Source organism: Glycine soja, chromosome 15 (assembly GCF_004193775.1).
Source record: "Glycine soja cultivar W05 chromosome 15, ASM419377v2, whole genome shotgun sequence".
NCBI lineage: Eukaryota > Viridiplantae > Streptophyta > Magnoliopsida > Fabales > Fabaceae > Glycine > Glycine soja.
The window spans coordinates 22850260-22901163 of NC_041016.1; the positions used below are offsets into that span (position 1 = coordinate 22850260).

General features: G+C 34.0%; 1 protein-coding gene, 2 long non-coding RNA genes and 1 pseudogene across 3 annotated transcripts; 1 reads left to right on the forward strand and 3 right to left on the reverse strand.

Annotated features, from left to right (window-relative positions):
• The first annotated feature begins 6753 nt into the window (after window positions 1-6753).
• Window positions 6754-7648, forward strand: LOC114386508. The gene is made up of 3 exons (XR_003661098.1): window positions 6754-6831; window positions 7463-7518; window positions 7616-7648. It is a non-coding gene; the product is annotated as an uncharacterized LOC114386508 (long non-coding RNA).
• A 2006-nt stretch (window positions 7649-9654) lies between these two features.
• On the reverse strand, window positions 9655-12394 carry LOC114385965. The gene is made up of 3 exons (XM_028345988.1): window positions 10279-12394; window positions 9829-10115; window positions 9655-9711 (listed from the first exon to the last, which is right to left on the reverse strand). Exons 1-3 carry the CDS (start codon window positions 12392-12394, stop codon window positions 9655-9657), a joined length of 2460 nt encoding a protein of 819 aa, XP_028201789.1.
• Window positions 12395-14759: 2365 nt separating this feature from the next.
• On the reverse strand, window positions 14760-15992 carry LOC114386507 (annotated as a pseudogene).
• A 5810-nt stretch (window positions 15993-21802) lies between these two features.
• On the reverse strand, window positions 21803-25812 carry LOC114386509. The gene is made up of 2 exons (XR_003661099.1): window positions 25717-25812; window positions 21803-21895 (listed from the first exon to the last, which is right to left on the reverse strand). It is a non-coding gene; the product is annotated as an uncharacterized LOC114386509 (long non-coding RNA).
• Between the last annotated feature and the right edge of the window lie 25092 nt (window positions 25813-50904).

Here is a 50904-nt window from a genome sequence, read left to right on the forward strand (position 1 = left end):
ACTCGAGTCACATACAAAAGAATAATACATCATAAAGTAAAAGCCTAGACTACCCTCTTTTATGCAAGAAGAGACTAAGACTCAGAGCAATGAGTCAATAAAAATCTAACCCTTATATACTCATTCTAAGTTGTCCTCCTCTTATTGATCAAGTCCGTCCTCGTCCTTGGTGTTGTCGTAGCCTTTCCATTCCACCTTCGTCAATTGCACATAATCATTCGTCTCCATCAGTAAAAATATTTTTCGAATGGGTAAGTCTTCCTCCTTCGTATAAACCACCAAAAAAATCAACCCATAGCACAACATAACAACCAAACATCTACATAGATATATTTGATGTTTACAAAAGTATAAATTATTTATAATCAAATGAGTTGATGTTAAGTGCACATGACAGACTTCATAAAATAGCTTAATCGTTATTATATCAACATCTACAATGTTAGTAAGAATATAAGGCATTAACAAAATATTCCTTAGAGGTTGCCTTCGACGCGAAAGAGAAGCACATGTTGCTATTTGTACTTGTATTCCTTTCCTTTCCTCTCCAATCAAAGTGTGCCATGTCACCTCGCCTCCATGTGAGAGACAACAATTATATTGGAAATTTATAAAATTATCATAATCATTATATTCTTCAACACATGCAACCTTCTCCTTTCTTTTTGTCAAATTTCTTATTCCTTTCTTTCTCATATTTTATTTGTTCGGTCCTTCTTACTTTTTCTGCCTATTGTGCCATATCCCTAATTTTTTTTATTCTCTAAATTCTTACAAATAAAAAAATCTAGGCCTATAGTGGTCATTCGAACCAATTCATGTTCAAGAATTTGTGTATAACATCCAGATTTCATTTGTCTGAACCTATTTAGATAATCCTCAAGTGATTCATTATTAAATATTTTCATAGTGGCCAAATCAATCAAACTAACTCGAGTTTCTCCTCAAAAGAAATTTTCATGAAACACTCTTTCGAGTTGAGCCCAAGTATAAATCGAATTTGGTGGTAAAGTAGTGAACCAAGTGAAGACACTTTTTGTCAAAGAACTAGGAAAATTTTTAATCTTAAGGAATTCATCTATGGCCAAATCACCACATTTAATTTGGTATCGAGCCACATGTTCTACAGTAGATTCTCCTAACTCTTGCAAATTTTGAGAATTTTGGGATTTTATAACCCATTGGTAATTCAGGTTGTAGAACATAATAAGAAAAAACATAAAAAAAATAAGGTTGATGTGCATATCCTATTTCGAAACTATTTCTAGTCAAGGCTTGTTCTATCATTTGATCAATTTATGGGTTTTGAACCACATCATGGCCCAACCCAACATTTTCATGTTTTTCCCCCTAAGTAATTGATTTCATTGCACATTAAGCAAAACTTCATCAACATTTTGATTTCTATTGATCAATAAAGGATTTGGAACAACTGGTTGTCCTCCATCATTTGCTAACCCTGCCTGAGGATTTTCTAGTTCATTTTGATTATTCTAGACTTGTTGTTCATTTATTGGAATTTCATGAATTATACTGGTTCGGTCACTCCCCATGCCTATGTCCAGTCCTCAAGCAACCCACTTGAGATTTTTCATTCTCTTTGTAAAATCCTTTTACAAAGTCTGAACCACATAGGGACAACCCAACCATTGTGTTCAGGAATCCTTACAACTTAAGAGACCCTCGGTCCCTTAATCAATCTATTTGATTAAGAAGAAGAAGAAAAAGAAGAAGAAGAAGAAGAATTCTCTCTTTGAGAGAAGAATATTACAATTGAAGTTCATGGATGAACTTTTAATGGATTTGCAAGTGTTTGCCCAAGAGTTGTTGAAAGAGCATTTGGCAATGAAGTTCTCTTGGAATATGTCTCTTGCCTTTTGAAATCATACACACACATATATATAGGCCTTTCGTGCCTTTTCAAAATGGTTTGAAGAGATGTGTCTTTTCAAAAAGCTTTTTATGAAATTCTTCACTGGTAACTGATTACAGGTTTCTGGTAATCGATTACACAGTTATATTTTGAAAGGTTATGACTTTTAAATTTGAATTTCCAGAGTTCCGTTGCTGGTAATCGATTACAAACATTTGGTAATCGATTACAGGTTCAAAATTCAAATTCAAAACCATTTTTAACAACTATTTTCAAACTTGCCTTCTGGTAATCGATTACACTGTCTGGTAATCGAATACCAGAGCCATGGATGACTTTGAAACCCTTTGTTTTGAGGCAAGACTTGATCTTGAAGAAATCTTGAATCAAGACTTTGTTTGTTGAAGCAATCTTGTATTAATCTCGAAGCAATGCTTATCCTTTGAAGCAGCCTTGTCTGATTCTTCTTTGGCCTCATCAAAATCATGTATACATACATTCACATTCTCCCCCTTTTTGATGATGACAATGAAGTGATTTCTTTTTGACATCATTAAAACATACATGATTCACATTCTCCCCCTTTTTTATGATGACACTCATTATCAAGCAAATTCTTTTTAACATCACACTACTAGAAAAATTGGATTTTAAGTCGGTTCTTATGGTCATGTCACGACGGTTTTCAACCGTCGTTAATGTCAACGTCGTAAAATGTATAAGCTATTTTACGACGGTTATGGGAACCATCGTTGTAAGTTTTGAATACTACGACGGTCAGCAATAACCGTCTTAGTATGTGCTAAATATTACAACGTTTCTTCTATAACCGTCTTAAAGTCTACAGATAAATTTGGGATATGAAGACGGTTACGATGACCGTCTTAGTAGGTGCGGATCGTCTACGACGGTTATTGGAAAACCGTCTTAATTGTAACAATCATAATTTCGATTTTAAGACGGTTTTTATAACCGTCTTTGTATGTTATGCCAATTTACGATGGTTTCTATGACCGTCTTAACATGCCATCTAAGACTGCATACTAAGACGTTTTATGAGAAACGTCCTTGTATGTTATGCCAATTTACGACGGTTATGAGAATCGTCTTTGTAGGTCTACATTATGTTGTCATTTTATGACGTTTTCGGGAACCGTCTTTGTATGTCTAATTTTTTTTATTTTCTTCGTTTTATTGATGCATTTTTTTTACATTGATCTCTGGTACCTATAAATTAAATCAGACCATGCAAATTAAATAATAACATCAAATGAAATCTGAACAATAGCATCAAATGACATGCATCCTACATATATAAGTCCATGCAAATTGAATACCCTTTTTTGAATTAATGATCCTCTAATGTATCCAACATACAAAGTTGTAGCCATAATTGTTCTAATTCTTTGATGAAACCACAGGAAAAATGTATTTGTACATAATAAAAATCAAATTTAGCAACTGCTTTTCCTAAAAGATAAAAAGTAAGTTGCCCATTTCTGTCGAATTGTTGTGATGACCTCCACGTCTAACGATGAGCCATCAGAAAACCACTACAAAATTAACATTAGATAAAATTATTAGTAACTTAACAAATATTAACCAAAGTTACAATTGTATCTCCATGCATTATGTTTACCTTGTGCCAGTCGTCCTTCAAACCGGCAGTCACGATGCACCACATCCAGTGCATGACATAATATCCGCACTCAAACCCTCCACTTTACACATTAGTCTACATATAACATTTTTAATGGTTACTTAACATTCAACACTTAAAGATGTACAAACGGTTCATTACAAACAAGTACTGATTACCTTGGGTTCAACCCACCGAGGTGCACCTTGATTAGACATGCCTTCAAAAGAACTGGTTATTGTCTTCATTGCACTAGTTTAAAAAAATAGCATATATATGACAACCATTTTTGCTGTATATGTAACAACAATTACCAACTAAAGGATGCCATGATTTGTATATTTGAATAGAACCTGTTAATTGCGCCTTTGATGCTAATATCAGGCTTCTTCCTCAGAGAACAAAACCAAACGACCGTGTTTTCCCTTGGGTGGAGAACAAATAGTTGCCAATGTGCCTTGAATTGGACAATTATAATAACAGAATTGTACAACAACAAAAAAAACTTAAATTCGAAGAACAATTGAACTTACTGATGCAAGTAAGCTCCTAAATACAACTGCCTTTGTGATTCCTTGACCCATGTTTCAATGTATTGTTGGCATTGTTGACGTCTTTCCTTAGCATTTTGTATAGATTGAGGCTCCAGCAAACCATATAGTGACTGATCAGCTTTGCTTCTACCGCACTCATTCATAAATCTATTTGGAAAACAAGTCATGATTATTTTAAATGTTTTAGATTTAAAAATAATGGTTATCAAGTAATCAAACATAAAGGTTGCAGGAAAATGACTTACATGGCCCACAATTGTAGTATCGCTATGTTTAAACACTTGTCACCTGATATTATTTCCGCTAGATCTGCATGTGTGATGTAAAATTTTGCCCCAATCTCAGGAAGTCCAAATTGGTGAGCCTCCCACGGCACTTCCACTGGATTCTGGTACACATAAAACAATATCTTCATCAACTCTCCCAATGGATCGGATTCACCTGCAAGTTTTGCATCACTACTATGTTCAACTGGCTTCCGCACATTAAGGTCAGAATCCTAAGTGGTACAAGAAAATAAGTATTAAATTTAATCAACAACTTAACAAATATTACAAGTGTGTATTCAAATGACAATTTGGCAGGGGGATTATTATATTACTTACATAAGATAAAGGTTTCACTAGATGTCTGGGCCATCCAATGAATGAGTTCACGGCGTCCCTGACATACTGAATCTCTGAAGTGGGTAACGGGACAATGGCTTTAGCATCGTATACAGTGTCAACACACACCCTTACTACATCATCTCCATAAGCAACAATGTGTATCGTGCCACCTACTCCAAAGACCTTTCCCCCTGCCACCAGCTGTGTACTGTCACCACAAACAATGTAGAAGCCCATACTACATGTATCAAATGTAGACCGCTCGCTACCAACAACATTATTAGCAACTTTAGCACAACTCTCTTTCGTGCTAACACGTGCAACAAATACGTCAGGGTTAGACGGTCTTGGGGGAGCTGACTGTTGCGTATGAATTTGGGATAATTCACTCTTGATCGCATCCAACTCCATTTTCATCTTGTCCATACGGTCTTTGTTCTCGTCTTCTACCTCTTTCTTCACCTCTTGCTTTATAGTTTGTATGATTTCAACCAATCTTTCGGCGGTGATCGCAGGCGAAGAACTGTGGGACCCACAGGAAGCATGTCTAAAGTAGCTGGTTATGGTCACACCATGTCCACTGACAGGAACACGTCCAGGATGCTCTGGACGACCAATGGCAGTGTTTAGGATGTCTTGACGACCATGTGGGACAAAAGCTCCCTGTTTAGCTTGTCCTTGTAATTCATCCTATGACATTAACAACAAATTAACTTGTGGTTATGGTTACAAATTACAATTTATAATTGTGGCATATATTAAACTTACAATTTTGTTTGCGATTTCTTGAGCTGCTGCAGATGTCATTTGTCCAAATTTGTTTGTCCTAGCCTTTTTCCATTTCTCATGTCTCGCAATAGGGGATGGAGGGTCGACGACCATATCTGCATTTTGACTATTGTCACCTTCATTCAGTCTTGACTTTGTTTTCTCGGCCATTAATTTTTTTTCAAGCACATCGTAGCCTCCACGAGAGAGTACATGGGGAGATTCATTGAATTTTTGAATTTCCTGTGACTTTTTGCGTATTCCCTGTCAGCATTTTCAAATACAACTCAAACATGTTTGACATTAACAACTAAATTACGTAACTAAAATGTTCTGTAAAAAGATTGAAATTTAAACCTTCCAAGTAGGGGTCTATCGAGTCTTTGAAAATTCTTCCCATGTATTTCGATCAATACCATACTTAGCAGATGGATCCTTATTTTGTTCATCGTCATTCTCAGCATATACATATCTGGTCGTCAGGGAGGACTTAAATTGCCTCCATCTGGTCCCAACGGTGGACATAACCTTCTTCTTCGCGGTTAAACCTTCAAGTATGTCAAATTTGGCCTAAAATAATAAATAGACAAAGTTAAATTTGTTACTGCATAGACCACATTTCCACCGCAATTAAATAATATATATACCAGTCAGTAGAAGGTTGCAAGCTGCTTATAAAAAGTTGACAAAACAGTCTGGTGTACCTTACTGCTGTACATTACTAAAAACTACATATATGGAAGCATTTTTCCCTAATACAATGCACAGTCATAGTATGAGATGGCCTTAATACAATGCACAGTCATATGCGAGATTAAGATATTTTTTCTTTTAAAATTTGAGAACCAGAATTGGATTCACCCTAAATTTTAAAGACTATAAACATAATTAAGCCTTTCAATAAAATAATAATCACATGCATTTTGTTTTGGATATATAGAAAGTAAGTAATAACTTAAGTGTGGATTGCAAGTGATGCTTTTGGAAAAACTAACTATTAATTCATGTCCCTGTTCTAAAATAATCACATGCATTTTGTTTTGAATGAATGATTAGTATGGAACCCCTTCATTTTCGTACTAATTTATATGCTACTTTGATGAAAGCAACAGCCAAATAAACATCCAATATTTGCAACAGCATGTGTATATTAGGTGGTACACGGAAGCAAGACTAGAGGGTTTGGGTTGAGCAACGAAAGTCTCCTATTTTCTTACTTTATAGCAGCAGCTAGCCAACATATTTGAGCCTAACAAGTCTCTAGAGCGATTTGCATGGGCTAAAACTGCTGCATTGCTTCAAACACTCAGGTCCCACATAAAGTAATAGTCCATTGTCAGTCTCAAGCTTCAGCCAATTGAGTACTCCATTGAACATGGGTTTTGAAAGGTAATATTGACCTGCTCTGCTTGAAACATTTTCTCTATTTTCAGTTGCTTGTGTTTGGAAAATGACTTAAGGAAAATCCAAAAAATTTAACCAACAGAGTTCTGTGAGCTCCAGTGGAGTATGGTTTGTACCCTATAATGTATTGATGAGGCCTGAATGCCTGATAGTTTGTGCATTGCATTTAACCTCTACTAACAGCCCTTTTTCTAGAACTCCTATCTACTGTTTATTTTTGTTTAGGATTGTGGTGTAATTGTCAAGAGAATAGACAAAAGCACAAGAGCTTTTATTATTGCCATTTAAGATTACAGTTTTATAGATGCTAACACAGACTAGTTGGATATCAGTTTTAAGTGTTGTAGAATGATCTGGGTCTTGAGAATTTGGTGTCTGAAAACATTCCTATAGTGGCCTAATGGTTACATTGGTGGTATCCCTTGGAGCCCTGTTTCCTTTGGAATTTGGTGATTAGAAGTATGGTGCGTTCTAGAATGGATAAGATGCAGGTCTGCAATCATTGCTTCCTACGCTATGATTGTCCTTCATGTTGTACTTTCCTTGTCTATACTCTGCTAATAAATAATTTTTTATGCCTGCTTTTGGTCTAATCTGTTTGGAACTCTCTTGTTAGGCCATCTGCACCACTAACAAACACTCCGACGAAGCCTGGTTTCTTTGGAAGTGGAGGTATATATTTGGTGTAATTTGGGTAGCATTATGACTATTTATCTTCTGTTTTTCTTGCTTATATATGCCTGACTGTCAATGTTGTAATAAATACTAGGAAACTCTTTGGCATCCAACACAACAATCTCTCATCTTCTGACCAATCAGCTGTCAGTGACTTCGCTAAAAAGGGTGATTGATATTTTTAAGAAAGTCTGGTTTTTATTGCCGTTGTGGTTGTTTGAATCTCTTTATTTTCACTGTAGTTTTAAGAATTGATTTCTTGCTCACTGCATTCTTTTCAGGTGGTAGTGATACAAAAATTGAGACTGAGGAGGGTAAAGAATCCACACAACAACAAACTTCCATCTGGGGAAAAAACGGGGGAAGGATGTTGATAGTGAGCGGCAATCAAAAGTTGCTAAGGCCAAGGGAGATGTGTCTGTGGGCAGTGCAATGTTAGTGAAATCAGGGGAAGCATGTGATCTGGAGAAGAAAATGGAGACCCAGAGCAAAGAACTCTGGGATTTGAAGGACGATCTCAAAAAGCACGTTACAACAACAGAGTTGCGTGAAATGCTGGAAGCCAATGGTCAAGATTCATCAAGATGAGAAATTGATTTACGTGACCGCTGGTAGTTTAATCTCAGAGTTTTTACCCTGATGTTTAAAAAGTGTTTGCCTCATCCCAATATCTGCACTGTTAAACTTAATGTTTTCGACTCAATATGTTATAGTCTTTTTCTTCTTAGTTAGAATTTGTCAATGATTTTATTGACAGTAGATTAGGTTTGTTTGTATGTTCAGTGTCCCCTATTATGTATGCTCACTTGCATTGAGCTCTATTATAATTTGTAATGGAATCATAGTTTATTCATCAAAAGGAAAAAAACAAATGCAAGCAAGTCTAGCACTTGTATTATTTTTTGGAGGGGAAAAAAATTTTCCAGATTCATTTTGTTTCCTAATTCTTTTGGTGATGTATTTTGATTCATCACTTGTATTCTAGCACTTGCATTGAGCTCTATTATAAGTTGTAATGGAATCATAGTTTTTTGTGATGTATTTTGACAATCAATTTTAAGAATCTTAACCTATGTTTGATTATTGGAGAAAGAAAGGTATTGTGCAATTTTAAAAATCTTAGTGTGAATAATGTACTCTAGACCTATGTTTGATTCTGTTTCACTTTTGTGTCTCATGTTTGATAACCATTATTGTATTACATACTATAATAACCTAGTTTACTTTGAGTCTTAAGTAGTGTTTCACTGTCCAAACTTATCATTGATACAGATTTTATAATTTTTGTTTTACAGAGCTTACCTATTTATGTTCATTGATGGTTAGCTTTTTCCCCTCATTTTCACATAAATGAAATTCAATAAATACTTGTTGCTTGTTCTTACCCTCCCCCCCCACCCATTTTCACATAAATAAAATTGAATAAATACTTGACTCATGGTGATGACCTCTTAATGAATCTTGACCAGTTCCTCGAACTGCATAGACTCATGGTGATGACCTCTTAATGTAATTGATTCTCTAATTCTAACTACATCAAACCTCTCCAGACCTAAGATTGGTAGCTAGATTGGCCATCCAAGGAAAAGGGTTTGGACACTTATCCTAGATGAAGATGAATATGCCACAACAGATTCAACAACCACAAATACAGTTTCACTTAACTCGCCGTAACAGACCAAGTCTTTTCTAACGTGTGTGTCATGTGCATACCTTACTTGGGGCCCTTTCTAAAATGCTAAGGTGAAATGTCCATACCAGAATTCCCCTTTATGACTATCTATCCCCGCTAATAAAAGCTATGAGTACTAAGTACCAGCTAAGAGACAACTCTTTTTCACACAGATGTGTAATGCCTATTGCTAGTTCATATTAAATGCCCACCCAAAATGAATTCATATAAAATTACTTGTCTTTGAAGAATAATAATCTCTTAAACTCGTGTATACATAGCTTGAAGTATGTAAACTATATAATGAATTTCCCACAGTGGGTAGATAATCCTATATTGTCACAGGAGGGGAGACTCGTTCTCATTTTTGTATCATAATTAACACCATATGATCATAATGTTGATATGCATTTAAAAAAAAGTAATTCCTCTCCATGTGCAAATCTAATTCGTTCTCATTTTCACATATCAATGAAGTTGGATGCCTCGAATTGCATAGACTCAATTACATCACTTTTCTATAATCATATTAATTAAGAGAAGAGTTCAAAATATCTAGTTACATGTTACTTCTAAATACTGCTGAATAAGTTACTCTAATAATAAATATCTAGTTACTAGTTTAGCGTACTTACCAAAATGTCATCCCATACAAGAACTTTTAGAGTTTCTGGGACATCCTTCCAAGTTGTATGAACGATAGGGATTTTCTCCCGTGCCACTACCCCCAGGTAACTATGAAATTTTTCTTTATGAGGGCCAGATCCTCTACCAGTAGAAGGGTTGATGTGGACAGTTGGTCGTGGTTGATCTAAGCTTTTGGCAGTCAACCTTCGCATCCTGGTAGTTTGTCTAGTCTTCTTTTTTGTGGTTTCCGTAGGAGAATCTGGTCGTGGAGGGGACCTCGGGGGTGTTGTCATGCCTGCATAGAAATACGGAAATAAATTAAGCCAACTAAATTACCACAACATAAACGTATCAAATAGTAATGAAATACAAATAATAAGAAATTTAAAATGACAATGGATAAGGTAAACAAAATGGTGTTATATACCGCATTCAAGTAGATGTATTTTCCCATAAACCTTCATCATGATCGATACGATTTGCATATACATCATCCTCCTCATTTTCATCATTTACGGGAGGCATTTCTGTGGAGAAGGTCGGCATGTCGTTAACATCAAGGGTTGAAGCATCAATATCGGGAGAGATACCAATTGTTTTCCCCTGAAGAACAACTGACCATCTTGAGTCGTTGGGATCTTCAACATAGAACACCTGTCTTGCTTGTGCTGCCAGGATGAATGGCTCGTCATTATATCCAATCCTTTGAAGGTCAACCAAAGTAAACCCCATTTTGTCTTGTCGGACACCTGCATTTCCATTAACCCATTGGCACTTGAAAACAGGCACTCTAAATTCACCATAATCAAGCTCCCAAATTTCCTTGATTTGTCCATAATAAGGCATGAATGCTCGAATAGGATGGTTATCCACTACACTACTAAAGTGGTCCGAATGAGCATCAATGGTGACTCCACTGTTTTGTACAACACTGTGATCATCCTGCAATTTTGTGTAAAATGAATAATTGTTGATATCATACCCCTTCCAAGTAAGGACATTAAGATTAGACCCAACAGCTAACATTGTTAATGTCTTAGAAGCAGTGTTAATTCCAAAAATTGTTTTTCTAAACCAATTAATGAAACTCCTATTGTGCTCCTGCAACACGCGCATCATATTCATGTTTGGGTGACAAGCTGCAACATATTCCTTGTGAGCATCTAAGTATGGTATAACTTCAGCAGTGTTGTTTAGTACATATAAATGCGCTTGTGAGACCTGTTCCCGATCCATGGTTACAACATTGAATCCTCGTGTACCCCTGCCTTGTCGGGTGGACTCGTGACGACTTTCAGGAAGACCAACAGGTGAACCATTTTCAATATACTCAGAACAAAACTCAATGGCTTCTTCAGCCACATACCTTTCAACAATGCTTGCTTCTGGGCGATATTGATTTTTCGTATAACCTTTCAATACCTTCATGTACCGCTCAACCGGATACATCCAATGCAGATAAACGGGCCTGCACAACCGTATTTCTCGAACTAGATGAACAACCAAGTGAACCATTATGTCAAAAAATGCAGGTGGAAAATACATCTCCAATTGACAATTGATAATGGAAGCCTCATTTTCCAAATCATCCAATTGTTTTGGGTCGATTACTTTGCTGCAGATGGCATTGAAGAAAAAACACAATCTAGTTATTGCAATCCTTACTTTGTCAGGCAATATAACCCGGATGGCTATAGGCAATAATTGTTGCATTAAAACGTGACATTCATGAGACTTCAAGCCAACCAATTTCATATCACTCACAGATACAAGGCTCTTTATATTTGAAGAGTATCCTTGTGGGACTTTGACATTTTTCAGACAATGACAAAAGCTTTTTTTCTCAGTCTTTGACATTGTATGAGATGCGGGCGGCAAATAAGTTCGAACACCTTTTGAAACTGGGTGCAACTGTTGTCGTATGCCCATCTCTACTAAATCTTGACGGCATTTCAAACCATCTTTTGTCTTGCCTTTAATGTTTAGCAGTGTCCCAACTAGACTATCACATACATTTTTCTCAACATGCATAACATCTAAACAATGTCTCACATCTAAATGACACCAGTAAGGCAGATAAAAAAATATAGACTTTTTCTTCCAAAGCTGGTTGTGGGACCCATCCTTTTTTTGTGTCTTCCCATATATAGTGACGATGTTCTTCACCCGATCAAAAACTTCATGACCTGACAAAGGAATCGGTGCACTTTCAAACTCAGATGTGCCATTAAATGCCTTCTTCATTCGCCTGTATAGGTGAAAAGCTTTTAAAAATCTTCGATGTCTTGTATACACTGTCTTCTTCCTATGCTTTAATTGGAGGTAACTTGTGTCTTTCTCACATATAGGACATGCGTGGTGGCCTTTGACGCTATATCTACTCAAATTCCCATATGTCGGAAAGTCGTTAATGGTGCAAAAAATCATTACACGCAACCTGAATGTCTCCTGAGCATTCCTGTCATACACATCAACCCCTTCTACCCACAATTTCCTGAGGTCTTCAATCAATGGAGCAAGATACACATGAATGTCATTTCCTGGCTGTCTGGGACCGGCTATCATCATACACATCATTATGTACTTCCGTTTGATGCACAACCAAGGAGGAAGGTTGTAAATCATCAGCAAAATAGGTCAGGAACTGTGGTTGCAGCTCAAGTTCCCAAAAGGATTCATTCCATCGGAGGCGAGACCAACCCTTAGGTTTCTGGGATCTTGTCCAAATTCCAGATACAACTCATCAATTGACTTCCATTGAGGAGAATCAGCAGGATGACGGAGCAATCCATCTTTAATCCTCCCATCAGCATGCCATGTTAGGTTTTTTGCGTCTTGTGCATTAGCAAACAATCGCTTAAACCTTGGTATTACTGGAAGATACCAACACACTTTTGATGGACAATCTTTGTATGTGCTTCCATCAACACTGCTTTCATCAGACTTCACTTTGTAACGTGACGCTCCACATGTAGGGCAGTTGCGCATTTCAGCAAATTGATGTCTATACAAAATACAATCATTAGGGCAAGCATGTATTTTGTGGTATTCCATACCCACAGGGCATAATATGTTCTTTGCCTCGTAATGGTTCTTGGGTAATGTGTTATCTACAGGAAGCATATTCTTCAATAACAAAAGTAATTTGTTGAAGCTTTTGTCACTCCACCCAAATCTTGCTTTCCAATTCACCAAACCTAAGACCGCTGATAACCGTGTGTACTTTGTGCATCCCATATACAATGGAGTCATAGAATCAGTATCTAAGCTTTCATAGTAAGGTGAATATGCTTGCCTAAAACCCTCTTGTCCAAGATCACGTAGCATGTCTTCTATACGATCACCAACTTCTTCGTCAACTGGAGCAGTCGGAGGGCTTGATGACATTTGTGGTAATTCACCATGCCAAATCCATTTCGTATAATTTGGACTGATACCATCACATATAAGATGTGTTCTAATGTCATCCAAAGATTGTCGTCGTCCATTCAAACAATTAACACATGGACATAACTATAGTCCACCAATGGGTGTTGCATTATGTTTGGCAAATTGCAAGAAATCTTCAACTCCATTGTCATACTCGTCACTTATGCGTGGTCTTGTCATCCAACTTCGATCCATTTTGGTGTACTACCATAGCCCGCACATTAACCGATATGCATATCAACCTCTCTTTTTCATAAAAAAGGTATGACCCTACCCCATTCGGAAAGACAATTTTTTACTTCATTCAAACAAACAAGTTAAGACGGTTATGTTAATTTTGACAAAATTTCGGCAGCATTTCGCTTTGATCTCCAAGTACACAAAATGAAAGGGGTGACATCAATTCACGCCTATCATGTATTCACCCAGAGAACAAAGCAAGATGCATTGCTCGAAATTTAGTCAAAAATAACACAACATACTTAACTTATAAGTCAAAATGAAGTAAAAACAATTTGTCTTCCCAAACTGTCCAAACGGACAATTCAAGATTGAATACAATAATTAATCCAAACTGTCCGTATTAATCGTTGTATTCAATCTCAAACGGGGAACTATGGCTCACTCAATGAATTACAATGTACTACTAAAGAATAGTAACATGTCAACCATTGCCTATAATACTTAAGCACATAAGTGTGAGAATCACATACACACCTCGAACGATGATAGTAAGGAAATCTTTGTTGTCGGGGATGCAACTTTCAATGAGATGACAGTATGCTAAATGGAAGTGTATCAACTATATTGCTATCCTTAACAGTCACCACACACCTTAACAGTAACACCTGCATCATAGCAAAGCTTGTAAGACCACAGTAAGAGTAGTGTTGTAGCAGTGGAGAACAGCCAACCCCTTATTGTAGCCCCACAATATGAATTATTGCATGAATAAGAACGAAACTTATAGTGAGATTTAAGGCTTTCAAAATATGAATTACTATATATGAAAAGAAGTTAAAGTATCTTTGTATCCAATAACAATTTGATTGTTTGAAAATTAATGACTGCTATACCATGCATGACTACGGAATAATTTCTCCAAAATAAGAAATAAAATAACTAATAAAAAGGCTGAAGAGCTCTTCATTAAAGGCTTTGCACAATGCACATTAATTAATGAACTCACAGGTCCAAGTCATACACAAATAGCAGTTTATCTCCAACTACATCAATGACTAAATGACCTAATTCTCTCTCTCACACACACACATATATATGTATATGCTCCCTCTTATCTTTTCCAAACCAAACATAGCAGCCTCCTGTCCTAATTATAGAAATGTGATTAATCTGCACCCTAAGTTTGAAATGTGATTCATTTGCGAGTGACGATCATGAGAAAACAACAGAAAAGGTTAAGGATTCTAAGTCAATAATAACAGAATACGGTAACAACTTGGATTCAAGAATTGGAACAAGAATAAGCTTCTCCACAATCTTGAGAAACTTGGTCGACATGCACCGATTGCAAACCATGGTGCAATAATCAAACTGTTCAGAGAGGCTATATCTTATTCTGTAAACAAAACCGCTATGCAACTGTCTAGATACTTACTACCAACATCAGGGTTCAACAAAATTATTCCCAATAAGCAACCATGCTACTAAACAGTCACAAGGGAAGTTCAAAGAAGCCTCGGCTACATTAATCATCACAACTTATTGTTGTACCAAAATACACCTTTGCTCTCGGTACTTTGATCTGGCTCCACATAAATACACTCTCTTGCCTCTCTCCACATTGCCTTGACAAATGGAGTCTCATCAAACCGATAATACTCTCCCAAAATGGGTTTTATTGCCTTTGTAGCCTCCATTGCATGATAATGTGGCATTGTGGAGAACAAGTGATGTGCTACATGAGTGTCTGTAATATTGTGGAAGACCTTATTCAGGATTCCATAATCTCTATCCACTGTTGCTAAAGCTCCTCTCAACCAGTCCCACTCAGAGGAAGTGTAATGTGGCAATGCAGGTTGAGTATGCTGCAAGAATGTAATCAACACCGAAAACCCATTGACCACTAGCAATGGAACTCCATAAACACACACCACCCAGGCAAGTCCTTTTGCCATGGCAAGACGGAAAAGGCCATAGCATACTGCAAGTACTCCTGCATCTGATATATATATTTGAAGTCGTTCACGATCAGAGTAAATGGGACCATATGGGTCATAGTGGTAAGCAAATCTATCATAAGGCCTTCCAGAAACATTTAAAGCCAAGTACAAGGGCCAACCAAGTGTGAGGGTGACAGCAAGAGTGAGGACTCTGCCTGGAGGATTGTTAAGGTATTTAGAGTACCACTTGATACAGGACTTCTGCTTTGGCACAAATACTTCATCTCGCTCAAGAGAACCAGTGTTGGAGTGGTGACGGCGATGGCTGTATTTCCATGAAAAGTATGGGACTAGGAGACCGGAGTGGAGGACAAGGCCAAAAATATCATCAAGCAACTGGTAGTCACTGAATGCATGGTGGCCACACTCATGGGCAATGACCCAAACTCCAGTAAGGATGCAACCTTGGACAGCCTAGTAGATTGGCCATGCCAAGAAAGAGAGAGGGCTGGGAAGGAGGTGGAAGTAATGGGTGGCAACATAATAGAGGTAGAAGGCTATGGTGAGGTCGCAAATGAATCACATTTCAAACTTAGGGTGCACATTTAAACATTCCAAACCAATTCAAGACAAATAATATCATTAGCAATTTATAACTGTTGGGGAAAGACGAAACATTGTGCAAACAATTCCAAAAAAAAAATAAAAATGGAATGCTACAAAAAAAATATTACTAATAAATTGTTTAATTGACAGATATTTTCTTTCTCTCTTCTATATCAAATGACAAACATATTCAACCAAAAGTATTTAACTTTTAAGTCAATTCTTATGTTACTTTCGTACAATACTCTCCCAGACGTTTAAATAAGTATTTATGTGATATGATAAACTCAAATAAGTAATTATTAATAGGTCTTTCTAAATGTAATTCGAGTAATAATGAAGACAAAAGGTATACCATTTTAACCATCAAACTAATTTCTTTCAATTGTGATGCAAGCCAGACAAGGCCTCAAAAATGATGGCAACAATACGCAATAAGAGACCTAATTACCAAGGAAATGTACGAGCAATTACTTACCGCGACACTGTTATTTTGAACTCCTCTGGTCTTCCAAGATAAAAAGCAACCTGCAAAGAGTGTAAAATATGTTCAAAAGTCAAAGCAAAAGCTTATAATTTCTTATTTCTCTAATAACAAGGGGAAATTAGACATGCAATTTATCTGTTAGGCCTTCATTTGGAAAGAATAGAAATCCAAAAAATAAAAACAAATGGCTGGTTTTTGTAATGCATGATAAAAAAATTTGGCAAGTCTTGGTCAGACAAGTCACAGGGTTTTTTATGCATCCTAGTAAATTTAAAGTATATTATATATTCTTAATTGAATTACCAAATGGTTGCACAAGTTGCAGAGATATGCTAGCCACAGGAACCAATTCAAGACAAATAATATCATTAGCAATTTATAACTGTTGAGGAAAGACGAAACATTGTGCCCCTGGGGTTTAACAAAATATTTGGATAGAATGTGTATTATATCCCCTGGATTTCTTTATATATCAAAATTAGTTTTTTTTATATTTTAAAAATAATAATCTTGATTCTTGTATTTTTTTTTAATAATTAATGACTTTTGTCCCTCATCCTGGTATCTTAATTCTTAAGTTTCATAATAAAAAATAAAAAAATAAAAATCATTTTTTTTCTAGTATATCTCCTTCATAAGAATGAGAGAATCATCTCTAAAATATAAAAATTTATTTTAAGAGTTTACTTCTCCCAACACACTATTTCATATATACAAACTTGAGAATCAAACTTTAAGAAATATTGTTATCTCCCAAGTGTCAAAATCATCATTTTTAAAGCATAATGATTGAGACTAATTTTGACTAGGAATTGAGAGACCTAAAATCTATTTTATCCAAACTATTTCCTTTTTCTGTTCCTCCACACAGACCCTCATTTATACATACTGATCCAGTGGTTAGGACTAATTAGTAGATAAGAAAGATCACAAGCTAATTAGTTATCAACAGAGAACTTTAAGTGGCCCCATGGCCCCATTGGGTTTAAGGCACAAATATGAATGTTAATTGAAGTTAAATAAAGACAACCAAAACACCACCAGACGTGAAAGCCAAGTCCCCTCATGTTGGTGGGAAGGGATGACACTATAGCTAGCTCAATGAGTGGATTGGTGGAAGGAGTTTCAGCAGCCATAGGAAGAAAAAGAAGGAACAATTCAAGCATTGAAGGTACTGGCTATATGATATTAAGTAGAGAAATTAATGAAGATAACTGTTGTAAATATGAAATTAATTTAGGACGGAATGGTTTCATATAATTAACATTGATTAAGAACAGAGATTGATTACCAGAAAATTAGGAGATTTTATTTCCCTATTTTCAGTTATTCTTGATTATCAATGGCCTATATAAGAATAGTAGAAGACTCATGATTGTATTTCAATGTCAAGCAATAATATTCAGATTATTTCCTTTAATGTTTCCTTTTCAACTTTAACATATGTTCTATATATGTCAAAGTCATGGTACAAGTACAACAATCAAGAGAGAGAATACAAGGAAACAAAATATGATAAGATTGTTATCCACTTAGGTTGTTTCAAGGGATTGAGAAGTTGACTCATGGTATGAAAAGACGGAGCTTATCTTTAGACACTGCCGGGAGAATACAAAAACAGATTTTTTTTTACTAATAATTACACGTTTTAATTGTAATTACATGTAAATTATTATTAAAAAAATTATTTAATAAAATGAAATAGAATCGTTATATAAAAAATCATTTTTATTAAAAAATCAGTTTTACAAGAAATGTCATTAGAAAATAACCAATTCGACCATAAACTTAATTAAATCATGAAATATCTAAGAGTTTAATAACATGACATTATAAAATACTTTTAAAACATTCTTCAATCATATTATTAATATAATTTTTGAAGTAAAGTGAAGCATAAAACATAACTAACCGTGCTTACAGTTGTTGTTTGTTCAGTGATTGTCAATGAGTTCTCTGAAGGCCTCCAGTATTCTCAAGTACAGATAGTCCAAACGTGTAAAATCTTGAATTAAAAGGGTATGAACTCTCGTACATATATAAAAATGTAAAGAATTTATGCTTTTTACTTGAATACAATGAATCTTTCTAGTAGCCTTCCATTAAAAATGAAGGGACAAAAACAAAGTTTCTGATCAAATAATGAAACACAACTACAGGTTATATGTACATTGAAAAAGAAAGAAAATAAACAGAACAATTTGTATCAAATAAAGGCTTATCTAAAAAAAATTAAACAATTTATAGATGACACTCTTTTTGTCAGAAACCTGAGCATGTGAAGCACAAAAAGAAAATGAAGCTGAACGTTCCTAGACTAGGTGAGACCTTAAAAATATTCAATAAAACTTCCTACTGTATTATAAGGATAACACTAGATGAGACCTTATATTTCTTTTTCTCAGTTTGTGTCCCCTTACCCCGTACTTTTGTTTTTCTTGGTCTCCTCGTGTTACCTGCATATAGTTAGTGACATATAATAGTATAATACTAATACGATTATAGTATATGACATGTGTGATATGCCTTAATTTTCTACCTACAATTAATTTTCTCTGGTCTCTACAGCTGTTATTACTGAGTTTATTGTGCTTAGTTTCTCAATTTCTTTCTTCATTTGTTTTGTTTTTATTTAGTATTTATTGTCAGCGATACTATGTAACTCCAACCAATATTATCAATGCAGTAATTGCATATGAAATCAGAACCAAGAGACAAGTAAAATTAATTAATCTGTTATCTAGTCCAATCAATTGAGGCAATTCATCAAACACAAAGATGATATGCAAAAGAATTATGACTTGCAAATTCACCACGCATTGGTGAAATTGTTATTAGCAATTCATTGACTAGGTGAGATGAACAATAAATCTTAACATCCAAACTTTCCTCGTTAGAACCAACCCAGCATCGCCATCTTTCTGTGTTGTGGCTCAGTCATAGTAGTGGAGGTTAAGTAAAAACAGCTTTGGCAAGTACATTAGAAAACTGAAAATTTACTTATTTTATTAAAAAAAATAAACTTAACTAAACTGACCATTGGTTTTACTTTATTGCAGTTTCAATATCTTATTTAAGTTTTTTAACATTTTTTTTCATTTTTATCATAAACGATAAACTCAAATTTTACAAGATCTTTTTTTGGGGTTCTTTTTTTTATATATTTCTGGGGATGTTTGTTCATGTTTATTCAAGATGTGAAGCCAACAAATTTAATTGAACACATTTAGTTTCCATACCTATGCTGAAAACGGAAATGGGCCAAGACATATGATCCAGTATTATTCCCACAATCCAGTCGGCAAACAAACAAATGCACACATTGATGCTACACACACAGAGGCATCATCCTAAAAACCCCCTTTACAAGGTTGAATTAACTTATTTTGTACTCAAAATAACTTGTTATTTCTATCGTGCGTGTAAATCAATTAGCACAAAATTATTCTAATTTAATCAATGTTCTTGAATTTAAGTTCAAAATATCCAACTGCATTAAATGATTAAGAAGTGCAAATACAACCGTGCATGTATTCCGGTAAGAAGAAAGCCATTATCAACCCATTAAAATTTTCATAACAAATTAATTGTTCTAATAGACAACAGGAAGATGTAAAAAAAAGAGAAGGAAGTGTAATGTCAATTACTACACAAACTAATATTTCTCAGCATTTCTACCAGCCATACAATATGTAACGTGTTTTAAACATGTTTTGTGATATCTATACTATTAATAAATGAAATATTATTTGTTGGTGTTCACAAAATTTAGATAATTATATTCTGTTTTAGTTTTTAAACTTTTATTACTCTCTTTTAATAGTTACTCACTACTTTTATGTTGTTAATTACTTTTTATTAGTCTTATTTTTTAACTTCTAAATCTTTTTTTCCTTTTCTTTTATTTTATTTAAAATATGTAGAAGATGTAGGGAATACCTCTTTCTCCTAGTATGGTATAATATACTTTTATTATTTTTTCTTCGTATATTTTTTGGTAATTTTTTCCATCATACTTTTATAAGAGTTAGTTTTAAGTTAACAATAAAATGTAACATTAGTAGAAAATGACGAAGAAACAGGAAGGAAGATAAGAGAAGTCAGAAGAGAAAGGAAAAAAGAGGAAAGATGCTAGGAAAATTCTTGGTGCACTCCATTCCTCATTATCAATAATCAAACAAAGCTCAAATTAAAATCACAAAAGAACTCAATTATGCCACTTCATAGCTAAAAATACATTTGCAAAATATCATAGCAACAATGTGTCAAATGTAATTAATTTCCTAAAAAAATGTGTCAATGACTAAATTGAAAGGATCATACGCCTTTTTCTTCTTCTTTTAACTTCTTAGGCCCGTGTCATTACCCCATTTACAAAAGAATCTTATCCTAAACGTAGAAGTAAAAAAAAAAATCTATATATACCAAATGGCATCCAAGGAAATTGAGAGTGCAAATGCATCAAAATTTATAGGACAAAACCCTTGGGTATAGGGACTTAAAGGACTAGCTGGGATTCATAGAAAAGCGTAGACACTGGAACTATATGGCCACTAATGGATCACTTATGCATTTCTTTAACAAAGAAACGTGAAAAATACTAATAATTCAAGCAAATTCAGGAAATTTTCAGAGCTAAGTATACAGGTGAATGAGGTTCACTTATGCACTTCTTTTTTTATTTTTCTTTTGAGTTATTACTTGTTAATAATTGACTAACTTTAATAATATAACAAATATACTAATAAAGTGCAAAATGGGTAACAAACAAAAGTTCCAACCAAATACCAAATACCTAAATGGTACAAAATGTCTTGTGAACTAAATATCTTAACTCTTAACAACAAATGTCAAATATACACATAATAGTAGCAAAAAGGAATCAGTTAGAGTTTTGAGAAGTTGTATCTCCTCTCTTGAGAGTGGGTTAGGAGCTATATACAAGGTGCAGAAGGATAAAGGTCCACTAAGGAGCTTACGGATATTCATCATAAGGCCTGGAGCTTTTGATCAGTTATCAGAATTAGCCATTAAAAATGGAACATCAGCTAGTAATTCTTTAATTGTAATTTTAGTTCATTTTTTAACTTAATATTCAATATTTGACAGAAATTACAACTTGACCCTCTATTACACATCCACATCACCATTTTGTTGTTACATCAACGGTTCCATTAAATATAACATAGTAAAGAGAGATCAAAATGAAATTAAACCAAAATACTATTAATTACTTAATTACTTGTGAGAACAATAAATACTAGTAATCAAATGCAGAGTAGAGACAAACTTACGAGTGGCCTAGGATGGTTAGAGGAAAATGGTTATGGTCTTTTGTGGTCAGCAAAAAAGATGTTCTAACTTCAATCTCTGCTACCTGATGGTTCCTTCTCCCTTCATCATCCTCATCAAAATGTTGTTAAGAAAGCCCTATATATCAGTGTACGAACTTGTAATTATCCTCATCAAAATGTTGAATACAAACAGATAAAGATAAGCGAAACACAATATTTGGAAGACAATACAAATTAATTAAATGGAGTCTAATGCAAACAATTCAACTAAAGGATTGCATCCATTATCTATTAATTTAAATTAAAAAAATTTTCATTCTCTAATAACTATGGAGAGCTTCACAACATAGTCACAAAAAGGTTTGGTTCAAATTAGCTGCATACAGGGAACCAAAATCAACACAAGGCAAAATTCATGAGTCTTTAATCAGCTGTACCTTTTACTTTTAATTTAATAAGTAATCATTCCATGATATATTGACATCATTAAAAAAATCATAAACCATTTTAGCAACTCTAACGACTGGTTTGCTATATAAGTTAACGATGATGTTGAGTTGGACTAATGGTCTTCAGTTCAAGTCTTGTTATTGAGAAGAGTTTCTTTCACATGGTAATTTTAGCAGCTTCAACATCATTACTTCTTGCATGTAAACATATGAACAACCACACCACGAAGGGTGTGAGGTGAACCACAAAACTAGACAAACCAAAACACTATGTTTTTTAGATAAGGCCATAAGGGTCAACTTATACTTATCCTCAATTGACTGAAACAAAAATTACAAAGCATCACATGGCAAGAGGTGCAGGCACTACTAGAAAATACATGTCTAATTCTTTCACTGAACAAGTGATGATTATTTGGGCAGCAATGAAGCACACTACCATATACTGAAGCACACTGAAGCACTGAAGCAAATAAAAATTACTCAAAATTCATGATGTTCATAATTAACAATAAAAGGTCACAAGTGTCTCAAACAAAACATACAAGTAAATACCAACAAAAGTTAAATACAAGTTTCCTAGATAGGTATCATCAATCATCTTCTAAATCTGTGTCTATCATTTTCACTACATACATTTGCAGATTTCATTTTTTGGAAATTGATTATTGTTGTTATTTCTTCGTCTCAAAAGAATGGATAATTTACTAGGATTTGCTAATTCTACCCACTTTTGAGTACATGGACTATGAAGGCCTCAAAAGAATATTGAAAGAGATAAAAAAAACAGCAAGCAAGCTACACACAATAGGTCTTTGCATCACAGGCTCAGACTTGAAAGGGCATTTAGTGGAATACACTTGCAAGGTAGCAATCATCAGAGAGAGGGGGATATTGAGGACCAAGCTATAGAAGTAAAAACATTAGAACAAGATGGTTCCAGACAGTTATATAAGACCAACTTTCAGAAGTTCGATGAAGAAGGAGGAGAGGTTGAGGCAAGACTCTTTCAGAAGCTTGATGAAGAGCTCAACAAGGTCAATGCATTTTACAAGGATCAGGTGGAAGCAGCCCAGCATGAAGTAACCCTTTTGAGTAAACAAATGGAGGCCTTGGTTGCACTAAGGGTAAAGGTGAAAAGTCCATATACATGTAAATACAAAATTCAAACAATAGTTTTATAGTTATTTAAGCACATAGTTCTACTATTGGGAGGACTTGCAAGCTTTTAGAGGCAAAATTTGAGAAATGTGCATCAACTAAATGCTTTTTATGTTGGGAGGATTGAGAAAAAAAGATATAGGAATAGGATCACAATGTATTTGAGGCCACATTAAGTCAAATAAATGTACACTCATTATATGTTTTTCTATGTTGCCATGCACATGTGAATATCTGTGATTTTCATTCAAAATAACTCACTGACACTCATAGTAGCAAATTAGATGCTGTTAATCGGTAGAATTAATTTATCTATAATAAATATTGTCTAGAAGACTGAGTTTGACTTGAATCTATAGGATTGAAACAGATTATCTCCTCACCTGAAGAGACTATGGATGAAAGTCATCAGCAAAAAGATTCTATGGTTGGACCTGAAGATAATGCTCTTCAACAGGCCAATAGAAATACTCATCATGAGGAGCAAGCAGAAGCAAACAATAATTACATCACAAAAGATCCCTTGGAAATCCTACAACACGTAAAGGTTGATAATGTTCCTCAATCTCCAATATCAACAATTAAAAAAGCTTTTACTGATTCCAGTGATAATGAATTGAGCTTCAGCAAAGAAGAGCTGAGAAAAGTTGAAGAGCAACTGAGACTTGTGTTTGTTGAGTTCTATCAGAAACTCCTCCATCTCAAAGATTACAGGTAATAAACAAAGATTTCATGGACCTTATAATTACTAATAAAGCCAAATGTTCTTCCATTTCTAAAAGCCATTTTGCCATGTGCCTTTGTATTTATACAAATGGATGCGACAGTTTTATGAACCTCTCAGCATTTTCCAAGATCATGAAGAAGTACGAAAAGGTTAGAAGTATACCAAGTACTGTAGAAACTTCAGTTTTATTCGTTACATTCTTCACAATTTAAATTCAACTGATGGCATTTTAAACAAAATAAACATCGTTCTGTTTAGAAACAGAATTATGACAGTTTTGTTTAACTTCATTTTTTTCTTGGAAAAGCATACATCAAGGGCAGCATCTGCAGCATACATAACAGTAGTGGATAACTCCTATGTGGGCAGTTCTGATGAGGTTAGTTTGAATCATATGTTTGCTATATTCACAGCTTCAATCATGATTATTTCTTCCTTTTACTTCTTGTGATGGTTTTTTTTTTTGTGTATCAAGATATATATATGTAAAAGAAGGAGATATATTACGTAGAGGAGCTTCTTTAATATTTTATTCATCTTCACATGACCCCTCTCTCAGCTTGAGTGGTCAAGTGGGGTAATTTTTCTCATCTCAAGAATCTCTATTTATAGACCTAGGCATTTTAATCTTAAAAAGAGGACACAAATTTATAATTTACAGATAATGTGACCATATAAAGATACTTTCTCAGAACTTCATAGATTCATTGATGCATTTTCTAAAGTTTAAAATGGATAGACAAGACAAATTTATTTCACTAAATAACCATATAAAGATGCTTTCTCTGAACTCATACTGCTCTTAAGATATACATATTTGGCAGTGTTCCTTTATTATGACTATTGTGCACCTTTCTTCTTATTTGTTTGTAATTGTGATTTGTGGTTAATGTCCGGTTTCCATACTCTGATCTAGAAAAATAGCTTGCCATCATTTTAAAATGAATCTGTTATCTAAAAACTTTTGTAGTCATTCACAGTTACATATTAAGGCTTGAAATAGTGTTATCCTTCCTTAATCCTTAACATCCCCAACCATCTTTGTGATGCTATCTGTTTCATCTGATTTTAGGTTAACTTTCTATTGGAGAAAGTGGAGTCTACCTTCATCAGAAACTTTACACACTCAAATCACAAAAAGGGGAGGAAGCTATTAAGGCAAAAAACAAAAATAGAAAAGGCACAGCACAACATTTTTCACAGGTAAATACTAAATCTGTATCCAGTCCATTAAGTGGGTAGAATTAGCAAATCCTAGTAAATTGATTATTGTTGTTATTTCTTCGTCTCATTTTTGTACTCAAAATCTGTTCTCTTTATGTTCCCATTGTTTTTAGTTTACTCCTTAAATGGGTTAGAGATAAATAAAATAGTAAGTTGCCATCTGCAGTTCAAAACCTGTGAAAGCAAATAAGATGCAGCATAGAAATTTGACTTCTGGAACTTTCTTATTGAAATTTTCAAAACCATGGCATTGAACGAGAAATTAGGTTTGGGGAGAAATCGAACAAGACAGAGGATGATTTTGAAAGTGAAGTGAGGCTTGTGTGCAAAATGTTCCCTAATTTCTGAGTAAGAAGAACATTTAGGGGCAAGTGGTAACGAGAAAGAACAACTCACCAGTGACGACGACGTTGGGGTGATACTCCGGCGAAAGGCGGCGAGGGAGCTGAGGCTACGGTTCCACGGCGGCGGCGGGGGAGGTTCTTTGAACCTTTAAAAGGTTCACTTTGCAGCAGAAAGAAAGTGTTCACAGGGCAAAAGGTGCTGACAGCTTAGAAGCGAGACTAGGGTGAAGCGAGAGGTTCAGCGAGAGGTTCGTGTAAGGGTTCGAAAGGGTTTGAAGCGAGACTAGGGTGAAAGGGCAAGAGGAGGAAGCGCGAAAGGGGAAAGAGGAGGAAGCGCGAAAGGATTTATTAACCCAAACAGATTAAGACGGTTTTTATATTAAACCCGTCGTAAATTTAATTGAAAAAGCACATTCTAAGGCGGTTCCCCAATAAAAGCCACCGCACATCTTTTTAAGGCGGTTCCCCAATAACCGTCGTAGTTCCCGTGTCGTAAAATGCCATTTTTCTAGTAGTGTCATCAAAACCTGCATGATTTACATTCTCCCCTTTTTTGATGATGACAACCACCTATAGGTTAGGAGCAACAACAACAAAAAAATATCTATTTGTATATAGTTTACTCCCCCTTGGTTTTGCAATGATTGCTTATATGAGACAGTTGAAGATTTCATATATAAAAAGCTGTCTCATAAACAATAGATAATTTCCCTTACTCTCTTATCTTTTATTTATCTCTTCCCCTTTGTCAACATCAAAAACAAATCATGAGCAGAGAGGAGAAAACCATTTGTTGCAATGTATGAGAGTCAAGTGATACCAAAAGGCATTAAAACAAACTATTTTGCACCCACAAAAATACATATCCACTATAAAACAATTAAAATATATAATAATAAAAAAATCATCAAAAGTAATCAATAATCAACATAACCTTCAAACACAAACAAATACAATCAATCATCAAACATTTCAAATTAAATTAATTAAATTAACAATCAACTAACTATGCATAATAATTTATATTTTCAAATTTCAAATTTCAAATTTCAAATTTCAAATTTCAAATTTCAAATTCCAACTTCCAACTTCAACTTCTAGTAACTTCCAACTTCAACTTCCAGTAACTTCCACTTCCAACTTCCAACTTCCAACTTCCAACTTCCAACTTCCACTTCCAACTTCAACTTCCAGTAACTTCCACTTCCAACTTCCATTTCCAACTTTCAACTTCCAATCACTTCCACTTCCAACTTCCAAATTTTAATTTCAAATTTCAAATTTCAATTTTCAAATTTAACTTTCAAATTTCAATTTTCAAATTCAAATTTCAAATTTCAATTTTCAAATTCAAATTTCAAATTTCAATTTCAAAATTTCCTTTTCTAAATTTGAAATAATTTTCTTAAAATATGAAACTAATTTGAAAAGTTTAATAGATTCTTTATGCAAGTCATTGAATGCATCTTGAAGTTCATCAAAAGAAATAGATAAGTCATCTCATAGTTAGAAGACATTACCTTTTCAAAGACAATCAAAAACTCAAGCAGAAATAATCATCAAAAACAATCATCAAAGACAATCAAAACTGAATCAAGAAAAATCATCAAAAACTCAATAATTAAAGACAATCAAAACTCAATCAAGAACAATCATAAAAAACTCAATCCAAAGTTAACAATCATAGGCAAAAATAATCAAAAGTAATCAATCAAAGACAAGTGACCTGTTGGTATCATTTGATATCACTTGTTGGGCTTGTTGATTAAGTGGCCTTTGTTTGTTATCTCCATAGATTACATATTCACTATCTTTGGGAAAAATATGAATAAACTTTGATACGTCTCTCGCCATGTGTTTGGAGCAACCGCTATCAATGTATCAACCTTGTTCTTCTCCACTTTCATAGTCTTTCAACATGAGACCCAGATTTATGATTTTATTTTCTGGATCACTTGAAGAATTTATGTCATTATCTTCCCAAGTAATGTATGCTTTCTTTTCTTTCTTTTCTTTGAAATTCCTCTTGTCGGATTTTTCCATTCTTCTTTTAAAGACAGGACAATTGAATCTCATGTGCCCAGGTAGATCGCATTCATAGCATTTTGGGGTTAAGGAGAAATCTTCTTCCTTCTTCTTTGGATTGATGTTTGATTTCCTTTGATTTCTTTTGTTTCTCAGAAACTTATTGAATCTCTTCACAAAATCTGAAATCATCATCTTCTTCTTCTCTAAGTTTTTTTTTATAGTTGTTTTTCTCTCTACCATTGTAGGAATAAAGGGATCAAATTCAATGGCTTCCCATATCTTTAAATCTATGGCTTCAATAAAGATCTAGATTCGGGTTTTCCAATAGTAATAACCCTTGCCATTGAACATAAGTTAGATGAGGTCATATCTATTCTTGAAGTTTCTAAGCTTTATACAAGAATCCCGCTCTAATACCACTTGTTGGACTAGCGGCCTCAATAACTTAAGAAGAGGTGAATTATTTTCCCACTAACAAGCTTTTAACCTCCTTCTAAATAATAGGCTTAGGGCTTAGAATGCTGAAAAAGAAGTCGCAATCAATTTAATAATGTTCTTTAAACATGCAAGACAAAATTGATTGCAATAAAATAAATGAGATAAGGGAAGAGAGAAATGAAAACTCAATTTATACTGGTTCGGCCACTCCCCATGCCTACGTCCAGTCCTCAAGCAACCCACTTGAGATTTTCCATTCTCTTTGTAAAATCCTTTTACAAAGTTTGAACCACACAGGGACAACCCATCCCTTGTGTTCAGGAATCCTTACAACTTAAGAGACCCTCGGTCCCTTAATCAATCTCTTTGATTAAGAAGGAGAAGAAGAAGAAGAATTCTCTCTTTAAGAAAAGAATATTACAATTGAAGTTCATGGATGAACTCTTAATGGATTTGCAAGTGTTTGCCCAAGAGTTGTTGAGAGAGCATTTGACAATGAAGTTCTCTTGGAATATTTCTCTCTTGCTTTTTGAAATCAGACACACATATATATAGGCCCTTCGTGCCTTTTCAAAATGGTTTGAAGAGATGTGTCTTTTCAAAAAGATTTTTTTGAAATTCTTCACTGGTAATCAATTACAAGTTTCTAGTAATCGATTACACAATTATATTTTGAAGGGTTATGACTTTTGAATTTGAATTTCTAGAGTTTCGTTGCTGGTAATCGATTACAAACATCTGGCAATCGATTACAGGTTCAAAATTCAAATTCAAAACTTTTTTTAACAACTATTTTCAAACTTGCCTTCTGGTAATCGATTACACTGCCTGGTAGTCGATTACCAGAGCCTTGGATGACTTTGAAACCCTTTGTTTTGAGGCAAGACTTAATCTTGAAGAAATCTTGAAGCAAGACTTTGTTTGTTGAAGCAATCTTATATTAATCTCGAAGCAATGCTTATTCTTTGAAGCAAACTTGTTTGATTCTTCTTTGGCATCATCAAAATCATGTATATATACTATGCAAAACACACAATTATTCAATTGTTTTCAAAATCATTTTAACTCATCACGCCTTAAAGTAATTTAACTCGTCGGGTTCCCACAGTGGATCCCATAATAATACTCGTCGTGCATTAACCCGTCACCCTTAAAGGGTCTTATAGTCGTGTGAGTGTACGGTTCATAGCTCACAACTCAATGCATACAATGTTTCAATACACATGTATCTTACAATTCAACACATATTCAATTTATCACATACACCCAATCTCATTCACAATGTTGTAATCCCAAAACAACATGTTATCACACCTCATGAATCATATACACATCACACTATATTAATATATACATGGCATAAAACATATATATATATATATATATATATATATATATATATATATATATATAATCAAACTATATTATTTTAATACTTTTATTGTTACAATGTATATATAACATGCTGATCATCATCGTGGGAAGATACAGGACAAAGACAATAATTTGTATAAAATAAGAAATTAAAGAGTAGATTATTTAGAGTACAATTCATGTTAATTAGAAGGAAAGAAAAACCCAATTTTTAGGAACTTAACACAAGAACACAACAATTTCGCATCGAGATGTCAATTGGCCCATCAAACATATATAATTCACAGTTATAATTGTAAAGATAGAATCAAAATTGTAGAAACACCCCCAAAATTAACCCCAATTTGATTCTCTAAGAATCTCTACACATGTTCACTCTAATCCCAATTGCGATAAACTCATCCCTTACCTCTAAGTGGGCTCACGTGTGTAGTCCGACAGTAATAGCGGTGTCTCTAGCGGTTCCTAAATATTCCTCAAGCATTTCCTTTGATTGATGTGGTAGGATTTTCAAGCGTTAGAGAGAAGGAGAAGGGATTGGAGCCTCAATTTCACTGTCTTCGTGCGAGGGACATTTCTCTCTCTATGGACATTATTTTGGAAATCCCAATGGTGTAAATGTGCACAAATGAGTTTCAAAGGTGGTGTCCAAATTATAAGATAATCCAATGATTAACGAGTCTAGGATCATAGTTTTACCGAAACAAGTTTGGATGAATGAGAGAAAAAGAAAGGATTCTGGAAAAGAAAGAAGGGAGAACGAATTTGGGAGGAAGAAGGAGTATAGAGACTTATCGTAATTGTAAAAGTTGACCTATCTCTATTTATAGCTAGGGTTTTGAATCTACTATTTATTCTATTTTTCTTTATTTTATTATTTCATAAAAAGAGAGCTCCATTTACTCCCTATTAAATAAATAAATAAATAAAACATCCTTTTATTTTCTAAAACACTATTTTTAATTTTCTGAAACATATATTTATTTTATTTACCTCAAATCTATTATTTTAATTAATAAAAACTATTTTCCATCATTCACTTAAATATGAAAACATTATTTTTCTAAAATTCTATTTATTTTTAAATAAAACTCTTCTTATTTATTTTACGAAAAATGGAGTGTTACAACTCTAAATGATCACTTTAGTAATTTAAGTGGTTACATTCGATTGAATTTTATTTTACATTCAAACTTTCACTAGAAACTATAAAAAATGATCATCCTAAATGATTTGATAATAGTATAATATAAATTCTATTCTCTTATAATTGTTTTACATTTGGGGCACACCATAAGATGAAAATTTGTGTTCGTGCTATGGATAAGGTGATTAAGTCTATAATAAATAATAAACAATAGTTAACCCTTTCCCATTGGTGGTTAACTCTAATCATTTTAATATAATGACTCAAAAGTCACATGAACAAGAATTTGTTTGTCTGATGTATGAAAGACTGACTGAACTTATATGAGGAAAGCATGTGTCATATATTTTGAGAATAATTCAACCTTTATCATACGGGGACCATGAAAGCTACATTTACTAGTTAGTTATGCCAAAGTTAAGGTTACCTTGAATTGAATTTCATTTTACATCTAAACTTTCATTAGAAACTACAAAAAAATTGATGATCCTAAACGATTTGATAAGTGTTTATACAAATGTTAGCTCTTACTATTCTTAAAATTTAGGCACACTATATGATGAAAATTTGTAATCATGCTATAATAAGGTGGTTAAGTCTATCAAAAATAATTGTTAACATCTTATCATTTATGGTTAACTCTAACTCTTATAATATTATTAGTCAAAAGTCACATATGAACATGAATTTCTTTGGCTCATGCCTAAAAGACTAAGCTTGTATGAGCAAAGCGTATGTCATGTCATCTGAATAAATAATTCTACCTATATCAAGGGAATCATGCAAACTACATTTACTGGCTAGTTATGTACAAAGTTAAGGTTGCATTAGTAAGTTAAGTGGTTACATTCGATTGAATTTTATTTTACATTAAAAAAATTTATTAGAAATTACAAAAAAATGATAATCTTAAATGATTTTATAAGTGTATAATGCACATTTTATCTCTAACTATTGCTTTAAATTTAGTCACACCATATGATGGAATCAAAAGGAACTAAGTTGTTTCTTGTTTTTTAGTACAAGAAAGGAATATCTCCATACAAGCAAGGAATGTTATTCTAGCTTCCTCATTTTCAAGAACAAGTTGAACAACATGAGTAAACACATCCAAACCTTCACTAGAAACTACAATAAATAATTATCATAAATGATTTCATATGTGTATAATACACATGTTAACTCTTAGTATTGTTTTAAACTAAGGCACACCTTATGATGAATATTTGTATTCATGCTCGGAATAAGGTTGCTAAGTCTATCATAAATGATAGTTGTTATCATTTGTTGTTAACTCAAAAGTCATATGTGAATACTAATTTGTTTGTCTCATGCCTGAAAGACTATAAACTTGTAGGAGCAAAGCTATGTCATGTCATTTAAGGAAATAATTCTACTTGTATTAGAGAAATCACATAAGCTACTTTTATGGGTTAGTTATGCCCAAAATTAAGGCTAATTTAGTAACTTAATTGGTTGCGCTCAATTTAATTTCTTTATTTATCGAAACATTCATTAGAAACTAAAAAAAAATCAACTAATGACATAGAGTTAACCATTTTTTGATATATAATTAACCATCTATGATACAATATTGACCATAAATTTACATGTATTTATAATATATGAATGAATTTTAAAAAACATCTTAACATTATTTTAACTAGTGATCTATAATTTATATTATTTTAGATTTTAATATTACATATTTAACATCTTATTTTACATGTATTGTTTGTATAAAAAAATGGAAATAAAAATCACAAATTTATTTTTGTTATCGGATTAGATATTTATTTTTATTTTGTGCCTAAAACTGATTCAAAAACCAAAGGGTGCACTTGGTACACACAAAACAATTTTAAGATAGAAAGGAAATTTTGGAGCCTGGTAAGAACTTGAGCATTAGCTCGTAAAGAACCACATTTCCTAAAAGCTAGTGTAGTATGATCATACTCATGAGTTATTATACATTACAACAAACAAAGTTATTTAAAAGAATCAATTATCTACAATTATAAAATAAAGCTCCCACAAGCAGGGTAATAATATTTACAAAAGGTGCACCTACTATAACTGTTGTAAGAAAAATGAAAACACTGAACTACAAGAACACAATAGCAACGGAAAAAAAAGAAGGAAAAGACAACAAAGAATTTTACATGCACATGCAATGCATTATTTTCTACTATGCCAGGAGGATTTAATTGAGATCTTTGTAGAAAAATTAATGTTGCATGTCATTCCCAAGATTGGTCTCAGGATAGTTCTTAGATTAGCACCACATAAACAGAAGCCTACCCAATTGCTTGATTCTTTTTCTTTACTCGGTTCCTTCTCTCTAGTTTCTTCTAATAAGCATCTTTAGGCCAAGCCAACAAAAGAAATGTCAATTATCTATTAGTGGAAGAGATCATATGTAAAGTTCAATGGCAAAGTGTGTATCCATTAGTCACCCAGTTCACAAAAGCATTTGCTAGAAATTCCTCTTGTGTGTTGGACTGTGCATTTTGTAGGTGCACCAAATGTTCAAGTAGTAAAAACTCGGAAGTCTGAGTGTCGATTTCCATAGGGACTTTGTTTTGAACTTGTATTGTATAATTTTTAATTTATAAGGGAAGAAATAAGGAGAGGTAGAAGATAAATAAAGCAAACAGTAAATAATAATAGATAATTATAGAAAAGAAAATAATAGGAAGCAAAATAATCAAGTAGAGAATCCAACAAAATGAGAATGTTAGGACCTAGCATGTCTGGTTTGCCTAAGATGTATGATTTTTAGATTTTTCTTTATCAATTAGGTAACTTTATCCTACCCACATCTATCAGATTACTTGCCCCTGATGTCTCACGATGACAAACCTATTTTACCTATTTATCTACCAAATGTCTTTGCAAAGATTCGATAGACAAAATGCATGAAGCCTTTATTCTAGATGTGTACTTTAATGCATGGACATAATGCAATCATTCTATATCTAACAATGATTTTATTATGATATTTTTTTCTTTTTGTTCCATTAGAAGTCATTCTTTGTCGAGTGTCTAACCCCTAAAACTGATGCATGCATATCTTCCTTATATTATTATTAAGAGTTACCCTCTGTCGAGCATCTAACCCCTAAAATAGTGTAAAAATGAATAACGCATGAAATAAAAAAATGGAAAAGATAATAGGATATAAAACACTTGTTGCATTGTTAAATATGGAGTACATCATACATCTCTTGACTTTTTAGACCTGCCAGACCCTAACTAGGGGTTTAGCCTTTCATAGCCATGAGGTCCTTACACTGAAATATGGGTATAAGAATTGGTGGAGGAGAAGGGATAAAAGAAGGGAACAAGAGAATGATGAGAGAGAAGAGAGAATTTCCTAAGGAAGAATTCTCAGGCTTTAGGTAGGTATGAGAGTGTTGTGAGACTCGGTGTGTCCTTTCCTTTTGGCTTGACTCCCTTTTTATAGTTGCTGGAGTAGATTTGGGTCTGCGTACTCATGCTTAGCGTGCTCTGCTCACTTAGCACAGGTGCCAGTTTTCGCGCTTAGCGCAGGTACCAGTTTTCGTGCTTAACGCGCGCTGCGCGAGCACATCTTAGGCTGGGCCTGATGCTAAAATCTTCATCTTTTTTCGTATTTTCTACATCTTTTTGCTTTTAATTCCTTCAATTTTTATATATGCAAGTCGTAAATAGAAAAACATCAATTCCTAACAATTAAGCATGAATAACTGCTACATAATTATATTTAAAGATATTTTAACTCTATTTTCATAAAAAAATAACTCTTATTTAGCAATTATCAGTAGGATAACGATTCAATTTATTTCTTTTCCCGAGAACATTACATAGAATTAGTGTGTGAATTCTGACATAAAGACCAAGTAATTTAACAAGTAAAACACACCCAAACTTGTTAAAAGTTCACACTAGCATAAAACTCATGCAGATCCTAAATGAATGGTAAAATATTATTATGCAATTTGCACAAAATACATCATCTTTTATCATATCAAAGCAAAGCATACCCTTAGTAGACCAGGAATAGACAAAACTGTTTATTACTTTGTCTTTACCAAAACAATGAACTTCAAATTCATGCTACAAAACTACATATGATGCATCATGTGAATGAAAACTACATGTGTTCACTCTCTTTGCATATCTCCAAAGAGTTATCTCTGAGGCATTGACGGAGTGTACCTACACATACAAAATGAATTGTATATCATACATGTACAGACTCAATGGAGAAAATTAAGCAACAAATGGTAGAACACACCATCATGCAAACAAGCAACACAAGTTCCGGTTTCTATAAACACAATATGAGCTCATTGAACATTTTACCTTGAATTAGTACCAATTTATCATCCACTATAGTGAGAAGTTTAGGTCTCTATATATATATGTTGATCAGATTTTAAAATCCCTAGTTTTACTATCAGTGGTCTATGATATGTATCATCCCAGTTGTTCTCTATTCAATTTTTCTCTTTGGGAGAGATAAGCAAGTTCGAGCCAGGTCATGATATGCTTAGAATAACGAGATTGAGTGTTGCTGGAGGAATGTGCTGGGCATCTATTTACATATAGCTTGCCTATTAAATATATGTAAACAATCATCCTACATGAGACTTGTTGTTGTTACATACAGGGGGAATCTTTTTTGGTAATTTCACTACTAGAATTTTATCAAGTTGGATATCAACAGTAGGCTGATTGAACTTAACTACTAGTATATTATTACTTTTATGTATTTTTAAATCCAAAACTGAAGTCAGAATTTTTGGAGCACACAACCACACATTGAGTATAAAACTTGGAAGTCCCTTGTTTCTACTGATAAGACTCTCAATGATGTAAGTTAGATAGCCATTAGTTACAATGAATTGTTAGTGAATCGACATTAGCGAAGGGTGAAGTATAAAATGTATAAACAAAACAGAAAAGTAAAGAGGAAATTATCTTATCACTTGAGGGGAAACACTGGATTTGGGGAATTGCAGGATGCAGACGCTGAAGGATAACTTCCTTATTCTTTCTGGTAATACATCAGATTGCTATCAATGTGTCCAATCCACAAATTTGGGGAACTAGAAAGGCAAATACAACCAGATTTTCCACCTTCTACCATTCAACAACAATGCCATCTAGTGGCATAGATTCATCAACCAAATCTACACCAAGATGTTTCTTTAAACATTTGATGCATTATAAAATGTTGGTTTAACCCTGTAATCTACCTTGCAACTGCCTTTCTTGTTTGATGCACTACAAAGTCAGTTGTTACAATCTAATTGTGCTTATGTTTTATGCTTGCTTTTTAAGTTTCCAATACTGAAAAAGCAGCAAAATAAATCTTCCAGAAAACATTTGGATATTAGCTTATGAATGACACAAAGTTCGGTAAGAGACAAATAACTAAAATTAAATTAAACTGATATAACATTTGATCATTCAATTAGAAATAACTTTTCAATTTGATTCCAATTTTTCCCTCTAATTTGGATATTAAGACCTCTTCTAACTTTTCAAATTAATTTTTTTAGTTTTTTACTACAAACTATAAATATTCTCTCAACAGCTAATTGTTACACACATTTATTTCATCATTTAATTTGTACCCTTTTTTTTTATTACAATGCCAATAGTTCATTAAGAAGCCCATCAAACATCTCCCAGCAGCTGAATCAACATAAAGTAGGAAGTACAAAAATTTATTTCTGAATTGTGGCGGCATATATGTCCTACAAAGGAGCCATTTCCATACAAAAATTTATCTCCAGATATGCAAAACTAACAATGAGAGAAAACGATGATTAAATAGAGAAATCTATCACAAAACCTTTAAAGTACAAAAAAATGATCAAGAACAAACAATTTTTCCACCTTCTACCATTCAACAAGCAAAAATTATAACAATTATGTAGAAATTCGAGATTTCTCAAAAAAAAAAAAAAAGGTGCAAGTATATGACGCAACGCATAAATATAACCAAGAAGTAGATAAGATAAGCCGTGGTTCACCTTCAATCCAATGCGAAGGAGAAGTTGTTGAGCAGCGGGTCAGAGAGAGAAAAATACATGACCAACGATGGTTGCAGAAGAACCACCTCTGACCTCGTCGTAAATCACCTCGATGATGATGCAAAGGGGATGTTGGAGAAACGATAGAAGCAGAGGAAGTGCAGGAAAAAGAGAATTTGAGTTTTTTTTTATCTTTCCCTTTTTCCCTCTTTTCATTTTTTATAATTCATTTAATTTTTTTATGTTATTTACTTTTTCTTTTCTTAAAATTCTTAAATAATAAAATAATATTTTGTTATTTTCATGGGTGTCGGATGGGGGGCGAAAACTACTTGATGGTTTGTCTAACATTTTCCAAAGTGAAAAGTCCAAGGCTGCATGCAACGTCCAAGTTAAAACTTAAAACCCAAGTCACTGGTTTGAAAAGTGCAGGGTTTTATCTAGGTGCGAGAGAGACACAACGAGAATTTTTCTTAAGCACCCTCCACCCTTAATCCCTAACCGTAACCAATATCTTCTCCTCATCCCACAACTCACCCCATCAAATTTGTGGCTATCTTCTGTAGCTCATTCGTCGCCAGGACCCGCTTAAGGCCCAACCAAGGACTTTAGCTGACTCCAAAAACAAAAATCTTACAATTTTTTTTAGTATTAATTTGAAAATAAATTTTAATTAAAATATTATAAGAAACTATTAATTTTTTTATTGGTATCCTAAATAATAATTAATGAACAACTACCCTACACTAATATGATAGGTTTGTTTAGAAAAAAAGAAATTTAACAAGTAATAACTAAAGAAATCCAATAATATGATAATTTTGCATCAAAAAATCCAAAAATCTAATTTTAAATAAAATAATGATAATTTTAATAAACTATTTTATGTATTAATAAAAGTTTTTAATTTTAAATTTAGTTTAGGCTTCTCAAATCTTTGAGCCATCCCCTCTCCTCAAGGCTTTCATTGACAAAATCCTCATCTGCAGTTGAAGGCCTCCATTGACAAAATCCTCCTCTACAGTTTTGCCACTCGCTCTGTCACCTCTCTCCGCCACTACCCTGTCATCTCCCTCTCCATCTTTCACACCCATGACATCTTCCACCTCAAGACTGATGCAATCCTACCCCCCAAGGGTATAGAAGATTCAAAGAGGATAGGACTAGAGCTACTAAAGAAGACCATAGGGTTCTCATTAACCTTAGGGTAGATTTTTGAACCCATGGGTCAAGGTTGGATTCACTCTTCTTTGTAAATGTTAGAATTGGTTTTTCCTTCTTTTGGGCCTTGTATTTTGGTCATTCTAGTAGTATAAGGTTTTAGCCTTGTATTTCAGGGCATTTTGAGTAGTCTTTGTAATAGAGACTTTTTTTTATATTTTCATGTATTTTGGCATGGGGGTGAGCTTAGCTATTATAGGGGATGTGTGTAGCTAAGCTCTAGCTTCTTTAGGAATCTTCTCAAGGAGGTGAGCTTAGTTATTAGAGGGGTGTGTGTAGCTAAGCTCTAGCTTCTCAAGGAAGTTTTCTCAAAGAAGCTTCTCAAGGAAGTTTTCTCAAGAAAGCTTCTCAAGGAAGCTACCTAGTCTATAAATAGAAGCATGTGTAACACTTGTTGTAACTTTGATGAATGAGAGTCTTGTGAGACACAACTCAAAGTTCAATTTCTCTTCCTTTTTCTTCCTTCAATTTCGTGCTCCCCCCTCTCTCTTTCTCTCCCTCTTTCTTTTCCTCCATTGAAGCATCCTCTCCAAACTTCTTATCCAAGGCTCATCTTGGTGGTGAAGCTCCTTCTTCCATGGCTTATTCCCTAGTGGATGGCGCCTCCTCTCACCTCTTCTCCTTTGTCTTCCGCTGCATCTCCATGGTGGAAAATCACCATTAAAGGACCTCATTGAAGCTCAAAGATCCAGCCTCCATAGAAGCCCCACAAACAAGCTTCCATCAAAGATCCTCTCTGTCCATGACAACTATGCCATCAACGACCTCCAGTGAGGTCGCCCTCACCGTCTCCCACGACAATAGCCGCGGGTGCTTCCATCGCCCGCTTGGCAAGGAAGAGGAAGGAGGTCTCCGTCCATGGCACCAAGACTAATCAGTACGAGCAAGTTTTGTTCGAAATTGAATGCTCAAATTGTATTCTTTGTGCACACCTGCTAGGATTTGTGTTCTTTGTTGCAAAATGTTCTTTGTTTGAATTATTTTTGCAGAATGTTACTTTGTTTAAAACTTGGATCGGTAACTTTAAATATTTATGCCCGTTTTTAATTCATGTTATGTGTTTCACCATCTCTCCAGCAGGATTATAGTTCCAAATTTGATTCTGGAATGAAGCATTTAACTTATTGTTTTTTGCAATAAGTTGGTCCAATTTAATGCTTCTCTACTATGGTTTGTCTTCTTATTCCTATTTTCTCCACCCTTTTCATATTTTATATGGGACATCAAAAGGCATTAGGTACTAGGTAAGTATTTTTATAGTAACAAATGTCAATATGAACCTATGCATGCTACCTAATATGCACATGCATAAACCTATAAATTAGTGTTTGATAGATATACCATAATTCGTTCTAGTCTTGGGAATTTCTATTGAACACTACTAAATATTTAGCGGTTATTTTATGCCTTTTTATTTGGTTCCCAATATCTCATTAAATTGTAAGATCACATTTTTATGTTATGTTGTATCTATATATTTCTATCTTAATAAATACGAAATAGGCACCTATGTAATTAATTAATATCTATTAAGGAATTTTTTACACATATTATCAGTAAAAAGTTGTTTTGATTCTTGACCACCTTACCATGTTAACAAACTAGAACATTCTATGTTAGGTAGGTAATCAAATTCGATAGTCAAAAATAGAAAGTTTGACTTTGACCCAACATGGTACGGAACATATCAGTTAAATTAACTAATTTAATGCTATGTATAGCAATCAAAGTCGTGCTACTTTTAATATCTTTAATGTCTTAGATAGATTTTTTATATATGTTTTATTTTATTTTGGATAGAACGGCCCTGTTTTTTTCATTAATTTTTTAAGAGCTTTTTAAAAACTTTAATTATTACAATTTTTCCTTACAAGGTCAAGAGAAACAAAATTATATCAAACATTACCCTTAAAAAATTGGGTTACCTTATTTTTATTTATTATTTTAATTTTTAAATTAAATACACATTTTTTATAATTTATTTTTAATTTATTTATCCATTTTTATTTCACAGAAACCAATTATTTATATTTTAATTTTAGTTTTTTAATATTTCATCTTTCAATTTTATCTAGATTTTAAATTGCAATACCTATTTTTTTGGAAAATTTCCTATTTACCTTTATTATAGTACTTTTAATATTTTAGTCAAACTTAGTGACACAAGGCTAATTAACCAAACTCGAACACTTTTAAAATAAAAACTTCAAAAAAGGAATTTTTAAACATATTATCAGTATGAAGTTGTTTGATTCTTGACTAAGTTAACATGTTAACAAACTAAAACATTCTATGTCATGTAGGTAATCAAATTCGATAGTCAAGGTAGTAAGTTTGACCTTGACTACATGGCATGGAACATACTAGTCAAATTAGCTAATTTAATGCTATGTATAGAAATCAAAGTCATGTTATTTTTAGAATGTTTAATGTTTTATTTAAATAACTTATATTTTATTTTGGACAAAAGGGCCATATTTTTCATGTTTTCAATAATTACTCTACGAACTTTTAAAACTTTTATTATCACAAATTTTCCTTACAAAGGTCAAGAGAAAAATATTATATCAAACATACCTTTATAAAATTGAGATGCCTTATTTTTAAATTTTATTATTGTGAATTTTCAATTTTAAATTAATTAGAAATTTTTATTATCTATTTTTTTAATTTATTTATAATTTTTATATTTTTCTAATTTTACTTCTTTTTTTAATCTTTTGTCTTTTAATTTTACCTAGATTTTAAAATTTCCTATTTATTTTTTTTATTGAAAAGTGTCCTACTTGCCATTGACCAAACTTGACCACTTGTAAAAATAAAATACCAAAATAGAATTTGTTTTAGGATATTATGGATTTGAAATTATTTTGATTGTTGACCAAGTTAACATGATAGTCAAATTTTGATGTTGTATATCACGTGACTAGTCAAAATCAAACTCTAGTCAAACTAGCAAGTTTGACTTTGAACACCACGGTGACATGGAATGTACAAATCAAACTAAGTCAATGTTACATATATGATCAAAGTCATGCTAATTTTAATGTCTGTAATATTTGACTTAAATTCAATGAAAAGATCAACACAAACATCCTTCCTACGCAAGAGTGTTTATGTTTAAAATTACACACACCACACACATGAGCATGTGTCAATTTTCTAGTCAAAGCATTACATTGACAGTAATCATTTTCTTTGCAAATTGGATTCATTTTATCAACCTTGAATACCATTTGTAACATTGTCATGTTCCATTGAACAACCAAGCACTATAGTTTTTTAGTCAAGTACCCAACATGGATGAAACAACATTGGGCATCATGGGGGTGAAGGAAGATTTCATGGTTCCACCTATTGGTGACAGTGAACAAGCTTCCAGAATTGATTTTTTCTGAAACCCCTTGCAAAGTCCCTCGATGGACCAGTTTCTGAGGTCATTTCATCTTCCATGACTATGCCACTACCACATGTGTTTGAACCAAAGGAGTGGCCTTCGGTAGTCCATTTCAGCTCGTGGCGCTACCCAAAACAAAAGTGGGTTGAATGGGTGGTTGCCCTTGAACTAAGGTATGAATCAATGTGGAAGAAAGTTGGCATCTTTGAAGCCATCATGAGCACCAAGTGCTTTATAGAGAGAAACCAAAACTTGTATTTTGGGGTTGCTGAGAAATGGTGTCCTAAGACAAATACCTTTTAATGTCTTGAGTAAAAGTTCATAAAGGTTAAAGTTTCAGGAAATGTTGACAAAGTCACAATTCAACCTCCTTCTTGTGACTTTCTGATCACTTCATTTTATTTATATCTTTTTTTATGTATTTTGTAATGATCCTAACTTATTAATGAAACTTATCTTGGTATTGAATGATTATCCTTTAGAGTTTTCTATCTGTTTCACTTTTGCATTATGTTGCAATTTAACTGTTATAACTTATAGTATATAAATTAATGGGGAGCCTCCCTTTAATTAAAATGAAACAAAACTGATGCATACTTCTGGATACCCTCCACAACAAAGTGGAAGAAGGCGTTAGTGATTCTACCTTTGGGAAAATGAAATCCTAAGTACTAGCCAAGATCTTATAGCACATGCAGACTCTTGGAAAGGAAATATTTTGGAATCTTTGTCTATGGGTGCAAATGACACCTTTAGAGAACATAAGCTTAGACTTTGAGGCATTCACCATAAGCCCAAATTCATTGGAGAAAACACCCAAAGTGGAGGTGATTAGTTTAATCTACGAATCTTTAGCTTTACAGTGAGAGATCCATATTCTTCCTCTACAATAGAAGCATGTTCCCAAAGGCCACCATCCACAAATTTCTGAATGTAAAGGGAGAGTCTCTCCATGCACATAACAAAGAGGTAGGGAGACAAGGGTCCCCCTGTCGGAGACCTCTAGTAGGGGTGAAAGGTTTAGTCCTGGAGTTGTTCCAAATGATATACAAAGAAGGAGCCTTGGTGAACCACATGATAAGAGCAATGGAAATGTGAGAAAAGTCAAAATCCTGAAGAATACAATCCAAGTAGTCCTAACTTAGCCTATCATAGGCTTTTTATAGCAACAATACGTAGTTTGGTCTTGTTCTTTTGCATAAAGTGGATCAGCTTGAGCAACAATGGATTCTCAATTGTACCCCTGACAGGGACAAAGCTCCCTTGAACAGGACTAATAATTTCATTTGAAAAAGGCCAAAGTCTCTACACAATAACCTTGGTGATGATTTTATAAATCACATTACAGAGACTAATTGGCCTAATGTCCTTAAATTTCCTAGGATGGCCAATTTTAAGGATAAAAAAATTAAGGTCTCCATAATCCTCCTTTCTAAGAATCCCTAAGCAAAAGCATCGCAAACTAGTTCCTAAAGGTCTCCCATCACAAGATCCTAGTATTTCTTGAAAAAGAATGGCCCAGTATTTCTTGAAAAAGAATGGTTGGAAACCATTTGGCCCTAGGGATTTGTGGGATTCCATGCTCATAAGAGTAGTCCTAACTTCCTTCAAAGTGATTGTAGCAATGAGAGAGTCCTTAGCTATCTCACTAAGGGAAATATTGAATTTGAAGAGAGTCTCCCGTGAAAGAGAGCGAAAAAAAAGTCTAGAAATGGTTCCTAACTGCTTCTATAAGACAATTAAACTCACTACACCAGTTGCTAAAGTCCAAGAGAATAGTGTGGTGAGTGTTCTGCCTACGCCTAACCAATTTTTAAGTATGGAATAACTCAGTGTTCTTGTCCTAAATTAATCCACTACCCTCTGGATTTTTTAAACCAAAAAATTTCTTCTTGTTTGAGGACTTCAGGGTAATCAACTTACAACTCAACTTCAAAGGATAGAAGATCAGGAAAAGGATTGTGATCAAGCTTCTTTTGGATACCACAAATACGGGCTTTAAGCCTTTTCTTCATGGGAAACATATTTCCAAACACATGGCCATTAAATCAATTAGATTTGGATTTTACCTTATAAAGCTTTTCATGCATAGGAATTTGAGAATGGTTTCAAGCTTTCTGAACAGTTGGGAAATAATCCTTATGAAGGGTCCAAGAAACTTGAAAATGTCAAGGTCGACCTCTTTTAGAAGTACCATTATCCCTTAGATGGAGAATGATGGGACAATGGTTAGAGTATATTCTAGGCAGATTGATAGCATAAGCTCCAGGAAAAGCATGGTTCCATGTGGAATCTACCAAGACCCTATCCAACTTTTTGGCCTTGTTGGTACCATTTTGATCCTTGTGAAACCAGGCAAACTTGCTCCCCTCAGCTTCAATATCTAACAAGGAACAATAATGAACGAACTCCAGAAACTTGTTAGCCCTGGCTTGGTAAAAAGTGGCACCTTTGACCTCAGCTATAGGCAACCTCATTGAAGTCCCCTATCAAAAGCCAATGGAGGGAGATGGTGCCTCTAATATGCTTCAAGTGCTCCCAAAGAAGGTCTCAAGAAGCAAGGACAAAATGAGCATAAATAGTAGAGTAAAGCCAAGAAAGATTATCCTTAGATATCTGGAAAGTCATAGCTTGAACATGAGAATCTAGAAGAGACGCAGAGAAGTCTCTATCCTTATGGTCTAGGATCCAAATATCCCTCTTGGGACCAGTAACTTCCTCAAGTAAACGACAATCATAACCAAGTTTTGACTAGAACACTTTAACTTTATCTAACTTGCAATAAGTCGCATATAGGAAAATAATTTGAGGATTATATCTCCTAATAAATATATCAGTAACTTTTTTACCGTAGATATTAATAGTCCCTCTTATATTCAACAAAAAATAAATAGATTAGAACTATCCATGGGAAACTAAATCAAAAAGGACAACGAGCATTACTGTTGTGGGCCAGGATCATGCTTAGGTGTTGTCTACATCATAGTTGTGTTGTCATTTATCTCATTTGAGGTTGGCAATGTATGAGTAGACTTTTGAATAGTCAATGTGGGGACATATTGCAGGTTGGGGCTCTTTGAAGATAAGGGCCCATCATCTTTGAGGGTAGACCCCTTAGGGTGATAGGGTTGTGCACTCGGGTCCTGAGGAGGGGAAATTGGTTTCTTTCCAACAACTTTGTCTGATCCTAGGCGACTATTGGGACCATAAGGTACAGATTTCAAAGGGTCTTTCCTAGGATGCTTACATTTTGGATTTTGGGCATAAATATGTTTCCTATGCCTTTCCTGGGCTTGAGGCAAAGGAGGTGGCACATGGGTTGTTGTTTGAGGTATGAATCCTAAAGGGGTTTGAGAGCCCTCAACATGGTTGGAGCTGTTTTGTTTTCTATTGTCCTTCACCTTGCATTGGACAACCAGCCAATTTCCATGAAGAGCTAAGTCTTTTCCATTCTCCTCGTCATATCACTTCAAAGAACCTTGTCCATTTATGCTTCTTCACAAAGCAAAGAATATCCCAACAATACTATTTGATCTCTAGAAGATCAATGTATTTTCCATAGACAACATTCTTGTTGACCCAACTTTTGTCAAACTTATCCTTCAGCTTCTTGTCACTAAATAGGGCAAAAACTTCATATTCTGAACTTCTACTCTTCTTCCTAGACTTTTTTGTCTTCACAAAACTCCTCTTCTTAGGTGACCTAATCACAATACCCTTTGCACGAGGGGATGTGACAGTCATGGTAGTCTCTAAATCATACCCTAAGGACATTTCTATAGCCTTTCCTTTTCCCTTATCTTGGTGGGTTTTAGGAGAGGGTGAGTGAGAAGTTTCACTTTCTAAGGTGGAGGAGTAAGAGGGACTCTTTACTCCTATGGTTTTGGTTCTAGCCATTTGTGAAACTTTAGAATAAAACATGAGTCATTGAAGAGAGTGTAAAGAGGTTGAAGGAGAGAGTAAAAAGAAAGAGATAGTAAAAGTGAAGTCTACTTTTACTAATTCTTCTTTATATAGTGGATCAAATGAGAGAGGAAAAAGAAAACAAAAAAACACCAATTTAAAAGGTAAAAGAAAAAGAAATTAGTCGTTATACTCCAACGAATAGTTTTGCCATAAATGCAAGTGTTTAAGGTAGCAATAACATAGCCCAATATAGTCAAACAAACACGAGGACATCAAATTTAGCAATAGGATCAAACACCTAAACATAGATTTTCATATATCAGAAACTTAAGCACAAAATCACATGCCCGATCAGAGATCAATCAAGCTTTTGACATTAATTAAAGATCTACTAAAATTGAATTTTCCTCGGTAAGAGGTTTTGTAAGCATATCAGTAAGTTAAAGCTTAGTCTCAATGAATTTTAGCTCAATATTCCCTTTCTAAGCATGATCTCTCATAAAATGGTGTTGGATGTCTATGTGCTTGGACCATGAATGTTGGATGGGATTCTTTGACAAATTTATGGCACTTGTTTTGTCACACCAAATACCAATCTTTGTATAATCCAACATTTTTTACTTAATCCAAATGATTTGGGAACAACAAGAAGCTGTTGAGACATACTCAGCTTTTGGGGTTGATAGGTCAATTGTGCTTTGTTTCTTTGAAGACCATGATACCAGTGACTTTCCAAGAAATTGACAAGCACCATTGTTTCTCTTTCTTTCTACTTTTTCACCAACAAAGTCAACATCATAATAGCCTACAAGATCAAACTTAGACCCTTTTTTCTCAAATAGAAAGGCCATGATTAGTAGTCCCAACTAAATACCTCAAAATTCTTTTAATTGCAGTAACATGTGATACCTTTGGACAAGACTAGAATCTTGCTCAAAGACAGACAACAAATACAATATCTAGTCTATTAACAGTTAAGTATAATAGGGAACCAATTATACCTATGTACTTCCTTTTAGAAGTATCATTACCTTTCTCATCCTAGTCAATGATAGTGGAAGGATGCACCGGTAGCCATTTGTGTGGCTTCATCCATTATGAACCTTTTCAATAGGTCCTTGATGTATTTCTCTTTATGCATGAAAATTCCATAATCTTTTTGAATGATTTGAAGTCCTATAAAGAACTTCAACTTACCCATCAAGCTCATTTTACATTCTCTTTTCATTAGCTCAGAAAACTCCTTGCTCATCCTTTCAGAGGTTACATAAAAAATGATGTCATTCACATATATATGTATAATCAGCAGATCCTTTTTCTAAGCCTTTCTGAATAGTGAAGTGTCCACTATTTCTCTAGAGTAACTATCTAGAGTAAGAATAAACTTAGTCTTTCATACCAAGCTCTTATAGCTTATTTCAATCCATACAAGGCTTTGACAAGCTTGTATACATGTTGAGGTTTCTCCTTATCTTCAAATCCAAGTGGCTGCTTTACGTACACCTCTTCATTTATGAATCCATTTAGAAAAGCACTTTTAACATCCATTTGGTACAACTTGATGTCTTTGTGTGCAACATAGGCTAGAAGGATTCTGATGGCTTCTAGTCTTGCTGCTAGTGCAAAGGTTTCTTCATAGTCAATTCCTTCCTGTTGATTATATCCTTGAGCCACCAATCTTGCTTTGTTTTTTACTGCCTTTCCCTTTTTATTGAGCTTGTTCTTGAAAACCCATTTGGTTCCAATTAGTGATTGATTCTAAAGAGGGACTAAAAGGTTCTAGACCTAATTCTTTGTGAACTAACTCAGTTCTTCTTCCATAGCAGTAACCCAAGAATATGCACATAGTGCTACATTAATTTTATTTGGCTCAATTTTTTAAAGGAGTGCCATCACCCATTTTTCTTTGTTCAAAGAGGCTCTTGTTTTGACTCTAGATGTTGTCTCTCCAATGATGAGATTTGGAGGATAAGAAGAGACAAATCTCTAGCTCTTTGGCATATCGGCTTCTACTGCCTGTTCTGAGCTTTGCCTTTCTAAGCCATTTTGAGGTACATCAGAATGGTTTTCTTCAGTTTTCTTTAGGCTTTCTGAGGCTGAAATAGTGTTTTGAGCATTTTGGTTGGCCTTTTTTCTTTTCAGTTATTCTTCTAAATTTGCAATCCTTCTCTTCTCAAGTGTGTTATCATGTTCATAAAAAACAACATTCATACTTTATTCTTCAACTTGAGTTCTTAAATTGTAGATTATGTACGCTTTAGAAGATAAAGAGTAACCAAGAAAGATTGCTTTGTCTGATTTTTCATCAAACTTCCAAAGGTTGTCTTTGTTGTTTAAAATGTAGTATGTACAACCAAAAATGTGGAAGTATGAAACATTTTGTTTTCCTCCTTTCCATAATTCATATGGAGTCTTATTCAAAACCTCTCTAGTAGAAACTCTGTTTAGAATATAGCAAGCTATGTTAACAGCTTTTGTCCAAAAATAGTTTTGTATGCCAGATTCAATGATGAGTGTTGTAGCCATCTCTTGTAAGGATCTATTTTCCTTTCCACAACACCATTCTCCATTATGTTGAGGTGTTCTTGGACAAGAAAAATTATGGGAGATACCATTTTCATCAAAGAAAATTTTAAAGAAAACATTTTTAAATTCTCCCTATGATCACTCTTTACAAAGACAATTTTTAAATCTTTTTCATTTTGAACTTTCTTACAGAACTTTTTGAATGCTTCAAAAGACTTGTCCTTATGAGAGAGCAATAAAACCCGTGTGAATCTAGAGAAGTCATCAACTATCAGAAATTCATATATCCTTCCACCTAGGCTAAGTGTTTTGGTTGGACCAAATAGGTCTATGTGCAGTAATTCTGGTATTCTTTAAGAGGTTACTGCATTTTTGGGTTGGAAATTGGATTTGGTTTGTTTACCTTTGACACATGCTTCACATACCAGTATTTGTAAAGCTTGATATTAGGTAAGCCTCTAACAACATTATGTTTGGATAGTTTGGAAAAGAATTTCATGTTAAGATGACCTACTCTTTTATGCCAAACCACTTATCACTTTCAAAGGAAGCTAGACAAGATTGACTGGGTAAGGACTTTAGACAGATCCTATAGAGGTTTCTCTCTTTCACCCCTAAGAATAGGATTTTTCCAATTGATGCTTCTTTAATCAGACAAACATTGGGTTCAAACTTAACTTCATATCCATTTTCATAGATCTCACTAATGCTTAGATGATGATGTTTCACCCATTTTACATAATAAACATTTTCAATCTGACTAGAGTTTGGTTTACCAATTTTGACAACTTCTTTGATGAGGGTTTTTTTTTTGTTATCTCTAAAGGCAACAAACCCTCCATCCTTTCTCTTCTCAAGGCTGAGGAATTTTCTTTTGTCTCCAATCATATGCCTGGAGCATCCATTGTCCAAGAATCACAACTTTTTCCTCTTGTTGTGGTATAAACATTCCCACATCAAAAAGTAATAGAATTTTAGGTGCCCATAAATTATTGGGTCCTTGCGTATTAGTTACCTTTCTAAGGGGAGTGTTAATCTTTCTGTAACATTCTGAGGTCCAGTGTCCCTATCTGTTACTGTTGGAACATTTCCTCTTAATCTTATTGTTTCTAACAGACTTTTGAAAGACCTTTTTTGGACTCTGATTGAAACCTAGTCCAATTCTATCATAAAATCTTTTCTGGATTCAATCAATTTATCTATTTCTTTGTGCCTACCTCAAAGTTAGCTAAGTCTTCTAATAATTTCTCAACTTTATTTTCATTTTCATGCTGAGTTTGATAAAAAGAGATAGTAGTCTTTTTTCTCAGTTTTAACTATTCAGCAAGCTTAAAATGAGATTCCTGCAGACAATGGTTTCTCTTAAAAAAAAGCTTTCATATTCCATTCTGAGCTTCTAATTTTCTTTTTGAGCATTTGAAAGTTGTTCCTTCAAATGAACATATTTCTAAGTTAAAAAATGAGAGTCATTGAGTAAGATACCAAAAGCTTGTTCTAATTATTTATGATTTGAGAAATCTAAAACACTTTTAGAATCACATATCTCTTCCTTGTCAGAATCTACCATGAAGCACAGATTGGAAGCTTGCTCTACCTCTTTCTCAGAAGATGATGAATGTGTGCCATTCCATGTAGTCATCATTGTCTTCTTCTTTGGTTTTCTTCTTTTGAATTCTTTCTTAAGAAGAGGACACTTAGACTTGATATGGCTAGGCTTGTTCATTCAAAGCATCTGACTTGCCTAGAGGTTTCTCCTTGTTGAAAGTCTCTTTTGAAGAAGTTCCTTCTTGTCCCTTTTCTCCTTCTAAAAAATATTGAACCCTTTTGGTCAGATAGGCCAATTCTTCTTCTTCTTTAGAAAGCTCATCATCACTATTCTCAGCATTAGAATTGGCTACTTAGTTTAGTGCTTTGGAATGATGCTTTGCTTTGACTTTCTGAGAAACCTTGAGTGCTATAGCATTTCCCTTAGGTAATTGTAGCTCATCCATCAACTCTTTTTCATGAACTTTCAAGGAGTCAACAAGTTCATCCATAGCTAGATTTTTCAAGTCTGTGGCTTCTGTTATGGCAATGACTTTTGGTCTCTAGATTTTGGACAGACTTCTTAAAATCTTCTTGATCCTTTGATGTGTTGTGTATTTTTCTCCTTGGGCATTCAACTCATTCACTATAGTTGTGAGTATGGTGAACATCTCTTATATGGACTCATGTTCCTGCATCTTAAACGTCTCGAACTTGTGAGTTAAAATATTGACTTTTGAGTTTTTTACCTAACTTTTACCCTCATGTGTTTTTCTAAGTGTGTTCCAAATTTATTTAGTAGTTCTAAATTATTCTATTTGTCATACTCAGATTCGCTAAGAGCACATTTCAAGAAGAACATTGCTCTAGAGTTCAAAAGAACTCTTGGTTTTTCTTCTTGGGTCCACTCAGCTTTGGGTTTGTTTATCTCAACTCTAGCTTGATTTCTTCTTGTTGGTTTGTAAGAATCAATCTTTATAATGTCCCACAAATCAACATCTTTAGATTCTAGGAACAACTTCATTCTTCCTTTCCAATAGTAGAAGTCTTTTCCAAAAAAGCTAAGGGGCTTGTTGGTTGAAGCACCTTTAGGTACAAATATTGTTGGAGCTTTTCCAGCCATCACTTCTTCAAGGATCTTTCTCTCACATTATCAAGTGTGCTTAACCCTAAGAGTTAAGCATTGATGCCAATTGAAGTCACAAAAATACCATAAGAAGGGAGGTTGAATTGTAATTTCAACAACTTTTAAGTCTTTTGGAAAATACAAAGGTTTCTCATATAAGTTTAGAATGAAACAATTCATAATTAAAAAAATTTCTAAGCTCAGAACGAAAATGCAAGAAGTTCTTGAAAAAGGGTTCTTTCATAGTTCAAACCTCTGTTTCAAAAGATGTGTTTGTTTGACAAGACTTAGATGAAAGGGTTCAATTTTAGATATATTTATGAAAGGTTTTCTTGAAGATTAACAAAAACCAATTGACAGATAATCAGTGCAGAGAAAAAAAAGAGTAATGTATAATGATTTTTATATTGGTTTACCCTAAACTTGGGCTACATCTAGTCATTACCCTTCAAGATGAGATTTCATTGATACAACCAGCCATTGTTGAACCAATAACTACTGGATTTCAACAACCTGCCAATTCATCA

Coding starts and splice junctions, on each gene's coding strand:
- LOC114385965 (XM_028345988.1), bottom strand. CDS start 12,394: ATGTGTATGATGATAGCCGGTCCCAGACAGCCAGGAAATGACATTCAT. Junction 10,116..10,278: donor TCGTATCGATCATGATGAAG/GTTTATGGGAAA, acceptor ATTTCTATGCAG/GCATGACAACACCCCCGAGG. Junction 9,712..9,828: donor TTGTATGGGATGACATTTTG/GTAAGTACGCTA, acceptor ATATGATTATAG/AAAAGTGATGTAATTGAGTC.